General features: G+C 44.2%; 1 pseudogene; it reads right to left on the bottom strand.

The window, feature by feature from the left end:
• Positions 1-29,006: 29,006 nt before the first annotated feature.
• LOC109450814 (multifunctional methyltransferase subunit TRM112-like protein) lies at positions 29,007-29,556 on the bottom strand (annotated as a pseudogene).
• Positions 29,557-53,291: the final 23,735 nt, after the last annotated feature.

The following is a 53,291-nucleotide window of genomic DNA, read 5'->3' as shown; positions in this document are numbered from 1 at the left end:
ACCTCATTTAATCCATCAGAAAGCTACTACTAATATTCCCACTTTACAGATGAGGACACTGAGCCTCAGAAGCCTGATAAGTAACTTGGTCAAGGTCACACAGCCACACAAGTGGCCAGAGCACAGGCCAAAGTCAGTGACCTTCCAAAAGATTTCTTAACTACCACCCTCTTCAAACGAAAGAAACTTAACAGCTTGTTGAAATTTGGACTAGAAAATCGTACTGAGCTGGAAAACCAAGCTCAGTTCTGGAAGGCAATTAGAAATGTGAATGTTTCTTAGAAGAGTTAGATTATAAAGTCGAAATGGAAAACAGCATGGAATAGGCAAACAGGTGTGGCTCTTACAGGATAGTCTTCAGCCCCTGCCCTTCAACACCAAATATTTAAAAAGCTAAAAGCTCAGAATAAGAATTGAGGGGAAACCCATTGGAAAATGTTGTGACTTGTTCTTGCCTGGGAAGTCATGAGTCTCTCTTGACAAAAAGGTCACCATGCCACCCACCAGGCCTAATAGAACTGGACAGGCTAAATACCACACAGCGAGACACCACTAGGCGTTTGGATCCAGAAACACTTGGAATGGAGGAACGCAGCAAAGAGTTGCAGTGATGATGAAGGCATTGATATGAAGGATGAGGGCAGTGGTGGAACCTAGTAGGTGGGGGGGGGGTGCCCGCTGCCAAATCGGTTTCTCAATCTCCATTTTTCCTAAGTAGAGAGTGTCTCAAGGAAATGTAAAATGTTCAGCAACTAGATTCTGTTCCTAAATGTCTTCCACGTAGAAATTTGGAATTCTGGACCTGCTCATGCCTCTGGAAAGAATACCTCTAGAAACCTCCTGGAAATGATATACAAGAGTTGACAAGTACATCCCTTGGGACCACGCAAAAAAAAAAAAAAAAGAAAGAAAGAAAAAAAACACGCATTTGAATAAATGAATTATCCATTCGGTCTATTCAAAACATATGCACCTGCAACTTGGTGGACTATCAAGAAAGAAGCCCTTGGAATTATTTCTGAATAATTCCATATTTGGGGGAAATTCAGATGAAATCTCCCCCCCACACATAAAATGGCATGTGTATGATTTTTCTCCCCTTTCTCTCCCCCACCACCATTCTTAGTAACCACATGTGAGTTCAGGGTTTGGAATTAGTCAGTCTGTCTTCCTGGACAAGAGCTGTACACCAAACAGTTTTATTTTGAGACCTAGCTTCTTTTATGACAGTGCCCCAGGAAAGTTTTATGAGAATCCTGATTTAAGGTTGGAGGTTAATAGATCTGAAATTCTTGGGAACCAAAAGATATTGTGTAGGTGGGTGTACAGTAAAACTGAAATAAGGAACTCCTCTGCACACCAAACCCACAATATGCACAGTTGGTTCATGTGAAAACTCCTGGGAGGACAATTCTGCAGTGAAAGGATCCAGCCACTGTCTACCCCTCCCTTACAGTGGAAAACATAGAGGCCCTGGCGCTCTCTTATGCTGGAAAGAATGGGAGATGGAGGGGAAGGGGCAGGAGCCACTCCCAAGGGGGGTCTGCAAGAAGGACGTGGTCAGCTTGCTGTAGACATTCTTCATCAACAGCAAACTGCGACATTGATGGACTTTTTCCATCAATGCCTAAAGACTTCAAAGTCTACCCAGGGCTTACTTACGATTCTCCGGTACACCAGTTGGTGGTTCTCTGGGAGTAGCCAGGACCAGTAGAGCAGAAAACCTCAGGAAGTCCAACCTTCGATCTCACAATTGTGTGTGGCTGTGGTGGAGGAGGGGGACCCTTAACAAAGGCCTGATATTTGCTAATCCATTTTCTTTCCAGCTTGGCAGGTCACCTTAACTTGGAAGCTGAATGCACCGTTAGGAAAAATAGACTTGTTAGTGGGTCAGTGCTCTGTGAACTTGAGCCATGGCTGAGGGTAAGAGTCTTTGAAAAACCAGGTAAAATAAGCCTAGGAAGCCACAGCACTGTGTCAACGTGAACACAAGTGCCAGGCATCCAGACCCACGAAGGGTCACTGCATGGCCCATAGAGTGACCGTTCATTCTTCTAACTGCAATTCCTCTTCGTTCTTCAGAGCTGGCAGCAGCAAGCCCCAGAGAGGAGGCAGAGTTGCTAGGAAAGAGTAAAGTGAGATCCAGAAAGAAAGAGACAGAGAGAGCGCAGTTTCTGCATGTTTTATCCTGATGCCCGTAAAGAAACTGTGAAATGCCCCCCAAACTCACCTAGGTAATATTTTTTACCATTTTTGTCACGACTAACCCAGAATCTTATCCACACACTCCCATTCCTCATGTTGGCTGCCTTCTCAGAAAGCAACTAGATCATTCCCTTATTGAAGAATCTTTGTCAGTTCCCCATTCTTGGGGCTATGTTCTTCAGAGGGAAGCATACCTACCAAGGGGGATATGCAAGATGATTTGAAGTACAAATAATATATTTTTTTTAATAGTTACATGGTTTTGATGTGAAAACAAACACAGTAAAGTCAAACAGAAAGTCAATGTGAAATTATTAAATAAACAACAGAGGTGAGTTCCCAGACATGGCAAAAAAGAGTGGTAATAAAATGTGAATGACTAAAATTTTGGAAACGGTGGCTTAAAGACAGACAGTCCAAACTCCCTGAGGGGGAACCATTTACCGGTCCTCCATCATTTGTTCTCCACTGATGTCCCAAGTGCCCTGGGCTCCAGCTGTGCCTCACAAGGTACATCCCAGACATGGTGGACCCTGGTCATTTTAGCACGTGTGTCACCTGCTTCCCTGCTTCCTACGTGTCCCACCATATGGACCATCCTTTCCCCATCTTTGCTCAGTGAAACCCAACCCATTTCTCTGTTCAGTTTTCCCCCAATTGCTTCATCAGAATTTAAATCTCCCAGAAATGTTTGTTGGTACTTTGAACCATTTAATAGTCAACATTTGACAAATGTCTATTGAGCTCCTACTATGTGCCTGGCACGGTGAGAGGCAATGGGGATTCAGCCATAGGAGAAGAAAAAAAAAAAAGACAAAAATTCCTGCCATCAGGAAACAGATTCGAATGAAGTGAGATACCAACACATTTGCTATTCTGCCAGGGGAGGTCACTGTGGGGTACTGCTTTTTCCCAGCCAGCGGGGTAACCAGGCAGACAGGATTTTGTTGTCTTATCCCCAGAAAAGCCCAACAGGACTCCTATCCAGTAGTGAGGCATAGAATTGACATTTCTCAGAGGTTGAAACGCCAGAGTTGGGACTCTGGTGTCTAGACTCATAACCCACACACCCTGTGTGTCTATGGATCTTTAGAAACTGTTTGCTCTGCGTATCTCCTGAGGTCCTCCCAATATCCCTGGGCATGCGAGGCACGCAAGATGGTTGAAATGATCGCCCTATCAGACTTGGTGTCTTTCCAGAGGTCGTGCATTAGTGCATTGTAGGCAGGGGCCTGAGGTCAAGTCATGGTTCTCGGTGGCTTTCTGACACCATGATGAGCCTCAGGGAGAGACACCTTCAGGCACAGACACAAACCCACAGGAGATGAACCCCACAGTACCTACTGGTGCAAGGCTCTATCACCACTGCTGAAAAGAGGAGGACCCTCGAGAGCACTGCTAGGAGCAGGAGAAGCCACAGACGTCTTTCTAAAAAAAAACAACAGTGCATAGTTCTGCTGTTCTCTCCTTGCAACCCCCTCTTCTCCTCCCTCTCACCCCCCTCTCTTTTTTGGAACCATTGCGAAGCCTGGGCAGCAAGGCTGCATACAGAGTAACCAACTCATCCCAGACTTCCCCAGTTTTAGCACTGAAGGCCCCATCTTCTAGGGAAGCCCACGGTCCCAGGCGAATCAGGAAGGCTGGTCAATCCAGCTGTATGTCATACACACTGTGCTCCGATCTTCTCGAGCAGCTGTGTGTCCTTGGGCAGTTACCTACCACTCTGAGCCATATGTTCTCATCTGCAAATGGAGGGAATACCATCCCCCGGGCTGCACTGGGGATTAAAGAGGTCATGTCTGTTTAGAGAACGTGCCAATGCTCCATAAATGGTTGTTGTTATTAATCCCTTCAGAGGCTGGACTGAGAGCCAGTATAAAAAGGGATTGCCACGGTAGAATCAAAGGGCTCATGAGCTGGTTAATGCCTGAAGGAAAGCCCTCTTTTGGAGCAGAACATGCCGAGGATCATGGGGTCACAACAGACGTAGTCTCTCATCAGGGTCTCTGAGTGGCAGCAAACAAGAGACTTGGCAGCAAAAGGTTGTAAAGCAAACTCACGATCCACCCACCTCTGCCTTACTATTTTTATTAAGCACTTATTATGTGCCAGATACTAAGTACTTTATGTACATGCAATTTCTCACTTAATCCTCACAACAGCCCCTCCACATAGCATTATACTCCCCTATTTTAAGGATGTGGAAAGTGAAGCTGAGAGATTCAGTAACTTGCCCGAGGTCACACTGCTGGGAAGGACATACAGAAACCAGGGCTGCCTGACCTCAGAGCCTCTATCCTAACCACGGCCTCACCAGATGCAGGAGACATCCTCTCTCAGAGCCGTGGAAGGAGCGGACCACTTTTCTCCCCTCCAAAGAGAAGGAAACTGGCATTTGATGAAGCACTGGGCAATCTGATCAGCTTTGGAGAGAAGGGGAATTAGCAGGCAGCCCTTGCTTGCTGGGCGGTGGCTTACCCTGAAACCCTGCTGGGTTTCCCAGAACCCTGAGTAAATATTTACATAATTTCATTACATTGTTCCCCAGCTTTAGACTGAAGAGAAACGCAACCAACCTGGGCTGATGAACCATTGTAGTTTGGACCTATTGTTTTCCGGCCCACGACAGTGTAATAGGCAGACTCATTCCTGTCGACTGTCCATCACAGAGCACAGGGTTCCTGACTTAGATATAGACCGAGGTTTTCATCCCAATTCTACCACTTACTAGCAATGCCACTCTGGAAAACTTGAGGCCCAGTTCTCCCATCTGTACAATGGGCATAAAGTTTGTTCCAGTATCACCATCATCATCATCATACCTCGTGGAGTAAAGTGTGTGAAGAACTATACTTGCATCTTTGCATCAGATTCTCTCAGAAGCCCTTCGAAGTAGTTACTATTATAATCTCTATTTTACAGTTGAGGAACTTGAGGCTTAGGGAAGTTAGAAAATTGGGCCAAAGTCACACGTCTAAGAAGCGGCAGAGGCAGGTCTGAAGCCCAGGTGGTCCATCACGAGAATCTTGTTCTCTACTCTCTTTCCATTGTTACCTGTACTAGCCCTTGTAATATGTACTGTAAAGCTTTCGATGCGGTGACACAGGTGAACATGCCCAGCTCACAGGTCACCCTCTGGTAGCACCCTCCAGTCCACAATTCTCAACCTACTGCTCCTTACAAGTGCCTAGAAAGAAGAGAGGGGTCTCGCGGTGGGAGCAGCCTCTCCATGGGTGCACCCCCTCCTTCCCCAACTGTGCTGCCCGCCTAGGTGATAGCTAGTGACTCACCAGTCCCAGTAAGCACCCAGGAGCCTGAGCGTGACCCGGGAATGCAGAGGGACCAAGGAAAGAGCATCTCACTGCAGATGGCAAAGAGAATTACAGGCTGGAGAGGCGGCATGGAGGTGAAGGGCTGGCTGGTTTATAGGACTCTGAGGATGAATCACAACCTCAAAGACCCTGGGGAGGTCTAGAGGCTCCACCAAGCCACTGGGGACTCTACTAGAATTTTATAAACAAAAGCTAAAAAATACCTTCCTCCCCACCCCCATCCCAAAGACCACCCCACATGACCTCCTTGCCTTTCTTCCCTCCATAAATCCATGTCTAAGTCCCCTGATACTGTCCCCATTAGCCCAGAATTCTCCAAAAGGGTGAGAGGAGAGTGTGATGTTGGGTATGCAATAGAATTGTCAAATACGTTATACAAAAATCGGCAGTGTGGTTGACAAATGGAATTCATGACTTTTCATGTTGTCCTACAACAGGGTAAAAATAAATCACTTTTCATCAAGATAGAAAATAAAAACCTACCACTATTATGACACCATCTTCTACCTCCACACTGAACTCTGCCATGCCGAAAGAGAGGCTCTCCTCAGCATTTTGGTTTAGGGTCAGATAGACCTACGTTTGGGTTCCACATCTGCCATTTGTGGCTGTGTGAACTTGGCCAAATAACTTGACCTCTCTGAGCTTCTGCTTCCCCATTTATGAAACAGACTATAGCAAAGAAGTGAACTCTGTGGGGCAATTAAGGGGATGAAATCAGATAATACATGTAAAGGGCAACTTTTGTCAGTTATTTATTTTTCCCATAATTCTGAATTCTGCCTCCTCCTGCTCCCGTACTCAGCCTTCATCTTAGCGGATTTCCGTTGACCACCACCTCCCTATAGTTTGTTGGGCCTGACTCCCTGCCCCTGCTTATGGGAATTTTAAAATGGGGCCAGTTGAATTGGTGACTAACCGTAAACTCGGGTTCCTAAGTCGTTGGGTACCCCAGACTCGCCGCTGTGGGGCCTGTGTGGTCAGTAATCCAGTCCTGGAACTTTCTAATGGCCCCTGGTTTTAAGGTTCAGAAGTTGAAGAGGCCCCCTTCCTCCCACCCCACTCTCGCCCCCTCCTCTTCCTGAGAGTGCGCATTCTCTCACCCACACACAGCACCAGAAGGTTGTGGGCTCTTTCCATGGAAATGCTATTTGGTTACCTGGTATTTTGCATGTTGTATCACCAAAGGCTGGGATGTGACCAGGACATGGCACTGGTCACAGCTTGACAGTGACGATTTCTCCCTTTTCAAAACTAATACCTTACATCTTCTCCACACCTTTCTCCTCTCTCAACCTACCATCTCGCCAAACACAACAAAGATCTGAGCATCAGAACTTTCTAGAATAACAATCACGATAATAATTTGTTGTGCCAGGCACAATGCTTTGTGCTGACAGTCGATTACCCCCTTGCTTCTAGATGTTATGTTTGGAAGTGGGGAATCATTCCATTTAACCCTCAACGCGCGCATTCCAGATATTCGTAGGCCTGACTCCTACCATTTTATTGGGTAACCATTTCCCGGACGGCCCCTGCCTACTGCCTTCTTATCGCACTCTGCTTGTCAGGCAGAGGAGCAGTGGAATAAAGCCGGTCAGTGGCCCACATGGCCAGTGGAGGGAAGAGGAAGGTTCATAGTTAAAGCCCCAACAGAACTGATAACACTGTGGTTGGTGTGTGTACGGGGAGGCAGGTCTGCAGGTTGTGGAAGAGTATATTTGTACAATCTTTATGGAGGGCAATTTCGTGATATCTATCAAAATTTTAATGCGTAAATCCTTTGACTCATCAACCTCGTTTCTCAGAATTTCTCCCCTAGATGTATATACACAAGATCACAGAAATATGTGCTAAAAAATTGAAAATAACACCAGTGTTAATCAATAGAATCCTTAAACTATGGTCCAGCTATACCATGAAGTAATGTTAGGAAGACTGAATTAAATCTATACACTATGACATTAAAAAAATGTCCATATACAGTGGAAAAAAAACAAGTTAAAGAACAAGGCTTATGACTGTACTTTTTTGTTTAAATATATGTATTTGTATATGTCTGGGAGAATACACAATAAATGACTAGTTGCTGCTGGTGGGGAAGATTGGGAGGAGAGTTTGCATTCTTCGTATAAATTTTGTGAAAGGTGTATCTTTATCTATATTCACATTTATATGACAAAAACAGCCCAACACAACAGATCTACCCGTTTCTCTCCTTACCATCCCTCCAACAGAATCCTCAAGCAAAGCAATACATCATAACCCAAAATAAACACTTATTCAGAGCTTTGCAGTTTACAAAACACTTTCAGAAAGAAAACCTCATTTAAATCCCACAGCACCTCTGTAAGATTGTCACCAGTTTACGGAAGAGAAAACTCACAGAGGAAAAGTGGTTCGGCCCCATATGAAATGGCTGGTGGTTGGTAGAGCCAGGACTAGAAGCTCAGCTTGTCCTCCTCCAGTGTCCGCTACCTTTCCTACCCTCCCAGCTGATACCTGCAATATTTATTCCATGGCCCAAACCAGATGACCCTGGCCCCAGATCTTGTCTGACCCAGAGTGAAAACCAGAACACCTGGGCATGGCTAAGAAAGCTGAGAGTGGACGGGAGAGGAGCAGAGAGACAGAGGAGGTGAAGGGCATGGGGAGAAGAGAGAGCAAACAGGTTTGAGAAGGCCTGGGAGGCTGGGCATCCTGTTCAAGAATTCAGCGTGTAGTCCATCAACACACCACGGAAGCAAGACCCTAAAAGCTGTCTGCTTCCCAAGACAGCTCCGTTGAATGCGAATGAGCCATTGTCACCATCTTGCTCTAAAACTGTATGTCAGCTGAGCCTAAACTCCAGTGTGGCAGTGGGACTGCTCCCATCCTAGGTGTGTCACATGCCCTTCTGCCCAACAGGCCCTTAGGGTCTGTCCTCAGAGCCATAAGTAGGAGAAGATCACAGGGGTCTTTCTATAATGCGCCTCTGTTTTTTGAACATGCTTCAGTGGCTCCCATGCCCTTTGAAATTAAGTCCAGCCTCCATAACGGTATTCACAAGGCCCCTTGTGATTTGGCACCTACTTATTTTTTCAGCCTCATCTCCGGTTATTTCTCACCCACCATTCTTCCTATTGACTCCATTCAGTACCCCAAACAGGCAGGCCATCCTCTCCTCTCTCTCTCTCTCTCTCTCTCTCTCTCTCTCCCTCCCTCCCTCCCTCCCTCCCTCCCTCCCTCCCTCCCTCCCCTCATGTATTCGATATGCTGTACCATCTGCCCAGAGCACACTTACTCCCCCTTTTCCTCCTGGCTAACTGCTACTCATCCTTCAAATCTCAGCCCAACATCGCTTCCTCTGGGGGGCTTTCCTCGTCAGATCACCCTGCCATCACCATCCCCACCCCCAAGTCGTTACCTCCCTTCTCCCTGGGTCTTCCTCTCTCTGACACTTACTACACTGCATTGTAATGGCTTATTTATTGTCTCTTTCCCTGGCTGGACTAACATCATGGCTGGTTTATTATAGGAACCCCTAAAGACGTAACTAATGAAAGGGGAATGATGTGGTATGGCTGTCATCCCATGGTAGATGACAGGTGTCAGACGTCAACAATGGAACTTAGCCTCGCAATCCCGTCTGGTGTCCCAAAGATGCTGCTGCCTCCTCTACAGGGCCAGTTCCTCTCTGCTATTGTCTGGGAACTCTCTTGAGCCTTGAATGACGAGGTATGTGACAAAGGGCAGTGACGCTTGGGAGGTGTGTTGTGAGAAATTTCTGGCAGATTCTAACCACAAGTCCTTAGAGTGCGAAAGACAGAACATCCTCAGGTTTCCAGGGTGGTAATAGAACCAGAGAGCTGTGACCAAGCTTAAGAGGCCAGGAATCCATTCTCTGCTTCCAGGAAAGACTAGCTCATCACAGATAAGTGGGTGGCCCCTTACGTTATCAGTATAATAATGGTTCCACTAACACTAGGTACCTGGGTCACCCTTCCCAGGAGTCAGTCGCAGACAGAAGCTGGTCTCAACGGTGTAAGATCAGACTGCATCCCCCAAGTCAGCATGATTGCCCAATGCTGGGAGAAGGGAAGCAAGCAGATTCTCCCTCAGAAGAAGGCAAAAAAGATGCTCTAGAGGCAGGCTTTGGATGTGTCGGTGTCACAATCAGACATCACCCCTGCTGTTTCACAATCAGCTCCACCCTTCCTCTGGGCAAGGGGCTTCCTAGAGCACAGAGTCCTCACCCACCCATGATCTCCTTGGGTCCTCAACACCATCAGGTGACACGTGCAGCCTAGGATTGTGAAGAAGCTGAGGCCGGGGCAGAAACTGACTCTGGGTCAGTTTCCAAGAGCCCCAAGTCCTACACAAGCGGCTAGGATCAAGGAACCAAGACATTTACTTACCAGTCTGATGCCCTCCACATTTTGTCATTCTGCTTCTCAGTCTGGAAAGTAGAGGGATAATGGAACAACCCAACTCACATGCCCCATAGTTCCTGCTTTCAATAAATACATGAGCGCCTATTGTGTTCCAGGCACTGTGAGCGCCTATTGTGTTCCAGGCACTGTTGCACTGTTCTAGGCTCTAGGAATAGATCAGTCACTAAAACAGATTTCGAAAAGAAAAGAAAAAAGCCTGTCCTCATGGAGCTTACATTCTGGTGCTGTGGTTTTATAAATAGCTATCAATGGTATGATTTCAGATGATACATGGACCTGGAATTCAACCATATTGAATCACATATTCAGAAATATGCACCCTTTCCAATTCTTTCTGTCCTTCACAGGCTGCTGATATCCCCTATGGACAAAGGGCACAGCTGCAGGATCCAATGTGGAGTTAATCCCATTGTTGGGTTTTCGTCTTGTTTATTAACAGTTAACGTCTCTGCGGGCAAGTGATGCTAATTTTCCATTAAAGGCAGTGATATCATCACTTTTTAAATAAATGTAAATTCTTTCATCAGTGAGTCATTTTAAATAAGGGGCCTAAGGGCCTAATAGGACAGGGGGTCAATGCATGTAGCAAAGCCCCGGGTTTTCGGGACATTTGAACTAGGCAGTGACAAGCACGTGGCCAACTTGCTGCTTCTCAAGACCCAGACACACTCATGTCACCTTGTTCTTGGGCTTTTCAGAAGCAGAATTGGGATAGCCCCAAGGTTCATTGCTTAATGCTTTTAATCCCACATCTGTCACCTTTGTCCCCTCACCCACCCTCCAGCCACACCTGGGCCCACCCCACACTGCCTCCGGGAGAGAGGCCACAAGAGCTAAGTCTGGAGCCGGACAGCAAACACCCTGCCCTTCCTCCTGCCTCTGCACCAGTGATTTATCTCCCTTATCTCGTTCTCCACACTTTCGCTGAGGGCAAAGGTCAGTCACAGGAAGGTCCCTCCAAGTTAATTAGCTTTCACTCTCAGGAGCCAACTGGCTCCTCCTGCTCTCGGTGAGGAAGAGCTGCGTCCCACCCCCACTGAATCCAGTCGCTCCCCAGGTCAGGGGGTCCCTCATAGGATCAGCATCAGAAGGACCTGGGGGGCTTTACCAGCGTATGTGTTGCCTGGCTCCACGCAGACTCACTGAGCCAGAGGCACTGAAAGATGGGGCCTGGAAAGCTGCATTCTGTGCTCCGTGCAAGAGCCTGAGGTCCAGCTGGGTCTGGAAGCTGACATTCTTGGATGGAAATACCTGCTTACTACCTTTCCTGTGTGGCTGAGGAAGGACCCACAATTCTCCTATCAGGGCAGCAAGTGTAGTGGTTTAGTTAGTACTTGGGCTTTGGAGTTAAGCAAACCTGGATTCAAATCCTAGGTTTACCACAAAGAGGAAATGGCTGAGCGGTCTCAGGCAAGCAGATGAACCACTCTGAGCCTCAGTCCTCTTGGCTCTAAAGTGGGGGTGACAATGGCTCCGGCCATCCTCAGGTTGTTAGAGGGATTCCATGACATTATGCATGCAAAGTGCATCGTACAGGCACTGGCTTGGAGTAAGAGCTTCAGAAATGCTGCCAAGGGTTAACATAGGATTGGTTTTTTATCTTGGTAACCAAAAGGGACTCAAAGTGGTTTGCAGGGGAGGAAGAAAGTGGGAACCCCAAAACAACCCGCACTGTTCAGATCGTATCTGCCCTTTTCCCTTGAAGATGCGAGGTCCCTAAAGTCAGAGGCCAGGATTCTCGGTCATCCCTCTCCCCACCCTGATCTCTACTCACACTGGACGTGTTACCAAAGTCACCCAGTGACCCACAGATGTGAGACAGAATTTCACCAAGAGAAAGAAACGGAGGGGTAGAGGCCCACTGTGGGAGCAATCTAGGCCCCCGTATCATGGGTGAAGGGGGGTGGGGAAGCCCTGTCTTCCACCTGGGAGTGGAAGGTGAAATGACTCAGCCACGGTCTCACTGCCATCATCCTGGCTCACACCAGCTCACCCCACTCCATGCACTGCCCACATGAAGAGCACAGCCAACAGTTCCATGAGGACGTTTGTCTCTTGGCCTCCATCACCTGCTCGGCCCAGTGTCCAGAGCTCAGGAACTACTCACCAGTTGAATGAATGAACAGTTGGGGAACTAAATCTCCTACCGGGATGAGAACACATAATGTACAGACAGAGGCAGCGCTTCTAAGACTCATGTGTCAGGAGCCACCTGGGGGGTTATGTTAACATGCAGATGCCGACTCGAGGAGTTTGGGATGGACTGGGGTTCCCAGTAGGCTTCTGGGTGGTGCTGACCAAGCTGGCCTGTCATGAAGGGCGTCATGCGGGGTCTCAGCTCCTGCTCCCCACATAAGAACGCAGGACATGGAACACCCACGGAGCCATAGATAGGGGAGTCACACCACTATAGTCTCGCTGGCAGCTGGGTTGGACACACAGGAAGCAGGAGCCACATGATCCGCAACCTGCCATCCACATCTCTCTGCCAACCAACCTCACTTGCTAGCTGCAATCCGCCTCTCTGCAATCCACAATCCGCTCTCCGCCGCTTGCAGGCTCAGCCACCCTCTTCTTGCTAGCCTCCCATTTGCTGCTGGCGTAGCCATGGCAGTTATATTCGTGGCCAATAGCTCACTGGTTACAGCTGACGGCCAACTAGCCACAGCTGATGGCCATCCAGTCACAGTTGATGGCCATTTACCACCTGAGCCAGCACCTTTCCACATGAGGCTGAGAGCCTGGAAACTGCACTCCTGGCTCTGTCCCCACATGGCCCCAGACATAACCTCAGATTCGAAGGCCAGCGCTGCTACTTACCAGCCATGTAGCCTTGAGCCAGTTACTGTGCCTGGGTTTGCTCGCCTGTAAAGGGATGGGGGCAGTGATAATAGTTATGTTTTACGGAGTTATTGAGAGGGTTAATGCATTCATACGTGTTAAGCACTTTGCCCAGTGTCTTGCACACATTAGGCACTCAAAAGCCATTGGCTGTTATCAGAAGGTAGGAGAGGCTTTCCTATCGTAAGGCAGCCCTCCTGCTTTCTATCCTGGAACCCCACCCCAGAAAAGTCAACACATTCTTCTTTGACATTGGACTAGCCTCGGTCCAAACCACCTTCAAACAGCCCTGAGACCAGAAAGGATGAGTCCACCTAGCCAAGGTAATGGTAGGAGCAACCCAGGGCACTCCCCACAGCCCCACTCTTGTGCGCCTGGGAGAGCTAAGCCAATTACGTGCCCCAGGCAGAGGGAGCAGAGTTCTGCCCTGCCGAGCTGAGGTTCCATCTGGCAGTCCTTCGGTTTTGTTTTCTCTAAAAGCCTGTCAGAGCTTTCAGGAGGGAGAGCGGTTTTTATCTCCAAGATCCTGAAGAGCCAGGAGGTAATAAAGATGATGAGGTAACTGCAGACTCCTGCTGATATCATCGGGCAGAAGGCTGCAGGCGTATCAGGGGAGTTCTCAGAAAACACAAATTAAAAGCCCATGAGGACTATCAGGTCAGCGGGGGCTTAAGAAAAACTGGGAAAACTGGGAACCAGGTGCGTAAAGGTTGGTTCCTTGTCCTCTGGCCGGGGGACCCTTTTTCTCTATTCTCGGCAACTGTCTCTACGCCCTCCCCAAAAGTTTCCTTTCCCCAGCAACACAAGCATCTGCATCATTCATACCAAGGCATGAAGGGCTGTCAGCAGCCAGAGTGGACGTCTGGAACTCTTGTTTTCCGTGGAATCCAAGTCTTTCACTGAAGGAGAAATACTCCTCTGAGAATGTTTTAGACATCAGCCATGGGAATTGGCAGTTGGAAGGAAAGTGATGAGGTTTTAAGGTCAGGAAGCCCTGAGTTCGAATCCCAGTTCCAGCAATTACCAGCTGTGTATCCTTAGGCAAGCCACCAAGTGCTTCATCTGTACAGTGGGGCTAATAGCAACCATGCAGGGTGGTTGTGGAATTAAAGATAATGTATGGAAAGCGCCTAGGATAATGCCTGACCCTGGCAACCCCAGAATGAATGACCGCATGACCTCCTTGGAGTAGCCTTCCCCATCTCCCCAGGTAGGGCTGACCCTTCCCTCCTAGATCCCAGCCTGCCTTCCTCCTCCTCCACCGTGTTAGCAGGTAGACTATTGGAAATCTTTCCAGGTGTGTCTGGTTCTTTCCCCTGCTTCCCTCTGTGAGCTCGCTGAGAGCAGGGAGCCTGTCTGATTGGTCTTGGATCTCCATGTCCCGCACAGGCTGGCCAAACAAATGGGCCCATCCGAATTCCAGACCCTAACCTTAGAGACAAAGGGAATCCTCCCTGGGTACCTGCCCCCATTTATCCTCAAGGCTGAGGCTTGGCTGAAGGAAAGGGCCTGTGGGGAAGGGGCAGCAACCCTGTAAGACCCTCAGTCCCAGGAGGCTGCTGCCCCGCCACGATTGCATGTCGTTTCTCTCTAGCCAACAACCTCAGTGTGATTCCCAGCTCCTCAGGGCGGGTGAGGTCCTGACATGTGCAGGCAGGGAAGCTCTGAGCTCTAGGTTGGGCATTTTCTCCATTGTTTCTCTCTCTCTCTCTTATCTCCAGCTAGTTAGTGATTAACTGCTCCTTGAAGGTTTCCCAGCCTCCAAAGGCCCCCAGGAGCACAGGTGGCCACTGGGTTGAAGAGAGAGCCTGACTCAGGGCCCAGTTCTCTCTGCAAGACAAGGATAACCCAGTGGCACAGCCCCCCGGGTCATGGGCCCAGGAGAGCCAAGCCAAGAGGTTTGGCGCTGCACTAACTAGCAAGGGTTGCTGGGAAGGGCACCAGGGACGTGTTTCTGCAGGAGCTGTCTCCTTGGAAGTGTGTGTGTGTGTGTGTGTGTGTGTGTGTGTGTGTGTGTGTTTGGGGGTTAGGGAATGATGACCAGGACCTGGGGGAGAGAGGATTGACTTTTTCTCACCACACCCGCTCCACCCCATCCCAGGGTTTCTGTACAAACCCTGACCTGTGTAGCTGCCATCAGATAGTAAGAGCTACATTTGCAGCTCTTATCTGATGGCAGCTATGCCGGTCAGGGTTTGTATACAAGTTGGAGCAACCACCTCCCACCCCTTTCCAGCAAGTTCCACCTCAGGTGGGCCATGAAGGAGACCAGGTAGAAAAAGGAGCTGACTTGGTCAAGCCCTGTCCAGGCCCTTACAGGGGACGTAAATTTCCTTTCAGTGTGTGGGCTCCACATTTTCCTTTCTTTAATGCTGGGATTTTTGATTCGAGGGTTGGAATTCCATAGAAGGACTTTCGGTAGACTTTGAACTCCTAAAAAGATACACAGTTAGCAAAACAATCGGGACTGCTCGTCTAAGTACAACTTTCTAGGAACGGGCTCCCACACTCAGCCGAAGTGATGTGAAGCACACCTTGTCCTATCTCACACTAAACCCTTCGCTCACTTCCTGTTTATGCCATTGCTTTTTGGGGGCGAGGGGGACAAACCCTTACCATGAGAGAGAGAGGCCCCTGGCTGCCCTCTGTCGCCTTCTCCCTCAGCCCCGGCCTGGATCACAGCACTCAGACCCTTCTGGGTCCCTCTCTGCCTAGGCTTTGCTGTTTCTGTCTCTGCCCCAACTTTCTTCCAGCTCTTCTCACGGAGGCCCCTGGCTCCTAGTTCAGGTTCAGCGCAATGTCTCTCCCTCAGAGAGGCCTGCTCTGACTGCCCCAGTGAGTCAGCTCCCCACAGGGCACTGTTTATGTCTTCGTTGCGCCTAGGAGGTCTTGCTTTGCCTATTTAATTAACATTTCAAATGCAAGCTCCATGAGGACAGGGCTTTGTGGTGTTCCCTGCTACAGTTCCAGCAGCTGGGACAGGAAATTTCAAACACATTTGTAGGATGAATGAATGAATGCAAAGCTTTCCTTGGGTCCTCGGAGAGGTTGGTTGTAAACCCCAAAACTTAAGAAGAACTATGGCTCTAAATCAGGGATTTGCAAACTATAGCCTCTGAGCGAAATCTAGTCCACTGTTTTCATACAGCCTGAAGGCAAAGAATGTTCTCTATGTTTTTAAATGATTGGAAAAAATCAAAAGAAGGATACTAGTTAGTAACATGAAAAATATGTGAAATTCAACTTTCAGTGCCCATAACCCACGTGATATTGAAACATAGCCACAACCAGCCATTTGCGTATTCTCTACGGTGGCCGTCACTCTACAACAGCAGAACTGAGTAGTTGTGACAAAGACTGTCTGGCCTGCAAAGCCTAAAAAATATTTACTGTCTGGTCCTTTACAAAAAAGTTGGCCAACCCCTGCTCTAACCAACGCTAAGAAGGAAAGTAGAGATAGAATCCAATTAGATATAGAGACGGATGGAGGGAGGGAAAGGAATAAAAATAAAAAGGAAAAGAGAAAGGAAAATAGAAACAATGAGAACAAAATAACATTTTATTGAGCACCTGTTATGTATCGTGCACTGTGTTTGGTGCTTTACCTACTTTATTTCTCAGCTCTAGACAAAACTTTAAGTAGATGCAAAATCTTTGGTCAGGAAGCCTCCACCCCCAGACTCTCTGCTTCCTCTGAGTACCTGTGGCCTGTTGACCATTCAGCCCCCTCTCCTGTCATTAAGACACTCAGCTCTGACCCCTGTCCCATAGCATTTCCTGTTCCAGACATTTCTCTCTGCAGAGATCAAAGCCCATCTTAGTCCCTTAAAGTCCTGCTCTCTGCTAAGTGAAAGGGGGAACGAAGACAGGTATTCTGTATATTACTTTCACGCCCATCCATGCTACCCAGCATGGCATACGACACATAGTTGGAACTCAGTAAATATTTGCTGAAAGACTAAATTAGACAATCAACCATGCAGAACCTTAGCTCAGTGAATCACCATTTCTCAAGGCAGAGGACCCCAGTGGTGGGTCCTTCTGTAAGGAAGATGCTTGGCAACAGACAGATCCTTCTCAGCAATGTGACAATACCCCCAAAAACTGTTGCATAGAGATCTGAAGGCTTATAGCCAACTCCCCCACTTTCCTGCCCTGCTGCCCCGTCTGTGGCGCTGCCCACCTCTCAGCCCCAAAGGCCCTGTCCCTTCTCCTTATCCTGTTACTGCTCTAGGCTCTAGGCTGATCCAGGACAAGAAACAAGTACCGTGTTTTCCCGAAAATAAGACCTAACCAAAAAATAAGCCCTACATGATTTTTCAGGATGACATCCCCTGAATATAAGCCCTAATGCGTCTTCTGGAGCAAAAATTAATATAAGATCTGGTCTTATTTTCCAGGAAACACGGTAATAGAAGGAGGATTGGCAAGGATGGACAAATACAGCTGAAAGGAGAGCTATATTTGGAAACTGCACTCCCCTTGTGGTTACTCTAAGGCAGGAGAAGGAAAAACCAAGCCAGCAGGCTCCATCAGAAGCCAACCTCAGATGACCTCCCTGCGTGACAAAAGGTGACAACACATGTATTTGGTATTTCCTGTGAGGGGTGATGACTCTTACTTTGGTGGCTGGTTTGAGAAAGAGGACAGGTCCTCCTTATATAAGAAAAGAAATAGAGAAACTCATGAACACTAGCCCTGGGAATTCAAAGCGAGAAGGGAGGGAGAGGGAGTGGAGAGAGGTTAATGTCAGAAGTATGACTGATGCATTCGTGAAGCCAGCTGGGAGAGACCTGTGCAACGTGGGCCCAGTTCCTTTGTTTACCTCTGATGACACCATCAGCTGAAGGCTTTCCATCCGCTGTGCCTTCCCCACATTTGTTAGCAGGTTCTAGTGGTAACTACTAATAATTCCTAGGGGCCCCTAAGATTGGAGGTAAGAAAAAGACCCTGGGTCACAAAGTCTGTCTTTTCAGGCAACAGAAAGGTCCCAATGAAGAAAACCAGATGGTAGCCACAGAGAAGAAACAGGTAGAGTGACCCGTGGAACACATGGTAGACGAAAGCTGGATTAGGTGGGCTGTCCTGACTTTCAGATGTGACCCATTTTTTCCAGGGTAGAGCAGAACCTAAGGATTTCCCCGGCTGCCCCTTCATTTTGCAAAGTGCCATTGATTCTTCCAATGTGCGCGGCTGTTTTTGCACCGGCAAAATTAAGAAAGAAAATACAAATGTGTGTACAACTTATTGTCTTTTTCATTCAAATAAAAATCACCGTATCGAGGGGAATCTCCCAAATTAAAGAAATATATATTGTTACAACTTACATTCACTGCTGAAAAGTTTAGAAGAAAATCGATTTAAAAATGAGCGTCTTTCAACACATGAAGAGATGCTCAGCCTCAGCAATAATCAGAGAAACAAACTAACACACAAAGGTGACCCAATATCCTTCAAATTAGCAAAATTAAACATCTAATGATAGTAAATGCTGGCCAGGAGGTAACAAGAAAAGAATTCCAACCCACTGCTGGTTCAGGACTGTGGCTTGTTACAAACGCTTTTGAGAATCATTTGTTAATTCTAGTAAAAAGGAAGCTACAGGTGCCAGTGACCCAGCAAATCCACATCCAGATGCAAGTCCTGGAGACTTCAGCACAGGCTCACCAGGTGACGGTACAAGATACTTGTCACATCACTGCTTGTAAAATGAATAGTTGAAAAGAACCTAGATGGACTTCTGTAGGAGAATGGATACATTGTGACAGTGTTGGCACTTGTTTCATTCATTCTTGCATTCATTTTCCATTCACCAGATTTCTGTGAGTTCTTATTAATGCACATCATAATCACCTGGGAAACTGGAGAAAACGGCAAAATTCCTGGCTCCTCCCTGAGTCTGAGTCTTCAGTCTGGGACGGGGTTTGAGGAGGGGGCTTTTTTGAGAGTATGACGTGATGCCGCTGTATGTGGGCTTTGAGTCACGTGGTACTTAATCATTCATCCCAAAGTTATCATTCAAGCTGGATTACAAAACTAGAGGGGTCCCTGGTTTCTACTCATCGCTTACTACGTCAAGGGTCCTGGATTGGCAGAGTTCGGGTGAGGTAGAGGGCCAGCAATTCTCCTCAGGCTGCTCATGTACAAAGAGAAAGCCAAACCAAAGGATGGATCGGTTTTTTCCTTCCATTTCTCACTTCTGTGGTTGTCTCCCTGGAGAGGCGTGTTGCCCAGTTAGGAAGCACAGTTTTCTCAAGGAGCCCACAGCACCACCTCTACATAGAGGCCTCTGGAGTCAATAGCGCTCCTTTAACCAGAACTCTGCCAATGGGCACTTCTGACTCCTTAAGTTTGGTGTGGACCCTACACCATCCCAAGGCGTCTTCATCAAAGAAGAACTAGGTTATGTTTACAGACCATTTCCCTGAATATAGATGATGGGATTCTAATGGCTTGAAAAAGTCAATATAGGCAAGGCAGATAGGACAACTATAAAACTTAGGATATCTGATTAATTATTGGACTGGTGTGAAACTAGGTAAGGTTCAGGCGAAGGTTGGCCAAATTCCCTGCACATACTAACTTCCCTGCTTCTGTGGACAAGGAAAAATAATATTGATCAAAGGTTCGAATAAAAACTTGATCCTATGCCATCTCTTTTCTCATGAATCTTGGTCACTGTGGAGGTAACGATCTGACCTAGAATGTTAGTCTTTGTTGCATTTTTTAATTCTGAGTTGAGTCGTTAAGTGCTGACTGGCGTACAGGATGGAATAGGGTAGCTTTCTTAACTCCAAGACGTGTTCAGTGAACAAAGATCTGTGGGTAGGCCTGTGTCCAGACAGAAGATCAGAAGATGTACTTGTTCTGGCCTGTTTGTTCTCAGATCCATTCCCTACCCCTTGCCCCTCTCAGTCCCCTCTCTCTCTGCACTCTTCCTCCAGGTCTGATGCCTGAGGCTGCAAGGGTTTTTCAGGCTCCAGCGTCTGCCAGCTTCAGCCTGGGTTCAGCCAGTGGCAGCACCTGCAGGAGACTGAAGAGAAGAGGTGAGAAGACAGGTTATTTCTTCCCACTAGAGCCACTACACTTCTTCCGTGGCGCCAGCTTCTTCCAGACAAATCCATCAGGGACCCTGGTAGCTCCACCTTTATCCTCATTTACCATCCCCCTCCCACCTTACCCTCTGGTAACCACTAAACTATTGGTGATGGAAAGAGAACTGACTCTGGGTGGTGAACACACAATGTGATATATAGATAACATATTACAAAATCGTGTACCTGAAATCTATGTAACTTTACTAACAATTGTCACCCCCAATAAACTTGAAAAAAGAAAAAGAAAAAAGAAAATAAGTGAGTTCCTTTCTACTTTCCTGGTTAGACTCCAGCTGACACAGGAGGTAACTGGATTCGACTTTCCAGTCCAGTCAATATTCTAACACTTTGTCTTCCATGCTCATCAAGCTGTTTGCCCTTTGCAAAGCCTGTTCATTTCCCTTAAGCCCACGGTATCCCTGAAACATAGACAGGGCAGGGGTGACCACTGTCATTCTATAGAAGAGGGAACAGATCTAGAGATGCTAGAGTGATAGGCCCAAGTTGCACCACTAGTGAACTACAGACCAAAAGCTAGAATCCAGGTGCTTTGTGGGCTGCTGGTAATTTCCCTATGACATCGAGGCCCTTCTCTCTCTCCCCACCTCTTACCACCAGAAGACATTCTTTATGGGTCAAAACAAGGATTCATTTGGGTCTCATTTGCACTTGATGAAAAGGTGCTATAACTATGCAAATTGCACACCCAAAGGACTTGAGAGAGTATTCATTTCTATTTTGGGCTTTAGAAGAATATTTTGCATTTAAGTCAAGCAGGCTTCCTCAGCCTTCTGTAAATCCTAGAGCACTGTTTCTCAAAGTCAGAATTACATGGGGTGGGATCAGCAAGGTGATGGACGGCTGGTTTCTGGCCAATCAAGTAAAGGCCCAGCTCCTCAGGCTTCCATCCCCTAAGCGGTACCACTTACAATATCCTACTATGTGTCAGGTGTAGTCTCAAAAACTGCATGTGCGTGACTCCATTTACTCTTCACAGCAACCCTGTGACGTAGCTGTTGTAGTTTCCATTTTACACATGAGAAAATCTGAGAATCCAATTGAATAACTGCCTCTGGGTCACCCACTTGTGACTCAAATTCCAATGGAGATCTGCTTCACTACAAGCAGGGCTCTTGTCTGTCCACGTCCCCCTTCCCAGGATGGAGCCCACTTCATCTCCAAACAATCACGAGGACAATTATATGCTGACTGGTTCTGTGTGAGCAACCGATTCCTGTTCTCCAAAAGGTCGGCATTTTCTTCTGCTCGTTACTGAATGAGATGCCAGTGAGCTACAAAGGGGCAGGTGAATGGCAACCCCTCTTCTAAACTGCCAGGTGATAGGTGGCAGGTGAGGCCATCAGTGGTCTCTTGATTGTCCTTCTCCATTTTTCCCAGGCTCTCTTGGAAGCTCTTCTACCCTTTCACTTGGCTCAGCAACTTCTGGTTTTGCCCCAAACCAGTAGGAACCAATCAGAGCCTGAAGCAGCAGATGTCTGCATTAATCCAGCCAGGGAGGCCCCAAGGGGAGGAGCCCAACTCTTGCTCTTATCACAAATGTTTAAAAACTTAGTAACATGAATGGGCAAGTGTGCGAGCACAGGGCGCTTGACCTCTGCATGACCTTACGTCATCTGAACTGCTATTTTTTTTTTTTTTCTAATACATTGCTATACATGCCCAGTCACCATTCTGTTGACACTGCTGTTTGGATCAGCCAGGCTAATGAAACAGCCAGATAGAGACAGAGCAAGGCAGGAGCAGGGATGGGGGATTCTCAGGTCAGGATGATCGTTCAAAGGGTGCAGAGAGGGCTGCTGACCTGTAAGAAAATGTCTAGTGCTCGCTCATGTGTTCAGATATCATCCACGTCTCTCTTTGTCCTTCCCGACAACTGTTGGACCCCAACCTGCCTCACTTAATTGTATATGCACATCTCAGTAGACATTTGTCACATCTATGAGCCTGCCCCAACTAGCTTTAGAAGACAAAGGCCTGAGTTCAAATCCCAGGTCAATCACTCACTAGCTGTGTGCCCTTAGCCATGTTAAATAATCTCTCTGAGCCTCAGTCCACTCATCAGTAAACTGGAGACAATAAAACTGCTGGAGGAAAAATAGTTCTTTTAAAATTTTATATAAAGTGGTCATCACAGCTCTTAGATCAATAAATATATCTTGAGGGCCTACTCTGTGCGAGACATTGTTCTAGGCCCTGGAGATAATTGTGGTGAACAAAATACATAATCCTTGCCCCCATAGAACTTATAAACTACTGCTGGAGACAGATAATTAACAAACAGATACATGTACAATATACTGTCATTTGGTGATAAGTGCTATGAAGCAATATAAAGCAAGGTGAGGAGACAGAGAATTACAGAGGGGAGAGCAAGTGCAATTACTGACAAGGTAGTCAGAGAAGATGTCTCTACACAAGTGATATTTGAAAACAGATGTGAATGAGATCAGGAAATAAGAGAGATATCTGGGGTAAGAGCATTCCGACGAAAGGAAGTCCCTGAGGCTAGAGCACATTTCCTTATTTAGAAAACAGCACAGAGCCAGTAGTTGGGGAACAGTAAGTGAAGTTAGGGAAGAAGCCAAAAGGCAAAACTAAGTGAAATATTGGTAGGTAGGTAGACAGGTAAGTGTATGTAAGACTAAATCCATTCAATGATTTATAACATCTTCGTATCTTGGGTGGAACTCTCCTAGGTACTATGACGGACACAGTGATGAACAAAACAGAATTTATGTGATGAACCTTGAACTGTTAGTCTAGTAGGGGAGAAAAATATCTAAATAATGAGATAAGAAAATAATAGATGTCATGAAAAGACTATAGGAGCATGAAAGAGTCTTTGCTGCTCAGAGCCACTCCTACCATGAGAAACTTGGAAAGATTAATGAAAGAGATGATATTTACATAAAGACTGTAAAACAGTGCTTATCGTGCTCAAAGAGATAAAAACAAAATATATTAGCTGTCCACTGAAATAAAAGCATAATAAATTTAAGGAAAGAATCAAATAGAAATTCTGGAATTCTAATATTTAAAAACCCAATAACCAAAGTGAAAAACTCACGTATGTGTTTAACAACAAATTCAACACAGGTAGAGGAAGAATTAGTGAACTGAAAGATAGATCAGAAGAAGTTACCCAGAATGGAGCAGAAAGAGACAAAATAATGGAAAATACAAATATAAAAAGAATACAATGAGTAGGTTTAATATAATTTTTTAGAATTCCTAGAAGGAGAAGTTAGAAAAAGAACAGCAAAATAATCTCCCAAAAATATGGAAGAAAGAAAATTTTTTACAAAAGCAAAAATTAATAAACAGAAAAATACAATAGACAGTATTAAAAAGGTAAAAATGTGTTTTTTTCCAGTTTTATTAAGAAATAATTGACATACATCACTGTATAAGTTTGAGGCAGACAGCATGATGGTTTGATTTACATATATTGTGAAATGATTACCACAATATGTTTAGCTAACATCCATCATTTCATATAGATACAATAAAAAAGAAAAGAAAAGAAAAAAGAAAAAAAATGTTCTCCTTGTGATGAGAACTCTTAGAATCTACCCTGTTAACAACTTTCATATATATCATATTTTTCAAAATTTGGTTCTTTGAAATGACTAATAAAATTGATCAACCTTTGCTGAGACAGATCAAGAAAATAAAGGGGGAAGGCACAAATAATTAATGTCAGTGTTGAAAAAAGAGAGCATCATTACATATATTGCAGACATTGGCAAAATAATATGAGGATATTATAAATAATTCTATGTCAATAAATTTGAAAATTTAGATGAACTAGACAAATTCCTAGAAAAACAGTACTTACCAAAACTAACAAAAAAAGAAATCTAGAAATCTGAATAACCCCATAGCTATTAAAATAATTGTTTTTAATTAAAGATAAACTTTTCATGTATAAAATGTCTTTGATGGCTTCAAACAAATTTTATGAAATATTTAAAGAAAATATAATGACAACCTTATACAAACTCTTCCAGAAAATTAAAAAAAGTAAGAACACTACCCATTATATTTTATAAAGCTTGAGTAATCTTGATACCAGAATCCAACAAGAACAGTAGGAGAAAGAAAATTACAGGCCAATTTTACTCATGTAAGAATTCTAAAGAAAATATGAACAAGCCAAGGGGAGCAATATATAAAAAGGAATGGGCCGGCCCGGTGGCTCAGGTGGTTGGAGCTCCGTGCTCCTAACTCTGAAGGCTGCTAGTCCGATTCCCACATGGGCCAGTGGGCTCTCAACCACAAGGTTGCTGGTTCGATTCCTCGAGTCCCGCAAGGGATGGTGGGCTGCACCCCCTGCAACTAGCAACGGCAACTGGACCTGGAGCTGAGCTGCGCCCTCCACAACTAAGACTGAAAGGACAACAACTTGAAGCTGAATGGCACTCTCCACAACTAAGACTGAAAGGACAACAACTTGAAGCTGAATGGCACCCTCCACAACTAAGACTGAAAGGACAACAACTTGACTTGGAAAAAAGTCCTGGAAGTACACACTGTTCCCCAATAAAAAGTCCTGTTCCCCTTCCCCAATAAAATCTTTAAAAAAAAAAAAAAAAGGAAAACACATCATGTCCAAATCTGTCTTATTCCAGGATGCAACTGTAAATGTTGCTTTAACATCAGAAAATCAATGTAATTTGCCATCTTAACAGATCAAAGTGGGGGAAAAAATCATATAGTCATCTCAATATATGCAGAAAGAAGCCCTTGCTAAAATTCAACATCCACTTTTTATTTAAAATCTTAGAAACTAAAAAGAAGTAATCTGGAAAAGAGTATCGACAATGAAACCTATAACAACTGATGTATTTAAAAGTGACACTTTGAAAGTGTTCCCTTTGAGACTGTGAACAAAATAAGGACATCCATTATGACAGTGTCCTGGAGGCAAGGCAAGGACATGGGTAAGGCAAGAGAAAGAAATAAAAGGCATAAGGATCAGAAAGGAATAAATAAAATTGTCATTATTTATGGATTATATTATTATCCATATAGAAAATCCATGGGAATCTGCAGATTATTTTTGAATTAAGAAAGTTTCACAAGGTTGCTGGATATAAAGTCAACGCTGATAGCTGAGCTAAATTTCTATACACCATCCACAAACTTTTATTTAACAATTAAGGATAACATTTACACTAGATTTAAAAAATATCAAAAACCCACAGAAAAATCTAACAAAAGATGTGCAAGACCTCTGTGCAAAACACTATAAAACATTATGGAGACACATTAAAGATGTGGGTTAAATGTGAGAGCAATTCTATGTTAATGAATTGTAACACTCAATATTTTATATGTCAGTTCCCCCTAAATTGAGTTATGGATTCAATAAAAGTCTCAACAGAATTTTTTAAGAACTTAACAAACACTTTCTAAAATTTATATGGAATTGCCAAGGACCAAGGAACCTTCTTGAAGAGGAAACACTGGGTTAGAGGACTTGCTCTACCAGGTACGGAGTCTTACTAATAAAAGTAAAGTAATTAAGACTGTCATTTTCATTCAAGAATAGAGATGGAGGTAGATATCACTAGTGTTTCTCAATATCTAGTTATCCTCCCCTTCCAGGCACATGGCAGATGGCACTTCACGGCCCCTTGCTGGTAAGTATAACTCTCTGACTGGTTCTGGCAAATGGGCTGTAAGAGGAAGTGAACGATGGGTGACATTTTCATGCTGAGTCAGTGAAAACCTCATGGGCTATTTCCAGTCTCTTTTCTCTGGATGGAGAGTGCTCGCAATGGTGCAGACACCTTACTTCATGAAGGACAGTTGCCCTGACACATCTCCTGCATCATGAGTGACCTGCTAGTGAAGAAAAAATAACTTTATTATGTTAAGCCAGGAGATGTTGGAGTTGCTTGTTACCCAAAACAAAATAGCCCATCATATCTCGTCCAACAAACATAAACCAATGGAACACAAGAGTACCCAGAGAGAGAGGCACCTATATGCAGACAATTGATTTTTCAACAAAAAGTAAAATTGTAGAGTAGTAAGTAGGGGAGAAATGGTCTTGGTACAACTGGATATTTATTTGGGGGGAAAAAATAAAACTTGTCCCTACCTCATGCCATAGACAGAAATCAATTTCAGGTGGATTCTTAACCTTATTTGAAAGACAATACTATATAAAGCTTTTAGAAGAAAATATGGGAGAATTCTTCATGACGCAGAAAAAGATTTTCTAAATAAGAAACAAAAATTGTTAACTCTAAAAGAAAAGGTAGTTAAATTGTGTTGTATTAAATTTCCCAAGAAAAAAAATGTTTTGTTGAAAAAGAAAATAGCAGAAGGGAATACTTAAATTTTAATACTAGCTATCGCTGGGTGATTGCATCATGGGCTGAATTTATTTTCTAAATTTTGCTTATCTCTTTTTTCCAAATATTCTGTGATGAATATGGATCTCTTTTGTAATAAGAGAGAGAAAAAACAATAAGTTGTTTGCTTTTGAGTATGATTATAATCAAGAAGAGGCAATCTAAAAGTTGAAGACATAGAATAAGAATTTTCCAGACCTTCCTCTTACTTGTTTGTTAACCCAAAGAAAAGAAATCCTAATGATGGAATTTAGACAAAGTGGCAGGTGGGCAGAGGTGGGATTTGATGGTCCTTGTGGCCTTTCCTATGGCTCTTTTTCATTTAGCTTCTAAAACATCCTCAAGACAGCCTGATGTCACTTTTTAGAAGACTTTCTGTTGTAGATTCACAGTCTCCATTCCAGGAGGGAGGTCCGTGTGGGAAGTCTCCTCCTTTTTCTCTCTTCCATCTCTGGTCTCTTTTCTCTGATAAGAAATACCTTTAGACTCGAGTGTCTTCCATGATGTTTCTCAGACCAGGAGATGTGAGGCCACTGGCCCTGTCCTGGGCGGCTGTCCATCTGGCCTCCCCCAGGTGCTGGACCTGGAACTGGGGCCTCCCTCTTCCTTTGGTCACACCACTCCAGGCCCCTTTGTAAAATCTTTATTAGACACATGCTTGACTCTTAGCAGTGTGAATATAAACTTAAGATCTAAAATGCATATAAAGATACTTATTTTTACTCTTGGTTTTTGTAATTTTTATTGGCTCTTAATTATTGATTGAACGTTTACTGGGCATGGGTAGTAAACTCGTCATAGACCATGGTTCCTTAAACCCTGAGAATTCACCTCCTAAATTCTGGAGTCCGGGGGGGGAAAAAAAAAAAATAATAATAATAAATAATAAAAAAAAAAAAAAAAAAAAATATATATATATATATATATATATATATATATATATGCATACACAGATGTCATGTTATAAAGTTGTACATGTGAAATTTATGTAATGTTATTAACCAATATCACCCAATACATTTAATTAAAATTAAATAAATAATTTAAAAAAAAATAGAATGGGGACATGGAGTATACGGGTCATCCCAGAGATAAATGAGCTGTCAACAGCAGACATGGCAGGGCCTTCAAGATAAATGGGCTTTAAATGGGTTCAGAGATACTAACGTGGCTCACAATGATCACCAAGAAGGACCTGGGTGGGCAGCTTGCTGGGACGGCACTAAGGGCAACCATTTTCATCACCATCATTAGCATTTACTGAACACTTACTTTGTTGCAAAAACTATGCCAGGCCCTTTACGTACATGATCTCATTTAATACTCACAGCCACCCTGGGATGTATATATTATCCCATTTTCAAAGATGAGGAAATTGAGACGCAGAAGAAGTTAGGTAATTTGCCCGAGGACCCACAGGGAGAAGGGGATGGAGTTGAACTGGGAATTCAAATCTGTCAGACTGGAAATCCTCGTCTCTTCTTCTGTGACAGTATCTACTGCTCTGGGCACTGACTGTTATTCATCTACCTCTTAATAAGATATTTCAATTTCACACTGTTGTGAGGAAAATCAGGAACAATGATTTCTGAAGACCATTTGTGTCTGGCACCAGTTTCTTTAGGACAACTTGCTGCATTTGAGACAATGTCCCCTGTGAAGTGGGGACAGAGTAGTCCCTGCGGCAACACTGTCATGAGGCCCAAATGAAATGATACATATAAAACGCTTGGCTCAGTGCAAGGCACCGAAGGCGCTCATTATTCTGCTTCCATTATTACATTGTTTCCTCAGGCCCCAGGGCTGCCAGTTATCCTTACCTTTACAGGTAATAGGAAAAACTTCCAAACACAGATTCTAATTGTTTCTGGGATTCTGGTGCTGACAGCTTTCAGGAGCATCTCTCGTCACCGCATGTGTCCATGTTCTGAGCAGCCTGTAGGTGTGACACTGACATCGCCAAGTCTCTAGGCTCTTAGCTGGCTCATTGTCACTGAGCCTTCATGTCACAACAAGAAAAGGATGAGAGAGTGACTGGTGCTTTAGTAAGAGACTCCAATACATTTCTATATCAGATCCTATAAATGAAAGAGTGTCATGAAACACAATGTGGAAGCTAAAAGATCAAAACTGGAGTTAGGCAAATCAGGGTGTGAATGCTGGCTCTGCTCCTTCCAGCTGTGTGACCTTGGGTGAGTTACTTAACCTCTCTGAGCCTCTATAATAACTGGTTAGTAATAGCTACTTCACAGCTTTGTTAGGAGGATTGCTATATGATATAATGATGTCGAGTGCTTAACACAGAGCCTGGTCCATAGGAAACACTAAATAAATGCTCGTCATTATTCTTTTTAAATGTAAAAAAAATAAAAAATAAAAAAAGCCAAACCAGCAAATCCAACTATGAGATTTGTTATATAGGTTAATAAACATATACATTAAATGACCTCCCCTACTGGGTGGATCTTCTGTTTGATGTCTTTGAACAAATCGGTCAGCTGTTGGAGTCTTATCCAGTGCATACTTGCAGGGGATTGGCAGGCCTGGAGGCCGGCAGGCTAACTAAACAAGATGTGCTAGCTGAGACATTGGAAAAGTCTATTTGAAATGTTTAAGTGAAAAGTTATTTATGTATGTATGTATGTACGTATGTATGTATGTATGTATGGTTTTGAACCTTCAATGAGAAAAAATAAATATACCGAGCTCAAGAACACTGTGTGTAGTGTGTCACTGCGTCAAGAATTGGGAATGCACGTGACAAAAGTAACAAACAGTATGTACACCAACGAAGCTGCACGGTCACAGAATGAAAGACTGGAGCCTGGCTCGATTAAGTCTCAGTTTCCTCCGCACTCAGCAGCGTGTTGGGGATCCCGCGGCTGACGGGGAACATACGTGCAGACTCCGGAGATTGCAGGGTGCCCTCCGACACTTCCACCTCCAGCAGCACGGGGTGGATCTTCCTCAGAATTGTCTCATCTTGCTCATTCGCCTGAATCAGCTCTTTGGGCACCTGGATCAGACGCAAGTGATCAGCCACTTCCAGAAGCATCTCCCACTCAATCTTGGGTATCATACACGTCACGAAGACCGGGTCGAATTCCACATTGTTGATGCGGACCTCGGTGGCCTGGAGGCGCCCGGGGAAGCCAACCTCGCATATGCGAGCTCGGCAGGTTGTGGGTAAGGAGCTTCATGTCGCTGCAACGCTCTCTTGCCAAAAAGTAATATTTTAGCAAGGAGGTAGAATCTGGAGAACTGACTGGCTCTGGGCCTCAGTTTCTCTATCTGCATGAGACGAGCTCAGAACTGCATGCTGCTCTCTTGCATCTCTGATTTTCATGAGTAGAGCAGTCTGGTTCTGCAAGGGCCGTCTTTGCTCATGCATGCATCCAGCAACTCCTAGTCCTGCGTGGCCTGCAAAAACTTGGCATCTGATGCCCCTCTCTGGGTGGAGTTTCGCAGGGCTCATGCAGGCCCAGGGCTAGGTTATATCTCCACTGCCCCCTAAGCCTCCCTAGGGCCCACCAGTTCCAACAGCTCCCAGCTCCCCTTGTATGTAACCACAGAAGACAAAATTCCAATTAGGGTTCCCAATCCCTGCAGACAGGAGAAATCACTAAACAAGGGCCCTGTTGGTTTCCAGCATAAACTGCCCAAGGTGTTAAAAAGGAAAGTACCTTCTTTCCTTCACAGGCTTTGGAGAAACATTCTTTTGAACATTCAGTGGAGAAAAACCTGGTAATAAAATTTGAGTCCTCTGCCACCCACAGTGAAAACTTGGTCTGGGTTTAAGGAAACATCGCCACCTAGGGGAACGATATTGAAATAACTAGACTGAGAGGGATGGTCTTCTAGTTTCCAAAAAGGTTAAGTCACAGTATCCCATAGACAAAGAGCTAGAAGGATCCTTAGAGCTTGGATAGAATTTCTTTACTGAGTAATGGAAATGTTGTACAGAGATGGTTTGTGAATGTCAAGGCTAGACCCCAAACGGACTCACCCCTTACATTAGCTAAAATGGCTTAATAATCGAGGCTAGTGCAGTCAGGATCATTTTCATCCTGCATGTTCCCTCTTGCTTTTTTGAACTTCAAGGGAGGCAGAGGAGGAAGACCAGGGGAGTTTCCAGCTGACAACTGGCATAGAGAGAAGGCAGATCAGACACCAGTGAGAAACAGCATGGATGGATTTGGAAACCGAGAATTCCGTGTTAAGTTTTATATTTCCAACTCAGGAACCAGTCATTATGATGGGGTTTGATAGGTTGGTTCATTCTCCTAACTCTCTAGGCGAGCAAGAAATATAGAACATAATAGTGGGGGTTCCTTTGTGTTTATTTGGAATGCTTGGGTCCTGAAAATAGTAAGTGCATTGAGGCATATATAGAAATCCTGATTATTTATTCAATGTGTGAAAATCCATTATTGTGGAAATTGAGCCATCTTATGACAGGCCAGTCATTTCCACCTCTTAGATTTGCATATCACTTTTCAGTTCACTGCATGCTTTAAGCTATTTAAAATTATTTAATCTTTACAAACGCCCTATGGTGGGAATAATTAGTCATGACTGAAAAGGAAATAGAGGCTCAGAGAAGTTAAGCAATTTTCCTGAGGTCACACAGCTGCCAACGACAACACTGAGACTTGAAAGAAGGGAAGAAACCTAATATTGAATCTATGATGGGCCAGGTGAAGTGCTAAGTGCTTGTGACACAGCTCTCCATGGTTTCTCCATTGGGGAGTAGCAAGATACTATTCACTCACTTCTTGTTCTTCTAGCCTGACAACTACAGAAGCACCCAGTGTTTCTGTGGCTATCACATCCTGTTGTTATTTGCTTGACTACAGAACGCACTGGAAAGCCATATGACATACGTTTTAATTTAAAATTGAGGTGGGCAAATTTTGCCAAATATCACAATCTCTCCTCTGAGAAAGAGTGACATGACGTGAGTCCTCACTACAGGCACGGCCACCAGCCTGGGTCCACGGGATTATGAAGAGGGCTTTTCATCTAATCACAACCTGAATCATTTCAACTAACCCTTCTGCAAATTCCTTAACAATGAGGGATCTTTGTGCCTTCTCATTTTAAAAATACAGGATCACCTTTGCTGCATCCTCACTTCTAAACATCAGGACCCAAAACCCAGACCTCGGACTTTTCTCTTCCATATCTAACTCCCTCTATAGGAGGGATAATCTAACCTCATGCCTTTAAATGTCATTTATCTATTGATGATTCCTAAACTTATACCCCCCACCCAGCGTCTCCCTCTGCATTCCAGACTCATATATGCAGCTGTCTACTCAACACTTCAAGATCTAAGGCATGTCCATATCCAAATTCTTGGTTTCCCCCAAACACTACAAATCAGCAAACACTACAAATCAAACACTACAGATCAAGGCTTCATTTATTGTTTTGTTGACCTGGGGTTGGCATACTTTATTCTGTAAAGGGCCAGATAGTAAATATTTTGTTTTGCATCCACACAGTCTCTATCTAACCTCCTCATCTCTGCAGTTGTGCAAAGCTTGCCGTAGGCAAGATTGAAAACCAAGGGGTAGACTGTGTGCCAATAAACTTTAGTTACAAAAACAGGGGAGGGTACCAGATTTGGCCCAGGGACCACAGTTTGATCCCTGATCAAGATTTTCAAAACAGTGATGGAGAAATGTTAATAATGCAGATTAAATTTTAAAATGTATCTATAAGCAATAAATACATTGTGATAGCACAAAAAAATGAGCACCAAAACTTCCAATATTTGAAAACTATCATTTAATTCAGCAACAAAATTGCTCGTGTCAGTGACAAATGATGGAAGGCCCAACATACAGCTTTGTTGATTCACTTTCTTCTTACTTATTAACTATTAACTTGTGAAACTGTTTTGTCAAGGCTTGGACCAGAGAACACAGGGTTTTACAATCTTTGAAAACAAATCATGTACCAGAAGCAACATTTGTTATTTCCTCCTTTTCACCCCGGTCCCATCCATATAGCAGCTCAGAGAGGGTCCCCAAGGAACACAGCCCAAGTTCCCAAGGCATCCACAAGAGATTCCCTAGTCTAGAAGCCATGAGGTCTGCGGGATCCCACACCCTCCTTTTCAAAGTGCACCCCCGAGTTTCCATTGGAGACACACACCCTGAATTCCCTACCTACCCTCCTGGGAGGTAGATCCTATTTTCAAACCAAAATGGGGTACATGTTCTAACAATGGTTGTTACACATGGAAACTAAGAATGATGCAGAAAATTTAGGTCATAATGGTCATATTCTTGAACTGCATAGCTTCTGCCCCCATGACCAAGAAGTTCATCAATGAGAAGGTTTTTCAACATTGACCAATAAATTCATAAAGGTGAATTATTTGGGAGAACATTTGGACTGGAAAAAAATAATAAAATAATTTCAAATGTGTTACTATTATTCCTGAGGGTAGAATGTTTGGCCAGGACAGAGAATCAGGCCAGTCTGAGAGTGATGTCATTTTAAGTCTATTTAGGAAAATGCAACCTCGTTCCAGGACCATTAAAGACATGGGGATTGGGTAGTCAAACAGTCAAGAGCTGTAGCCCTGGAATTAGAACCCTAAGAAATGTATACAATTCTAGAGCTTCTGCAACTTCCTCATGTTTAGTTTTGGTTTAGGACCCTGTTTGCATTCCTCCTGACTTTGTTAGGCTGTGTGCTCTTAAAGGCAGTGACTATGTTTTCTGTTTCTATCCCGAATGACTGACACATTGCACAGCATAACGTAGGGGCTCCATCATTGCATAGGGAAGAAAGGGATTCCTCATCATTATTGGTAATAACTTTGCCTCCCCAGCCACTGCACTGGGAGAGAAAACGTGCGGGCTCCCTGCTCACCCTTGCACAGAGAAAGCAGCAACTTTTGTGTATCAGAAAGAGCCAACTTCTGACCCCGGCTCAGCTCCATGTGACCTTGAGTGACCTCTCTTGACAAATACCTCCTGGATCCCTCCACTTTTCCTCGTCCCCCCCAGCACCCCTCTAACACAAGCAGCAGTCATGGTGGTGATGTCTGGGGCAGCCGTCTCTATCTTTCCCCACGTCCGCTCTTGTTCCCGCCAATGTAGGTGCCCACAACAACCAGAAGGAGTTTTTACAAGAGAAATCTCATCATTTCATTTCATTGCCTCCTTTTGTCCTCAAAGATAACGTGTATGTTCCTTAACAGAGCACATAAACCCTTCAAGGTGCACTTCCTGACCTGGTCCCTGTCGTGCTTTATGGCACACCCTCTTTGCTCTGGTCACATCTGCCTTTCTTCCACTTTGTGGAAGTTCCTCACTTCCACAAAGCCCCTTCCTGCCTCTGAGCCTTTGCTCGCGCTCTTCCTCCCTCCCTCCCTTCCTTACACCTCCGTTCCTCTGGCTAACTCTTCCTAACCTTACAGATCTAATGCATTGCCTCCGGAAAACCATCTCTGATCCCCTAAACTAGGACATAGCTTCTCATACTTTTTTTCGTGGCACTGTCTCAAATGTATTTAATAAACTGTTTGTAAAATCATGTGTTTGATGTCTGCCGTCCTTGGCTAGACCAGACTCTTCAAGAGGGCGGGGACATGCATGTCTGTCCCCTGCAGGACCCTCATCACCTAGCACATAATAGGTGCTCAGCAAATGTGCTACATGAATAGCTAGACAAGCTTTCTACTCTGAAACTGTTTCCTCATTTACAAAGGGCAATAATGCCCACTTCACGGGATTGCCACGAGCATTAAATCAGATAAGCCATGTTAAAGCCCTAGCAGGGTGTCTTATATATGGTAGACACTTAATAAATGCTTGTTGAGTGACTATACGCAGTACAGCTTCTAAAATAGCAGCTCTTTAAGTGGGCCTAGTATGAAGACTAGGCTAGTAATTAGCACTTGTGAAGGTTTCTTTATTAAGTGATTAATGCAACGTAAACCTTGGGTGTTGAGGCTAAGGTATTATTAAGACAGTGCTGTTGACTGGTACTTGTTGGGCATGGGCAGTGGCCTCATGCCAGACAAGGACACTCAGTATTGGTGTCCTGGGAGATACGTCAACAGGGGAAAAGGGAACAGAGCTGATAGGCTCTCTGATGGGAGGATCTTATTGAGAGAAGACTTGGAGAAAAGAGGAGAAAAATTGAGAGCAGATATTCAGAAAACGAAACAAAGGGAAAAAGAGGTAATTGTGAATGCCAGGGTGAGGTGGAGGATGAGAGTGGAGGATGAAGAGCAGTAAAAGAAAGAATATATATATACTCCGAACACATTATGTGGCTCAGCTGTAAACACTATTTCTATAGATGTTATATAAACACTGACCTCTGACTTACCCCCAAATGGTAAGTCAGCTATTACTACCTGGAGGATGGGGAAGGGGGTTATGTGTATAGGTAGCAAGAGTGAGCACAGTGGGAGGAGGGCACTTTAAGTAACCTAAGTCCTCATTTTTAACGGCAAAACTTAATAAACTCAATAAATAAATAAATACGAAAGGAAGGAAGGAAGGAAAAAAGGAAGGAAAGAAGGAAGAAAGAAAGCCATTTAAGCGTGTTTTTGAGAAATATAAAGACCCAGAACAGCACCCGAAAGAACTGGAGTACAGAGCTGTGAAGGAAGGGAGTTCCCACTACTGCTAGTCGTTCTAAGCCTGTAGTACTATTTGAATGTTTAAGCTATAAACACGTATTTGCTCGATAAACTAAGTAAACAAAAAGACATTTTAAAGTAACAAAGGAGGAGACGTGGCAAAATGTGTTTGACTGTTTTACTTTTATTTTTCTGCATTTTTCTGTTCTTTAAAAAATCCACCCTTAGGTTTTATAAGAGAGGAAAGTAAAATCAACTTTTTGAAACCTACAAAAGAACATCCAACTTGAACAGGAAGAGAAACCGGAAAGTGTGGCTTGGAGAGAATTTGTAGAAGGGGACAGAACTCGTTGGTGAGGAATTGGACGTTGAGGGTTACGTTTGGTCCGGAACAACCCCTTCCTTTCTCCCACATTCCTGCCCACCAGCACCCCATCCCCAAAGCACTGTAGCATCCAGTTCCCCCCAAATTACAGGGCCCCATGTGCTCTCTGTGCCACCCCCTCACGGTGTCCCAGCGTTGAGGCAGTGGGTCGTATGTGTATGTTTCCCTTAGTTCTGACATGTTGCTATGTATAAGAGTCACCGTGTACTTTGCGCCTGTGCAAGTCTCCTGTACAGTACCCAGCGCAGGGCATGGACAATTAGGCACTAAAAATACTTAATGAAGATGCACAAGAAAGGTAGTAAAACTTCCAGGTTAAGCACATGGGCTGTTGAGTCTCCTAGACCCACTTTGAATCCTAGTTCCACACCTATGAGCTGCAAGACCCCGGGCAAGGTACTTCCTTCTCCGGGTTTACTCATCTGTAACAGAGGAGAGTAAAAGAGCCTCCATCACAGGGTTGTTGTGAAGATTCATTGAAATAATGCAGAGTTCCTGGCACATGGTAAATGTCCAATAAACACCAACAATTTTAATTGTCTGTGCTACCTGGGGTATGAATACAGGGAAGTCACCACTATCAGTCTTGGCACACATGCCATCACCACTCCACATGTTTAACTAATTTCCACTTTGACGAATATCTATATTTTTATTTCCAGACTTAACAGTACTAAAAGACTTACAGTAACAACAACAACAAAGACAAACAAACAAAAGCAGCAAGCCCCCGTTCCACCATTATCACTTCCTAAGTCCTATTCCCAGAGGCAGGCACTTTCACCTTTTTTGGTTTTTCATTGGTTACTTGCATCCATATTGCTAAATCACGTCCCTGTGCCCTATTCTTTGACATGTCCATTTTAAACACATGGCCAATGAAGATTTACATTTAGCTCTTACACCCCATTGTCCCTGCCTCTTCCTTCAAATGTCACAACGTTGGGTGAAACCAATAATCAGTGTTTGCATTTTAATGACCACAGACGTGTTTATTTTTCACCAATTAGTCCAGGAGTGCGCCATGATTGTGTTTCCTTTCTTGAAAGTTTGTTTTATTGTTTTTCCAGGATTTAAGCATTGCTTTGTTTACTTTTCATTTGCTTGATTTTCTTTGTGACTTTTACTATGTTTTATAAATGTCCCAATATAGCTGTTACATACTTTTTAATACTACTTCCAAATGCTTCAGCTGATCAGATATTCCTTTTTTTTTTCTTCTTCCCCTGCTGCTGTCCCCTTTGGAGCTGTCCATCCTTGTCATCCTGGACATGTTGTTGGGAGCCCTTTGGCTGTGCCCCGTAGTCTGTGGCATCTCTGTTTCCCAGATCCCACTATTTCTACTTTTGTAATTTATGTCCTTGTTCTGGTCAAGTGCATCTTCCAATACTTTCTGACACTGGGTGAGCAGGAGGTAAACTTTAGAGTCCTTGTATGTCTAATAATGTTCTAATTCTTCCCTCACCTCAGGCTTTTGGTTGAACTCGATATAGAATCCTAGCTAAAAATCATAGAAATGTTAAGGCATTGCTTTTTTTCTTTTAGCATCTGATATTGCAATAAAGAAGTCTAATGTCATTCTGAGTCCAAGTCTTTTGTATGTGACCCATTTTTCTCTGTGGAAGCTTTTAGGATCTTCTTGTCCTAAAATTTCACAGAGACAGGTTTTGATGTATTGTTTTCGTTTTTGTTTTCTTTTGCTTTTCAAACTCCATTTTGCTGGGTACGTGGTGGGTCTTTTCAATCTGGAGACCCATGGCCATTTGTTTAAGAAATTTTTCATATCATATTTCTCCCTCCATTTCCTCTGTTCTTCTGAAACTTTTTTTGGTCACACACAACCTCCTGGGTTGATTCTCCACTACTGTTTTTTGAAATCTAAAGTTTTATTGTTTCAACATTATCTTCTAACTTTCTGTTTAATTTTTTATTTTTATTTTGTCATTCATGTTTTAAATTCCCAGGAGCTCTTTCCTCTGCTCTAATTAATCTGTTTCCATGGCAACTTGTACTTGTTTCAGGGATGCAATCCCTTTTTTTACTTCTCCAAAGGACAATAATTATATGAATGTTTCTATTATTTCACTTACTCCTTTCCCCTGACATTTCTCTGCTCCTTACCAAATTTTTTTATTCCTTATGTATGTTATTCTCTCTTTCCTGCTGGAACTTTCATCAAAAGTGATACTGTCTTTCCATAATTATGACTACACAACAGATGAGAAACTCTGGGCTCATGGTGAGGTCTGCTGGCTGGTGGGCCTCTCTGGAAGCTGATCAGGAAGTGAGTTACCTGTTCACCGGGGAGCTCTCAAAAGTAAGGATCTGGGTGTTTTTTCTTAGATGAGTCTGTTTCTCCAGGAAGGAATCCCAGCCTCCTACTTGGGGCAGGGTGTAGGGCTGATCTAAGCCTGGCTGGGAGCTTTCTGGAGGAGAGCTGGGCTTTAACTGCAGACTGGCCTTTCTCGCTTGTTTTCAGGAATCTCACTCTGCACTTGGCTGTCTCTAGGTCTTCCCAGTGCAGAGGAAAGGGGCAGATAACAAAGTCTCCTAGCTGTTTGGCATGGAGAAAAAAGACCTTAGCATCTAAATCCCCTATATTCTGAATATCAACAAATCCTGTTTATTGCTTCTACCCCTGATATCTCCAAGCCTAAGCCTTTCTATGGTTCTGACCAATAAAGTAGCTTCTTTCTCTATTGGTACGAACCTCATCCCAACACCCATTCCTCAGTAGTCACTTGTTATTGTTTTCTCTACTCTGGCAAGTCAATTGCCATTTCTATAAATGTTTGCCATATTCCAAAATGTATTCCAAGAAGTTTTGTCCAATGATGTCGACTCTTCCCCTTTCTCTTTCTCTTTGTCATATTCTACGTTTTTTTTAAATTGAGATAAAATTCACTTAACATAAAACACACAATTTTAACCATTTTAAAGTGTACAATTCACTGGCAATTAGTACATTCACATGCAATCATCACCTCTGTCTAGTTCCAGAATATGTTCATCACCTCCGCAAAAAAAACCATACTCATTAAACAGTCGCTCTATTTCTCATTCTTCCCAGTCCTTGGAAACTACTTTCCATTTCTTTGGATTTATCTATTTTGGATTTTTCAAACAGAATCATACAGTATGTGACCTTTTGTGACTGGCCTCTTTCACTTAGCGTAACATTTTTAAAGTTTCTCCATGTTGTAGCATATATCAGTACTTCATTTTATATGGCTGAGTAATATACCATTATATGGATATTCCACATTTTGTGTATCCATTCATTAGTGGATAAACATGTTTCTACTTTTTTATTCCTTTCCTATCATGGGGGGTGGTTGGAGTTTGGAATGGGAGGTGATAAATGTGAGTGGTAAGTCTGTCATGTTTAGCCTAAACAATGCTGCTAAGTCAGATGCAAGCTCCATCTTACAAACCAGACAACAGCCCGACTTTTAGTCTTACTTCTCTTTAAACATAAGCTCTGTGACCAGTCCTCATTAGAGTGACCATTGAAAGGATGTAGTCCATTCCACCAGAATCACAAATAGAAATTTCTCCATTTCCTGGACTGCAGTCTCTCAGCCAGCTGAGGAAACACCCAGAAAGGTACTTGGAAGGCAATCCCCAATTGTTTGGAGTAGCATGACTGTTTGATCATTAGATAAGTATATTTTAGCCCCAAGAATATTTAGAATCGCGTATAGAGCTGATAAAACATTTCAAATTCATAGAATAATATTTTTGTGTTCAAGAATAATTTGTATATAGTTAGTATTCTAAGAACATGTAATCTCATTCAATAGAATCACATACTCCATTCTCTAGAATTGGAGCCTGGTAATTTTGACATGTGGACAACATCCTAGTTGGAAAATTAACATAAAGAGATAAGTATATATTGTTAGATGTCACTGCTTGTTTTCAGAATATCCTACAAAGTGATCTAAAGAACAAAATAATGGGGTGGGGGGGAAGGTTATGAGATGCTACTGTGTTGGAATTTCCTAAAGAGATTAATTCCCAAGTCAATACCTAGAACAAAAGAATTTGGGGTGGTTATATGGAAGTATCAACCTCAGACTCTTGAATTCCTTAAAAATACAAAATCTGAACCACTCCTGGAGAAAGTGGGGCACACTTCCCTAAAGCCCAGTTGACAAGGTAAATGGAAAAAACACAAGCCCCCAGACAAAGAACGTAAGGCAAATTCTTCTTTTAATTCAGCCTTACCTTTTGGCACCACTGAGCACAACACTGTCCTTCCTTTGTCCTGATTTTGGAAAGGAGAAAGCTTTCTTGGGATCCCACACCATTGAGGATTCAGCCCTTCCCAGCAGGCCTCTGAGATCACTTAGAAAACAGAAGCTGTGAGCTGAGTGGCAGATTAACTGGACAAGTTCCTTCCCCGTGCTCCTGCCTGGTGAGGCTGGGGCATTCACCCCAGCTTTGCACAAATGCATGAGTTTGTTCCCTACAATGTCTGTGCTGTCTCACAACAGGAAAGACATGGGCCACATCTTGCAGAAGGCCACCAAGGGCCACACTCTGTAGGTTTCTATCACTCTGCCCGTGGTCCTCAGGGATTGACAGGCACGTTCCCTGCAGTGAGTACCAAATAGCCACTAGTAGATGGTTGGCTCGGCAGTGCAGAGCTCTGGTCCATCTACTAGGCCTGTGTTCAGGCAAACACAACACAAGGCTTTACAGAGAGACAGAGACACAGGAACACAAGAGCAGGGTGCAGCAGCAAAATAGATCAGCAAGACAGAGAGTCCAGGAAAGGAGACACGGCCAAACAAGTTAGTCAGCATAGTTGTCGAGTGGCTAAGGGGAGGGTTCTTTCCTAAGGAAGACAAGGACAGGTTTGATGACGTAGTTCCGGTAGGGACTGGTTTCCACTTCTGGCTGTATTCATCAACCCTACAATGACCATCCCTGGAACCATCATCATACCGTCACCATTCTCATTAGTACAAATAAAACTGAGTGAGTGATGACATGTGCTATTGATCACACCCAACATGACCAGCCCTGTAACTACCATTGTAGCATCACCATCATCAACACCACAACAATTGGATCAAATGCCAATGTGTGTGCTTTGTGCTGTGCTATTCTATTAATGAAATCAAGAAAAACCTAGGCACAGCCCAGCCCTCCAGAACTGTATTATTATTATTATTAGCTAAAATAAATCAAATGCTTACTATGTACCAGGCACTGCGTAAGGATAAAGCCTTACAAAACAGTGTAAGCTATTCTGACCCTCCTATTACAGATAAGTAGACAGATTTAAAAAGGTTAAGTATCAAAGAATAGACAGCTAAGGAGTGGTGGAGCTGGGATTTTGGACACGGGCTGTGCAGCTCTACTCCTGACACTTCACTATGACATATATGGCTTCCCACAGCCTTCAAATTGGGGTACATACAAGAGGATCCATTGAGGGTATGAAGAAAATATTAGAACTGCTATTCGTTTTTATTTATTATTCCACCCTTTAGTTTCTATTTTATATGTTTCATAATATACTTATTTTACTACCATAATAGAATTTATATACAACTTATAAATAAATAATTCATATTATGAATACACACAATTCTTTACTGATAGAAGTGCGCAGTGAAAAAAGCTTGGAGACCACCCATCTGGACAAAACTAACACGGCTAAACATATAACTAGGCAAGTGGAAAATTAAATCAATCAGATCTGAGCTTACCCTCTGGGGAAATACCTTCAATGTCTAAATTCTGAATCATGATAATAATTGTGTTCTGCAGAATTAAATTCTTGATTTCAACAAGTGACTAAAAATTATGCCATATCCTTCCTTCTTAATGGCCCCTCTTTAAGTTTATCTAACAAATTGAGTTCCTATTACAAACACACCTATATTAGAAACAAAAACATAGATTAGTTGTCTAATAAATGTTTTAATTAAAGATATAGTTTCATCCCTTTCTAAATCCTCTCTGAAAATGTCTCAAATTTTTCTTCATTTCTAAAAAAATTTTATTGGGAAACAGTGTGTTTCTCCAGGGCTCATCAGCTCCAAGTCGTTGTCCTTCAATCTAGTTGTGGAGGGCGCAGCTCAGCTCCAAGTCCAGTTGCTGTTTTCAATCTTAATTGCAGGGGGTGCAGCCCACCATCCCATGTGGGAATCGAACTGGCAATCCTGTTGTTCAGAACTTGTGCTCTAACCAACGGAGCCATCCAGCCACCCCAGGAAGTAGATATATATTTTTAAAGGGAATGCTTATCTTTTAGAGATATATAACACAATACTTAGATGTGAAATGACACAATGTCTAAGATAATGCTTCAAAATAATCTGCAGTCAAGGAGTGGATGAGGGATCAGAAGAGGCAGAATTGGCCAAGGATCAACCATTATTGAGGCTTAAAGATAAATATCTATTAGTTATTCCGCCAACTTTTGTGTATGCTTTAGTTGCATAATAAATAGTTTAAAATAGTTAAAATGTAAAAAAAAAAAAAAAAAAAACAGTCACAAGTTGATTTTTTTCTATTGAGCACTGTCATAACTGACATCTCAGTTGAAAAAGGTCAAGATCAGGTGTGGATTTCACAGAGATTATGTATTCCCTTTCAGACCTTCATGAAAACTTGACTTTCTCTAGTAAATGTGCATCCATTGTTTGCTATGTGTTAGACTCAACCTCACATGAGAAATACAATTAAGAGGGGGAAAAATAGAATCTAATTTTTAAAAATCATTGAATTTTCTATACAGAGAAAAAAATCAGAAAAGAAACAAACCTCCCCCTAGGTATCATTGAAATGGGTGTCCTTTGAAAACACTTTTCAGTTGATATTACTGGTGTGGGTAACAATCATAGGACTTTTCACACACAAGTAGTTCTCAAAGGTGAGTCCATTGACTTAGAATCTGGTTGGCGTCTGAGTGTCATCATTCACAAGGGCGTGAAGCCGTTTGAAGCACCCCAGACAACATCTCAAGGGAAACAGTGAGATTCAGACCAAGGTATCCACAGGGACAAGAAGAACCAACAACTGTGGAATGCTCTGCCGTGGGAATTAACCCACAGAGTAGTCCACATGCATAGTCATCAAATAGTGCAGAGCAGGCAGGAAGTGGCAGAGTTCAACATGGCCCATAGCTACTGAAAAAGCAGGAAATATCTCCCAATGGAAACATTCACCTGTTGGCCACACCGCCATCCAAGAAACCAGAGCCATCCCTGCCAAGAAGCCTCTGGCAAGAGTCCTCCCCGCGTTCAGCCTCCAAGCTCTCTTCAATGCTTTGTGTTCTGAGTAAGAATTTCCATACTGAGAGCTCAATTCCCATTACACCCCGAGATAGTATCAAAATGATAGGTAAAAATAGGCCGGGCTTTTTGGCTGGGCAGACAGAGCACACAGCGCCGCAGGGAGAACATGGCTGATTGGGATCTCTCACAGTTGTAAGAGGAGCTGAGGGCAGCGGGAGCAGTGTCATCACATGGTGCTACCAAGAAAGCACTGGGGAGACACACAGGAGAGCTCATTGCGACACGGGCTTTCCTGGGAAGGAAGAAGGTGGGCCCATCCTTCTCTGGCATTTGGGATGAAACAAAAGAGAGGTATGGATGTGAGAAAGCTGAAGTCGTTGGGTCCAACTGGTGGACTGTACAGGGGCAGAGCCCTGGAATCATAAAAACTCAGCTGGGAGAGATTCAAAATGTCATTAGTGTCAGCCTCTGCCCTGGTGGAAGAGACAAAGGGTGGTTTGGAGGGGGCGGCTTTAGACTCTCCAGTGCCTTCATCAGCAAACATTCAGATTGTCCCAAATAAACACATCAAGGAAAACTCTTGTCACCCTTTATGAAGGAATCAGCATCCCTAAGTCTCTCCTACATAGGAATTTTGAAAGCACCCCTGCCCTTCCCGCCCTTCCCACCCTCCCAGATAGTCAGAGCTTGAGTTGACCCTACAAGTCATCAACAAACTTAGAGCCTAGGACTTATAGCCCCCAGGGAAGCCCACCCCAGCTGTGAATGGCACCACCTGAAATGCTTTTCCTAGCCATTCGGTAACAGAGATCATAAGCCTGAAAGCGTTCTCATTCCTTTTAAGCCAGAAATTAATTTCTTGAATCTGCACAAAGGAAGCAATCCTCAATATGGTAAACATTCTACATAAAACAATATTTTCACAACATTCTTTAAACTAGCAAATGATTGGAAACTATGGAAGAATAATGATGGATGATGCATTCACTCAATGGGATAATGTTCAGCCATTAAAAATGTGTTTATATTGAGAATGTAGCAATATGAAAAGTTAGTAATGTTAAATCAGGACACTGAATTTCATGTTCGTTAGGCTCAATTCACATTTTTTAAAGGAGACCTATTCATAAAAATGACTAGAAATGATCCCACTCATATGAAGCATCTAAATAGTCAAATTTCACAGAGACAAAAAACAGAATAGTGGTTATCAGGGGCTGAGGAAAGGGATAATGGGGAGTTACTGGTTCGTGGGTACAGAGTTTCAGTTTGGGAAGATGAAAAAGTTCTGGAGATGGATGGTGGTGATGGTTGCACAACTGTGTCAATGTACTTAATGCCACTGAACTGTACACTTAACAATGGTTAAAATGGTAAATTTATGTTATGTGTATTTTACCACAATAAAAAATGCACAAAAATATGGTTAGAAGGAAATAAACTAAAATTTAAGAGAAGCTGTATATGGGTAGAAGAACTTTGTGTGATTTTTTTTTTCCTCATTTTTAGTTTTCTGTATTCTCTAAAGTGTATAAAAGGAATATATTTAGTCGATCGTGGAAAATCCAATAAGCCTTATTTTTTAAAAAGCTAATTTCAACATGAGATTGAATAGAGATATGCCTAATGTCTTTCCTCGCTTAGGTTAATGCTTCACCTTTCCTAACAACTCTGCCCACTTTATGTGGTCAGAACTGAGGCTCGTAGAAGTTTGGTGACCTCTCGGGATCAGAGTGTGTGGCAGGGACAGTTTTGATGATAATGACCATTGCAACCTCAAGCCCTTTCGGATGTGGCCACCACAGATGGCCAGGACTAGACACTGAGTTTGCCCTCAGACTCCGCTTCTCCAAGAAGTAGAGAAAGAGCCTACCCATGGACTGGAATCCAACTAGCCTCTGTCTTCCTTGACTTTTCAGCTTTCGTGAGAAAGAAAACACTGATTTTAAAAAAAACACACCACAAACTCTTGGATTTAATCCAAAAAGGACAATTTCTTGATGGAGCCTGTAGCCAGCCAACACATTTCAGCAAACTTTCCCCACTCTCTGCTTCTCGGGATTAGGACCCTGAGGCCTTGAAACTCTGAATCATTAAAGACTCAGTTATGCTCAGGAGGTGGGACACCCTGAGGTAGGAAATTTAGACTCATCTATGTTGGAACAACTTTTTACAGCGAGGGCTATTAATGATTTAATATCATAATTTCATTCATTTACATCAACTAGAATGTTGAGTTACCTGGAGCACCGATTACTCCCACATTCTGGTTGTTTCTCACTTTAAATAGGCAGCAGAGAATCCAGGGGACTTGGATCAAAGAGTCTGAATGCTTCAACGATGAAGGTGAATATCACACCCATTGATGCTGTAGATATCACTTTGCCTAGTTGCCCTCTGATTCCCAGCTAACTTTAACTTGCCCTGATTGCCTGCTCAGTGACCTTTGACTCCTGGAAATGAAAAATCAGACGGTTCCTGTGAAACGCAAGAAATATTCATGAGCTCTTTGCTAAATCCACGGAAGCAAAAGAAATTAATTCTGGTACCCAACACCTAGTAATTAAGGAGCAACGCCTCATTAGTAATTGAATGTGGAGCAATGAGAGGTCTCAGCCCAAACTCTTGCCGAACCTAGAGAACCAGCTTGGTGAGTGGAGGAGACAAATAGATACCAGTGAGTCAGTCAAGTTTAATCTACACTGAAAGCCATCCTTTCAGAGGACTTGCTGTGAATCAACACAAAGCTGTGCTCTGAGTTCCAAGTTCTATGGAAGTCACAACAAAGATGAGATGCCTCGGGAATAAGCAAGTATAGAGGATTCATAGCAAAAGTCTAAACTGACATAGGGAACGGGCTTTATCTCAAATGTCAGCTCTGATTGGTAGAGGCTGCACTGAATTCTGCCTTGTGAAGGATCTGAGGCTATAATCCCAGTGAGCAGGAAAAGTGGTGTCTGTCCTAAGGTGTGGGGAGAAGGGGTGGCAGTAACTGCCCCGGGCATTTGCCATTCCTCACTCAAACTCTCATGAAAACTACTATTCCAAAAAAAAGAGGCTGCTTAGGCAACACCTAAGGCAACATCTTAGGCAAAATCGAGAGGAAAATGAAATTTGTTTTTAGCAAACCAAGCTTCCTCTGACATTCCCCTTCCCAGTCTCCAGCACCCAAATAACTTTCTGTTTTCTCACTAGTATTTCAGCCCCTTCATTTCCTCCAGGGAGCTCATGACAAACGGTTTAAGGGATTTACATATTAATAGAAATCAAAATATCCTTCTAAGAACTGAGGCACTGGAATCGGGGACTACTGGTCAACAGAAGGAATTCGGCTTTTTCTTGAACTCACCTCTCCCACCAGCTGCTTAATCCCACCAGCCCTAACTCTGGCTTCCTTCCAGCGTTACAAGCACAAACACAAAGGTCTTTCACAAAATCTGGAGGAACAGAGGGCAGGAGTTCCAGGATGCACAGAAACCTAAGTAGAAGCATCACACGGGGCCCAGGAGAGAAGTCACACGGTCTTTTATCAGTTTATTGCCTTCCTCCAAGAAGCTACAACTAATTTACCTAACCACTCATTTCTCTCAACCCAAACCTGGGCTCCAAGTGCCAACAAGGATGGAAGGGCAGAGAAGGAGAGACCCAAACAATAGAAGAAAACTGAACACCATGTAGGTGAAACTTAGCTATCCGCCTTCCCAGGGTTTTTTGCACGTGTTCCAATTGGTCTTGTCCCACAGAATCTTTCTCCTTTCTCCAAGTCCCAACAATTGCCATTCTAAAGCAACTGGCATTCGGTCTCTGGCATCCCTGTTCAGATCTCAGAAGCCTACTCCACACGCAGGTGCATCTAGGGGTGGGAGAAGGGAGACACAGCAGAAGAGGAAGGGAGATAACCAGAGGCCATCTTTCTTCCTTCATCAAGATAGAAGCTTGGACAAAAGGGAGAACTTAGACAAGGTTCTCCCCCTTTCACGTCTATGGTAGCATCATGTCTGGTCCAAGGGCAAGACTCAAGTTCATTGTTATGAAAATTAGATCCAACGCTAGCAGGATGAGCTCACCAGAGCTGTTCTTGCTACACATGCTCAATTTATTCAGGAAACTGACCAAGGGTCAAAGTAGTTTGGAGGTGACCCTTACAAACCTCTAGTTCCCTGGACCTACTTCTCTGTCCCCCAATGTAGTTAGGACAGTGAATAAATGATAAATAAATGAACCAATAGCTGACTCTGGCCCTTCAAGACCATAAGATCTACCCAGGGACAGAACTTTCTGAATAAGTCTTCATCCAGTGAGGATAAAAGGCTGGTTCTCCTAATCTTTCCATGGAGGCACCTGACCTTATCTAGACTTCCTCTAGCTAAGTCAGCTTCACTGAGGGATTCTCTGTTACCTCTAAGGTGGTCCTAGTTCACTCAGTCAGGACATGGCACTTCTACTGGGCCAACCAACCCAACTCTGCCATTACTAGCCTGGCTACTCCCTCGTTCCAGCATCCACTAGGGTGAGAATGGCACACACATAGCACGGATGAATTGCAAGGGCTTTTAAGTCAAGCTGATTCTGCTATAAATCATGGCTCAGTCATTTTTGCCTGAATAGCTCAGCAAGTCACTTAACCCCTCTCTGTCTCAAACTGTAACAGATGAATAATAACACCTACCTTATTGGGGTCCTATAAACTCCACTAGAATGGAAGCTTCACAGAGAGGGGCTACCAAGCTGCTCAATGCCAGGGCACCCCATTCACAAACTGGCATATGTGTGTGGCGCCCCCTAGAGTTGTGCATTGTTATTTGCAGGCAGTGGCCCCACCATAAGGAAAGTGGTTTTGTCTGCCCTGTTCCTTGATCTGCCTTAAGTGCCTAAAATGCTGCCTGACTCCAAGCAGGAACTCAATAAATATGTGTTAGGTGAATGAATCGGACTTTTGTAGGGACTTGAGTAAATATGTAGCGGCTTTGGAGTAAATGCTCAATAAACTGGAATAGTGATTATTGTTGATGATGTCGCTGAACATGACAGGAAAAACCCTTCCCATGTGCCTGACTTTTGTAAATTCATGGGATGCTGGGCTTGAACGTTGAGGGGTGTTCTCCACCAAGCCTCCCGCTCCTGACAAGTCGAGAGTCGCTTGTCTCACATCCTCTCATTGAAGTTCTGGCAACTTTGCCCTTCTCCCCTGCTTGGCCTGGCCTGCCCCCCTCCGCCCCCAGCCCAGCTCTGACCCCAGTCTGACCCAAGGCTGCTGCAGGACAGCAGGGCTGCCACCTGGCTGCCACGGGGGCGGCGGTCTCATCTTCATGGAGAAGTCAGGACTTTCCTCTTCTCTGCCTTTTCTTGGCTCCCTCATTTGGCACCAGGGCCCCTATTCAGGAGTCCAGTCCTACACAAAGGCCACAGCTCCTTCTTGGAAATGGTAAAGCCCTGAAAACAAGGGCCCCAAACACCTGTGCCAACAGGGACATTGCATAACTACAGCACTATGTTCCAGGTGACAGGAACCCAGTGTCAGAGAGGAGGACAGGGACCCTTCCCTAAGCTCGAGGAGGCTGTATGGATGTTTAATCAGCCTCTCATTCGAAGGGACAGATTTAGTTTTGAAGCTCAGACCCCGGCTTCAGCCTGGAGCTGCCTCTCATTATCCACTGTCACCACACCCACTGGGATAATGTTGTTTCAGGGGACAATAGGTGGCTGCTACCTTTGTATAATATGAACAATGTCAGGAGGGAACCCCCTCCAGAAAGAGGACCTCCCCGAATGCCTGGGATTCCACTATTAGTGATTCATTCCTTTGAGTTCAGCACCACCCACTCTCTGGCCATCCTGAAAAACATAGATTCTCCTGGGAGGGGTAACTCATTAAGTTCCTAACACCTGGAGTGAATAACTTCATCAGACATTTTATTTCCTCCTGATGGAAGAGATATGTGGGTGCTTGGCTCACGGTGTTGGGCTGGGTCTCACAGGAATGAGAGAAGAGGGAAGGCTTTGCAGTCAAATGTTGTTAACATCACCAGGTTTTCTAGAGCTAGGACTGCCTGCTTCCTCCAAAGGCAGCTGGTTCTAGAACAATTGATTGTCATAAGTTAATCACCAAAGGACTCAGAAGAAACCAACAGCCTACACAAAGGCCAACTCCACACCCCACATGTAACAGATATCTGACAAATGTCCATCTTCCTACCCCTCCCATGAACAGAAAGCTATATTTGTCTTGGGGGAGAGGGCTGATCCATGCCGGAACCCTCATCTTCTGGAAAAGACAGGTCAAAGAAATCAGGTCTCTGCTCTACTTCCTGTTACAGTGTGGGCATTCCTCTGCCCAACCAACTCACTTGGTTCACGGCTCCTCTACGGCTGCTGTGGAAGGGAAAGTGAAAGGGCCAGGGACACATTTTTGAGCAACTGCTCAGTGGGAACTTGGATTCTTGGTCCCAAGGCTATGAGAATCTGAAGGGTCTCTAGCTTGGTGTTGATTCTGCCCTGCTTCCCAGCTCTGCAAATTCTCTCCCGTAGATCAGGCCTGCGTTGGGCTTCATGAGACTGACCACTATGGACTGCATTACCAGCCTCCTTTGCGCTCTGTCTTCTTGTTATACTCAGCCAAGGGGAGGTGCCAGGAGGAGATTGGGAGACAGGAGGAGAGAGAGGCAAGCGATTTATTTCTTCCTCCCTCCCTACTGGGTCAGGATGGTGGCAGTCGCTGTTTCTCCCAAGCTATGGCCACAGCCTCCATGAGGCAGCCCTCTCCCATGACTCCAATACTCACATGGGGTTCCATGCTATCTAGGGGTGAGAAAGACTTCTCACTCTTGCTAGTTCCAGGTGCACTGCCATCACTTACTATCCAGCGCCCTTTACTTCCCATTCACTAGGGGTGTCGTAAGGACCAAATGGGATTCCAGGAGCAGTTTCTTTACCAACACCTCTAAAAAATGAAACACCCATGAGAAAAAGCCTCCCTTGGGGAGAGGCCACATAGATTAGATCAAAATTAACCTGGAGAAGTCACTCTGTCCATGCTCAGGCAATCTGTCCTCAAGAACCCTGGGCTCACCCTGGACGTCCAGATCCACTTTCCCCCTTTGCAGAAACATTTCATTCATCTGGAGGAGGGGGCTTAAGAAAGATTTTTTTTCTCCTTTTGGTTTCTTATGGCCATTTTAGTCACTTCTCTGGACAGTGGGAATTCCTCCTGGAAGTCTCTGTGTTAGCCAAGCCAATAAGTATTTAATCAAAGATGTTATACTTTCCCAAAGAAGGACGAAACATACACAGAAACACACGTGTCCTCTTTAGCCCCTTTCTTTTTTGAAATTATCCAATTTACACTTTAAACCAGAATTCTGGTTGTTCTCCCAATCCTGGAACCTTCACATGACAAACAACAACCACAACAACAAAATCAGAATATAGGAGCTGAAAGGGCCTAAAGAGTACAACATGAACCACAGAGAGTCCTCCATTTTCATACGGGACAATGAAAGCCCGTAAGTTGGAAGGGAACTGCCCAAGGCCACACCAGTGGCAGAGCCTGGGCCAACACTCCAGTTCTCCTGGCACCCAGGATCAACGGCCTTCCCGCCACTCCAGGGACCCAATTAGAACGCTTAACCTACTGAATTTACTTAACTGTTTCTACAACCAAACTGTAAGCTCTTTGAGCCAATTAGAGCCCAAATCCTACTTGAATTTACTTATCTGTCCCCCTCACCATACTGTAAGCTCTGTAAGAGCAGGAGCCAAGCCTTGTTCACTATTTTACCAGCAGCCCCTGCTTCTGTGTCTAGAACATGACTGCTTTCTTGAATGAATGAATATTCTATGTGCAGGTCTCTATACTTCAGCTGTCAGACATTTTAAAACACACTTCCACTAGCCCTCATCAGTCAGCATCAACTAGGGGACCATTCCAAGTCACAAGCACTTAGAAAAAGCCCCACAAGGCTACCCGTGTGTAAATCCCATGGAGGGAGCCCTCACCCCTGAGATTTGTATACCGGAGAACCTGGGGCAGATGAACACTCAGAGAAGCTGGGAAAGACATAAATGAGATGTCCCCCAAGAGCAGCTTGGTGGGTCTCTTTTCACAGAAGGTTGCCCACTATTCAGTGGTTACTATTATTAATGGCTGCCCCCTACCAGGCTCATGTTGCTTCTCCAGGCATCATCTCAATTGATTCTCACAACCATATATAAGGAAGATATGTTCCCTGATTTACAGATGAGGAAATCAGGCTCAGAGAGGTAAAACAACTCACTGAAGGTCACACCACTTCCCCGTTTAGGTCCATCCCATTTCACTATGGTGCTTCTTCCAAGAGAACCCTGGATTTTCTTAAAACAGCGATTCACAATGTCGCCTGCCTTCTCCTTGCCCTCTCCACCACAATCCAGTCCAAAACTGAAATTAGGGGAGAAAAGGAGATGTTGGCAAAATACAGGACTCAAGACAATCAGTCTGGTTTGCTGTAAATGGGAAAGTGGCTCTGAGCCAACAGAGGAGTTAGGGTTCAGGGGGGCGGTTTACAAGGAATGGAACGAGTCTATCCTCAGAATGTTCCTTTTCCAGTTTATACCCCCTTGTCTAGAGAACACTATCTGGACTCATATCAAATCATACAAAAGGCTTTTAATTCATTATGTCATTTGAGCTGCTCAACAACCCTGAGGTAAGGAAAGGTTACCACCACCATTTTAAGATGAGGAAATGTCAGCTCAGGGAGGTGAAGTTACTTAACCAAAGTCATACAGCTAGTAAATATAGGAGACAGATTCAAACCCCAGCCTTCTCGGACCAGGGTCAGCTCTCATTCCTCTCCGCTGAGCTTTGGGAGAGAAATGTGAGGGCTGTAGACCAGGTGAAGCCAAAGCCACCTCAGCATGGACCCAGCCTATTCTGAACCACAACTTCAGCCTCCACCAGTCAGCTTCTTGGGATGACTTAACTTCTCTTTGTTAACACCAGGCAAGACTGCTGCCAACCGTAGGGCACAGCTGGTTGTTCTGTGCCTCTAACTTTCCAGGGGCGTTCTGGGAAGAGCAGGCAGCGTTTGGTGACAGGGACTAGAGGGTGAGCAGAACTCCTTTCCAAAAGTTGTGCAGCTCATGGATTGGTCACAGGGCAGAGCTGGGGAAATCCTCTGCTAACTCAGGGAGCCGACAGTCTGGAGGCCACTGGTGCTGGGTGTCTGGAGGACGCAGAGGAGGAAAGAAAGGAAAATAGAGGTGACAGGTAAATGCTATCTTACAACTTCTTTAGCATTCAGCCTGGTTAAGAGAAAGGGTGTTGTTTGGGTTCAAATTTGAGAAATATCATTTTCCAGCTCTCACCTGACTCTGTTTCCTCATCTTTGTAGGGTTGCTGGGTGTATCCAAGATGCTACATATGGATGTGAGCACTTACTATATATATTCCAGGTGCTAAGTGCCATGCATTGCTGGTCTCATTTAATCTTTTTTTCCCCCTTCTTCTGCCTCCCCCTCACACTCTGGTTCAAGCCATTGTTTCTCAGTCTAGTTGTGTAGGACACAGCTCCCTGGCCCATGCTCGTATTATAAGCCTTGCGCTCCCCCGGGGCTGAGGCAGTCAGTCGCCAGTCATTGGTTGGCCACTCACAGCAGCTCAGGACAGCTCTCGCCATCTGCCGGCCACTCACGGCAGCCCACACTGGCTGCCGGCCACTCACGCTGGCTACCGGCCTCTCCTGGCAGCACACCGTAGCCCACGGCAGCACACAACAGCCAACGCCGACCTCCGGCTGCTCACAGCAGCCCAGCTCCAGGGAGAGCCGTTGTTCACAATCTTAGCTGTGGAGGGCACAGCTTACTGGCCCACGTGGGAATCGAACCAGCAACCTTAGCGTTAGAAGCACGATGCTCCACCACCTGAGCCACCAGGATGGCCTGGTCTCATTTCACCTTAAGGGCTCTGTGAGGTAGGAACTGTTTTATCCCAATGTTACAATGCAAACACTGTCTCAGAGAAGGTGGGTAACTTGCTCAAGGCACACAATCAAAAAGTGCTGAGACTGGGATAATAAATGTCAGCTAATAGAAACAATTCTAGCCCTAGCCTGTGAGCTCCTTGAAAGCAGATAGCAGGATTTGGGTTTAGTTTTTTTAAATTACAAAATAGTTCAAACATATAAAAGTATGTAATATTACAAATGCGCAAGAAACTCTCAACCTGAGAAATAAAATGTAAAAATTAAGCTTCTGCACACAACCCTAATCCTTTATCTCCTCACCCTCCCCAGAGAAAACAAGTCATTCATTTATTCAACAGTGTTTACTGACTACCTACTACACACCATGAGTGGATTCTAAATGCTGAATTATTTTAAGCGTATTCCTGAGTTGAGAGATCATCATTAGCATTCCTGTTTTATAGTTTTACCATATATTCAGGTATCCGTTAGCAATCTTTGGTGTTTGTTACATTGCTTAAAATTTTATATAAATGGTAAAACATTTACAATCCCCCTGAAACACTGTGTCTTGATAATCTTTCTCCCTTTTTGAGAAACAAAGAGACAAAGACACAGAAAAAGAGATGATCCTATTACTATCTTAGACTATGAAGTATCAATAAATGCATCGAGTTGAATTGCAAAACATACTCCTTCATAAGAAAAGGAAAGATAGGAGCTTCTCAGCTTATCCTGAACAATCTCATCCTAAACGGGCTTCTGAATAATTCGGTGGAGTGGTTGGGGTTATGGAAGCTGATA

This window comes from Rhinolophus sinicus, linkage group LG06 (genome assembly GCF_036562045.2).
Source record: "Rhinolophus sinicus isolate RSC01 linkage group LG06, ASM3656204v1, whole genome shotgun sequence".
NCBI classification, from domain to species: Eukaryota; Metazoa; Chordata; class Mammalia; order Chiroptera; family Rhinolophidae; genus Rhinolophus; species Rhinolophus sinicus.
The sequence above is the reverse complement of the archived record's forward strand: the minus strand, read 5'-3'. Positions and strand labels throughout refer to the sequence as shown.